Source organism: Equus przewalskii, chromosome 28, assembly GCF_037783145.1.
Source record: "Equus przewalskii isolate Varuska chromosome 28, EquPr2, whole genome shotgun sequence".
Lineage (NCBI taxonomy): Eukaryota > Metazoa > Chordata > Mammalia > Perissodactyla > Equidae > Equus > Equus przewalskii.
Genome location: NC_091858.1, coordinates 10,055,353 through 10,127,441, shown reverse-complemented (window position 1 = coordinate 10,127,441; position 72,089 = coordinate 10,055,353). Strand labels below are relative to the sequence as shown.

Here is a 72,089-nt window from a genome sequence, read left to right as displayed (position 1 = left end):
CCCAATTTATCTTTAGGCCTAGCCTCCTTGGGGATGGTCACTTACTTCATAGACGATGGCATTCATAATGAACTGGGCTTTGGAGTCAGACAGACTTAGGTCTGACCTTTCACTTGGCCATTTATTAGCTATCTGACCCTGGGAATATTATTTAAATTTCCTTAGCTTTGGTTTATTTACCCTAAAAAGGAAGAAAGTGAAAACCTTTCAAGGAATTGCAGAGAATTTTAATGAGATGACACCTGTGAAGTGCCTGGGACATCATGTGTGTTCAATAAATGATAGCTACTATTATTATTACGTCCATGGAAAAAAGCCTATGTAAATGCTTTGGTCATACTTAAAACATCCTGCTACTGAAATAATCACCTGGAACCTTCAAATTCTTTTAGAAAGAATGCTTTCTATAAATACAAGTGAGGAATTCTCTAGTAGAATTTTGTATTTTAATGCAGAAGCTTGGAATGATGTCTTATACCACGGTGGGCAAACTTTTCCTGTAAAGAGTAAGATAGTAAATATTTTAGGCTTTGTGGGCCACAGTTTCTGTTGCAACTATTCCACTCTGGCTATTGTATTGTGAAGGCAGTTTATAGACAATATGTAGATGAATGAATGTGGCAGTTTTCCAATATAACTTCATTTATGGCTGCTGAAGTCAGTATTTCATATACTTTTCCTGTACCATGAAATCCTATTTTTCATTTGATTTTTTCCCAACCATTGAAAACTGTAAAAACCATACTTAGCTCATGGGCCATGCAAAAACAGGCAGCCAGCTAGATTTGACCTGAGGGCTGTAGTTTGCTGACCTACAAGATGCTAAGACGTCAGGTTGCTTCCTTCCTTCGGGTCACAGGTGAGGCCTCAGAAGCACATTCAGTGGCCTGGCTGGAGTCTCTCTCAGCTGAGTAGCCGAGCCGGGGTTAGAACCTAGAACTTTAAACTACTGGTCTCGTGACTGTTAGTGTCTGCCATCTTTTTCTGACTTTAGCTTCCTTTTGCTCTAAAGCTTCCCTGAGTCTTGACATTCTTAAATTGTTTGATTCTCACAGAATACATTCCCAATCATCTTGCATGTTGATTTCTACAGAGGAAACTCAGATGCCTCAGGGACCAGGGAGTTAACAAGCCTCATACAAGGCCATATGGCGGGACAGGAAAGGTGACAAATTGAAGAGCACGTGCCACATCTAATGGAGGAAATTCTATTCAGCACAGATCACTGCGGCCTTCAGGAGTGAGCTGAGGGATCCCAGGTCTCCTGACTTCTCAGGAGACGCCAGAAATCTGGATTTTTACGTGGAATTGGAAGATATCAGCACAGTTTTTTTTAAAAACCTTTGATGACCAAACCAGACATACCAAAGCATTGCAGCCAACCCTGAGGAGATGAGTTTGTGACCTTTATTTTCGACTGTCATTTCTGCATGGCATGACAGAAATGTGAAATACAAATACTTTGAAAAGGCTTTCTTGTTTCATGTAATAATATTTTTGTTAAAGTATGTTTGTTTGTGTATGATCTCACTTATATGTTGAATCTAAAAAAACACAACAAAACTCATAGAAACAGAGACCATATTTGTGTTTACCAGAGGTGGGGGCTGGCGGGATGGGGAAATTGGAGGAAGGTGGTCAAAAAGTAGAAACTTCCAGTTGTAAGAAAATTACTGGGGATGTAATGTACAACATGATGACTATAGTTAACATTGCCGTATGGTAGATTTGAAAGTTGCCGAGAGAGTAGATCCTAAAAGGTCTCATCACAAAGAAAAAAACTGTTTTTTCTTTTTTTCGTATGTGTATGAAATGATGGATGTTAACTAAGCTTATTGTGGTTATCATTTCACAATATATGTAAATCAAGTCATTATGCTGTGCACCGCAAACCTATATAGTGCAGTATGTCAGTTTTATTCTAATAAAACTGAAAGAAAAAAATGTGTTTGTTCGAAAGATGACAAAAACATCTTTGTTTGCAAGATGATAGCAATCAACACTGGTCTAGGACTAATAGCTAGTATTGATTTACCTTTTTACCTGTGTGGTGGTTGTGCTTGAAAACAGACCTGTGGGGCAGCTCTGGAATTTTGGAGGAGGATTGAACAGAAATTGCAAAGTACCTCACGGATAGACTACAAATTCTTGAATTTTAAACTGGTGACTTCCTTGAAGCCTTCTGGAACTTAGTATTCCTTTTCTTTCTCCACCAACAAAGAGGCAAGAATCATGGCAGTTGTTTCGTTCATTGAAGAACTGAGATTCTGTGGCGACTTGTTTCTCCTCACTTCACTGATCTGAGGTAGTCCAGTTTTCTCCTGAGGTGCAGCCTCACTGTGGGAGTTTAGAGCTGAAGAGGAGGAAACTACAGTTGTGATGGGTGACAGCTGTGGGGAAGAGAGGAGGGCTCTGGTGAGAGTGGCAAAGAGGTTCGGCAGAAATCAGCTAAATTAGAAGTTCCCAGGTTTGGATGCTCAGAATAAGCCAGACTGACTACATGGTAATCATCTGGGAGCTTATAGATTCCCGGACCTCATCTTCAGAGACTCTGATTCAGTGGCTCCGGGGTTGTACCTGGGAATATGCATTCTAAAAAGCCACACAGAAGTTTCTGATGCTCGGCCAGGTTTGGGAAGGACAAGTCCACGCTGGTCCTGGGCTGGCAGTTCTAGGATCAAGAAAACTCTGTTAGAATTTCCAGAGAAGCCCCATTCGGGGTATGTTGAGCCCCAGCTAGAGAACACTATGAGGGGTGTGCTATTGGCATGGAACCAATGGAAACTTCAGAAACTTAATTGAGATACAATAAAAACTATAGTTTTTATAGATGGAGCAAAGTCTCTATCAAGAAAGAAACCAATGCTAGGGGCTTCTTGGCTGTGAATGGGCAATAGATTAACCTGTGGCACAATGTATTTAAAACACACAACCTTCTGTGCCCACCAAGGATCTCTTAGTCACCCTTTCCAGTGGGTACACCTTGGGTAACTGTACAGTTAGGAATGGCAACCATTGTACTTATGCGATTCTGGGGCCCTCTAGGGAGTAATTCTTGAAATATTTCTATTCAGAGTATATTTTGGGCACTATCACATTTCTCACCTAGCCTTCCTCTTCTCATTTGTCATTTTCTTTCAGAATTATTATTTTAAAAAATGTTAGACATACAATAAATGCTTACTTCCCATAATGTAGATATCACTGCTCCCACTTGGTAGGGAGTTTGGTAGATAGGCACCAACCAGGACTACCATCACTTCTTTCCTTTGCTGTAGCATCTGCTGCTCCTCACACCAGCAGTAGAGTGTATTCCTGCCCCCTTTGATCGGGCCTGGCTTTGGGGCGGACTCTGACAGTAGCATGCCGTAGAACTACTGTGTTGCTTTCTGAAGGACTGGCAGCCTCCAACTCTGCCCTCTTAGAAACCAGCCACCATTTAAGAGGTCTGCCTATCTTGACATCATCATGCTGTGAGGAAGCTACCACGCGGCAGGTCATACAGAGAAAGAAAGATGTCCCATGTCGGAGTGCAATTCTCCATGGTGTTCCTACCTGTCCTGTGACAGCTCTTGTCTTGGACTGCCTTTTCAAGGATGTTTGTATAATCAAGATCCTTGGAAAACAGAGATAAGGTCTTGATCCTCGGCAGAGGGCAGATTTGTTTCCTGAGCAAGATAAAGATAATGTTTCCCTCTTGGACAAAGTTGGGCACTCTTGCTAGCAGCCCACTTGTAAGACTGGGATTTTCCTAAACTTGGAGTTCCTCTGCTGTGGCACAAACCCACTGTGTGAGCTGCATCCACCTGAGTCACTCCACATTGCTGCCAGCGTACATAGGAGAGCACAACCCACAGAAACATGAAACTCACGCTGACTCCTGTGCCATGAGTCATAAAGTCCTCTGTGGCTCACAGAGCACTTCTGCCAGCATCTATGAAACTGACAAAGTAATTTGTTAGCTTGCACGCAGGGTAAATCTCAGACCACTCACAGTTCTTGACACTTGGCCAGCCCCTAGCTGCTGTAACCATCTGAACTGAGGCAGCAGGTACGTGAGTGATGAAGCCATCTTGGGCATTTCAGCCCCAGCAGACACCACATGGAGCAGACCTGCCCTGCCGAGCCTAGCCCAGAGTGCAGGATCATGAAAAATAGTAAATTGTTGTTTAAAGCTAAGTTTTGGGATGGTTTGATACCTAGAGTAGATAACTGAGCTAGGGAGCTTAGCCATCATCTTCTCCTTCCAAGAGAAGCCCACGTAGTTCCCATTGTCCTCTCTGTTCATTACTCATAAATTCCCTACATACCTGGAATCTTACTTTAACATGCAAATAGATGTGCTCATATCTTAAATATATGTATGTCAAAATTGAACATTCAGGCTCAACAGTGGACCCCACTGCTGAAGGGATAAAATTTCAGGTTCTCTCTTCTGCCTGTATCCTTCCTATCAGATGCTATGATCCATAAGTTCCCTAGCAGAATTTGTTCTTCTGCTCTATCCTGTACGTGTCATTTTCTTTTTCGACTCTGCACTTTAACTCCTACTGTTCCTTTGGACCAGCATGCCCTTTCTCCGTCACTTCTAAACCATACCTGCTCTTCCGGCTGGGACTCTGGTTGATTTTCCTTTTCCACACTCTTGTGGTAGTTATTATTAGTGCTACTTGGATTACTAATCACATATTGATTTATGTTCCATTCCAAATTAAAAGTGGCTTTTAAAAGAATACTAAAGCAAATGTATTTATTGCAAAAGAAATTCAAACCTACAGCTCTTCAAAGGAAAAAACCCCGTCGTTCTGTCTCCCACATCCACCCTCTAATGTCCTGCCATTATATTTTCTTTTGATACACACATGCACACGCATGCACCCATTTACCTGTGATCACTTTATTGATCATTTTACATTACAAGGGAATGAAAAGTTGTAAATAATTTTAAAAATTATGCAACTTATTTTATTTTTATGTGAAGTATTGGAATGCAGATGTCATTAACATTCTCAAGACTAGAATTACTCTAACAAGTATTGAGTTGGGTAATTATGAAGTTTCAAGAATACAAAGAAGCTTTCACCAAAGTGATTCCTATGCATGCTACAAATCCACTTGTCACTTTGACACTCTACAACTGAAAATTAAATAAGAGTAACTCAGTGGAGTTTTGGGTTAAAGGGTATGCACAGTTTGAATGCTTTTTGATATATATTGGTAGATTGCAAAATTTGCACTTATTTATCCTTGTTCCTGCAGTATAAGAGAGGGTACATTTTCCCCAACCTTGCCAGGATTTGGATATATATATTATTTTGTTTTTGGCAACTTCAATACTCCTTTATACCACTTCTTAGTTGTTATCCTAGTGCTTTATGGTGTTCAAAGAGCCTTCACAAATATCATCTCATTTGATCATCACAACAATATCAAGAGAGGAAGGGCAGACTGTTTTCTTCCCACTTTACAAAAGAGGAGCTCAACACTCAGAGAAGTCAAATAGCGCACACGGTTTGCATGGCTAACAAGAGAGCCCAAAAAAGAACTGTGCCTTGTCTGATGCTCTCAGGCACCCCTCCAAATATTTCTCTTGGAGGGAACTGCACGGGAGCCAGCACTCCTGTTCTGAGAGGTGGTGTGGAGTTGGGGATCTCAGCCTGGCTCAGAAGAGGCTGGCCCATCTGATGGGATTCCCAATGCTTTCTGGAACTTCCTTGTTTGGACTGCCTATGAGGCCACTAATATTTCACTGACTTGCAAAGGCCACAGATTTGATTTCCTCCTCCTAATGAAAAGCAATATTAAAGACACATTGAGGAAAATGAGAAAGATCAGCGACTTTGTTCATTAATCATGGTAGACTCGGTGATCTCAAGGTATGAGGGAAAATTGAGGGAGGACACCTGAGAGCAAGAAGAGGAATAGATGTGGGGTGTTTGTATTTCAGCTGTTGACTGAACAGTCACCAACTGCTCTCCTCCAAGTTGCCAGCCAGCGTTAGCAGAGTGATGGAGAGAGCTCCGCCCCTCCGGCACACCAGGAAAACTTGTTAATGTAATGGAAATGATAATTATTCCCAGTCCCGAGCATTTCACTTCCTCTGGACTGCAGGGGTATTAAAGTTGATTAAACACATATGCTTTGGGTAGCCAGCTCCTCCAGTCACATATGGAGTGATCAGTCTTCTTTGTGCTCAGAAAGAGACAGATACCAAGACCACAAGAGCCAGGCAAAGGCTGAGCTGGGTTAGGAGATAGGGAATGAAGGAGTCTAAGTCCTTTGTTACAGGCAAGAGAGCAGCAAAAACCAAAGACTTAAAAAAATTCCCCATTTCTCTGTATAGTTAAAAAAAGTAAAAAATGCTGATTAAAGTTAAAATTCCATTTTAATCATTTCAATAGAATTTGCACTTTCCCTCTCCTTTCAAAATACATGTATTTGACAAAGATGAATAAATTACACTCATTTGTCTAAAATTCACAAATTAGGCACAAATGCATGTATATGTATGTCATGGATTATAAGTTGGAAGAACTAGTACGTTTTACGGTGTGTGGGAAATGACTCACATGTCCTCAGGATTCAATTATTTTTTAAAAAATGTATTTCTTAAAATGACTTTTCCATTCTGCAACATTTCTCAAAGCCGAAAAATGATGTTTGTCTCCTTCAAAATCATATGTTTAATTAATCACAGCTTGATTTTCCACACCATTGGCGTGAGGAAATATTAAGAGGCTATTATAAACAGGCTCTGGAATTGTTGATACTAGATCTCGAGTCAAAACTTCTGAACACTCCACTTCTTACTTGTCAACCTCAACCAGTCTCTCCCGGCCGGGGGAGTGAGGAGCAACAGCCTACAGCTTCACTGGCATCACTGGGAATGGTGGCTCCAAGTCTAGGCTGGATGGGATGGCAGGATAAGTGTTTGGGCAATGATTGACCCTGGTCATTCTCTGGGGCTTTAGAGATATTCTATTTAGCCCCGTCCTGCTAGGTTAAAAATAAGGAAAGTCCCTTCCCACTCCAGACATTACAATATATGTATTATGTCTGCAAGGAGGGAATTCATATAACTGGGTACACAAAAGTGAAGAAAATATTTTTAATATAAAATTTTTAAAAAATGCTCATTTTTGCTAATATCAGCACTCCTATTTTTTCTTTAACTCTTGAAGAAGTATTTTGTCATTTGTTGTGTTCTCATTCAGAAAAATTTAAGGAAAAAGTTAAGATCACCTCAATCCTGTCATTCAGAAATAACCAATGTTAATATTTTAACGTATTTGCCTTTTTTCATCCATAGCTTTGGGTGGAGTTGCCATCATAAGAATTTATCCTCCATGAACAGACATGGAGGAAGTCTAAAAGCATATCGCTAAGTGAAAGAAGAATTTATACTCATTTCTTAATATAAGCATTTTCCCACATCTTAAAGCTATTAAAGCATAATTTCAATAGTTTCACACCCCAACCAAGCTTTTAAAATAATATTTAATTTTTCTCATTTATAAAAGTAGCAAATATTCTTACTAGAAAATTTGGAAAATTAGAAACATAAAGAAAGGAATATAAATCTCCCAGGAGCCCATCAAGTGATAAACAATTATTAATATGTTTAGTGTATTTCTTTCTCTCTCAATCTCCCTTCCCCTCCTCCTCTCTCTTCTTATTTTTATACACATGCACGTTACACATGCACACACACACACACAATGATTACCTAAGTGTATAGATGTGCTAAATTTTGGAAAAAATTGAATAATTTATAATCTTTTTTTAAACTAGTTTGAAATTTTTCCAATGGCATTATGAAATCTTTGAAAACTTTAATTTCATGGCTACTTATTATTTCATTGTATGGATGTACCATAATTTACTTAATCTTGTATTGTTGATGTTTCGATTGATTGCAGCTTTTCTTTATTGCAAATATTGAAGTGAACTGCATTCATATGTAAAATCTTGTGAGCCCATCATTATGGCCTTACCTAGGCTGGTCTTAGAAAAGGTACAGTAGGCCCAAAGGAAACATCATGAGGCTCCTGCCTATACCGCAGACGACTTCTCGGAAGCTTTTCCATCGTATACACCTTCCTAGAGGACTGGAGAGAGCTTATCTCAATGATCTCAGCCCCATGGCCTCTCCTCTGTACCTCACTGCTGCTCATCTAGGGAGCACTGGAAAGACCAGCAATTATTCCCATTTGTTTTTTTTTGAAGAAGATTGGCCCTGAGCTACCATCTGACCCAATCCTCCTCTTTTTTGCTGAGGAAGACTGGCCCTGAGCTAACATCCATGCCCATCTTCCTCTACTTAATATGTGGGACACCTGTCATGGCCTGGCTTGACAAGTGATGCATATGTCGGCATCCGGACCCGAACCAGTGAACCCTGGGGCCACTGAAGCAGAATGTGCGAACTGCTGCGGCACTGGGCCAGCCCTATTATTCTCATTTTTAACGGATAAAGAAATGGTAGCCCAGGTAACCTCTCCAGAGTCATGTGGACAAACAAGCAATTAAGAGGAGTAGCTAAGTGACCTGAATCTTAACTATGCACTAGATCTTTAAAACAAAGTAAGGTAAGATAAACACCTTTTGTAATGCCCAGAGGCAATGGAGCCGATAAAAGAAACAAAAGAGATACAAATCAACAGGTCTTCTGGCACTTTCACCAGCCAGTTGGAGACTCTAAAGGGAGGGACAGAAATAGCCGTTTGCTTCGGAATGTAATTGCCTTGGTCTGTCTAGGGAAAAAAGTGTGAGAGCTCTAATTTGCAGAAGTCACAAACTAAAGTGCTTTGAAATGTATTGAAAAAAAAAAACACATCAAAGTGCTGAGACAGCTTTGTTCCCCAATAACCACAATAGAAATTTGGGATAGTTATAGTTTTTAATCAGATGTTTAGGGAATCCATGTGGTTATTCTCTGGATGGTGTTTTTCCTCTTTTTTTTTTTTTTTTTTTTTTTAAGAAAGAGCCAGACAAAAGTTCTTTAGGATGAATGCTTTGACCTAGATCAAACTAGCAAAAACCAAAACTGAAGCATTAACTCTTTGATAGCACATTGTCTTGACAGAAAGTCTCAGAATCCTTATGACCAGACCCTGATCACTAAGTTTAGCACGAACACTGGTATATTCTATTCTGCAGCTGTCCCAGGATCCTGCTGCTCACATCTGGATCAAGTTCCCAAGTCCTGGCAGTCTGAGCTGGTGTTTCACTGAGGGATATTAACTCCCACACAGCTGTTAAGCAGTAGGAGCAGAAAATCAACTTGGATACAATTAATACCATGTTGTAATAAGGAGACGTCACCAAGAGAAACAGTTGCTGAATTGATTCTGATGATGCCGAGGAGAGTAACTATAATGATAATGGTGATTAATATAACCATTACCCGGTACACACTCATAGGAGGAGTATATTTTTATCCTGCCTTTGTTTATTCTGTTGCAATCTTTCCTGCTCCAGTACCCACATAGATCATGCACCATTGCAGATAAACACTGCTTTGTCTGAATTCCCTATTTAATCAATGAAAACACATTCAATATAATTCAGGTAGATGATGGGATGACACCAAAATGCCAGTATGGCTTTTTTTTTTCTGATCGAGATAAGCTTGTCTGAAATTGCCAAAGTTCTCATTAACAGAATCTCCTAACAAGAATGGTCAGACTGCTGAAATTGAGTTAGAAAGGGACTGAGGAGATTTTAATTGCTCAGTATTCTTTCCTGTCTTGAGGGAGCACTATTAGAACTCTGCAACTGAGCACTGTATCTCCATTGCCTACGAGAGTTTCTCAGCGGGTACTCTCATTGTGTAGGGAGGGCAATTCTCCTTTGTGCGGACCTGTATTGAGAGCTACAGACCATTTAGCACCTGCAGGTTCTACATGCCATTAGCTTCCAGTCATTGTGACAACCTAGAATGTTCCTGCCCATTTCCAGATTGCCTTCCCTGCATAGAGATCCATTGGCCTAGGCAATGGGGGTCACCAGACTTTGTTCAGTTTAATTGACTTTTAAGGTTGGAAAGAACAGTTGAGGTCTGTGAATTCAACTCTCCTTATTTCACAGATGAAGTGTCGGAATTTGTGACCCCTTAAGACTCTCCTTTAAAACTGATACCTAGAATCCCACTGCTGGAGATTAATTTACGTCTGGGAATATGAAAGCACTCACTCTGGCATCTGGGTTCAAATTGTGGCTTCTCTATTTCTTAGCTGGGCGATTGTGGACACATTATGAAGTTGTGCTGCAGTGTTGTCAAGGTTGAAATGGGGACACAGTAGTACCTATGTCTCAGGATTGTATTGATGATTAATAAAATAATGCATGGGACAGACTGACGCAAGACGACGAGTCCATAAACCTTAGCTTTGTCAGTGTGTGTGCACACATGCATGCGTGTGGTCTGCATTTAGTAAGAGATTTAGTTGTGTAATAACAGTGGCTGCCAGAGCTAGCCAGCTTTTTTGACCTGGGGCAGGTGGTGGCTGGGAGAGAACAGCAGGGGAGACAGAGCTGCAGCTTGCCAAGGAGGCCTGGGGTGGTAGCCATGTTTATTATTGTGCTCACCATTGTATCCACGTCTTGTAGATTGCAGGAGCCTGGAGAGGAGAAATTAATGTTAAAGCCTCCTCCAAGAGAGTAGCAGAGCTGGTCAGGACCAGCAGTTTTGTGGCTCAGAGATATCTCATAGGCCAGTGGTTCTCAAACTTGGCTGTGAAGAGACCATTACAAACACAGATTTCTGGTGTCCATCTTCTTGGACTCCAATGGTCTCACGTGGGCTCAATGTTCCACATTGTCAAGCAAACTCCCCAGGTGATTCTGAAGTGGGTGGTTAGAAGTCTAATCTGAGAAACATTGACCAAGAGAATGTCTTGATTTTTAAAGATGGAGAGAACCTGGGGCCCACAGCCACCCAGCCTCTTGGTGTCAGTGTGGGGCCTGGGAGCTAGGCAGACTGATAGCTTCCTCCAGGGTTCTCCCCGACAGCACGGATTACAGTACAGGAGGCCTTAGGAAGGCCACGTCCCACAGCTCAGCAGCATGACTTCTTTAGTTCTCTAGTTCTCTGCCCTCACGGCCTTTCAGCTTTTCATTTACGCTCCCAACTGTCTAATTTGACCATCAGAGGTAAATCCTAGACTATCATTTTATGAGCCTTTTCTTAAAAGGATCTTGAGGCATTTGCTTTGATGAGCAGTAGCCTTTCTGCCCACCTGGAGAGAATCAGAGAAGGCTGTAAGGGGAGGCAGTGAGAAGGCCTTGGTTACTGCACCGTGCTGCTGCGGGAGCTTGTGGCACTCTTCCCTCTGCCGCCTGCCACTGCCACCCGTTATCAGTGTGTGGCTGTCTGCAGGGCAACCAGAGGAAGCTTCTGGTGTTCGGTATCATACTTGCCACCATGTCACCAAATGTGCTTTTATATTATTTTTAAATGATCTTAACAGTGAGAAGATAAACTTCATGCTCTAACCCCCTGCCAGCAAACCCGCTTTGAACACTGCTTGCACCTGCCAGTCAATATCTTCAGGCTGTGCAACCATTCATTTATTGGCATTCTGTGCAGAGGCAGCTGGATACCAGACTCTCTACTTAATAATAACGTTAGCGATAATAATATCTCCCATTTTTTACAATGTGTCAGATACTATGCCAAAAGCACTCGACATGTAATTTCTCATTTAATCCACACAAAAACACTATGGGTTAAGTAGTACTATTACCATTTGATGAATGTAGTAGTGAGGTCAGGTCATTTGCCAAAGTTACACTGCTAATAAGTAGTCTAGGCAGGGTAAGGTAAGACTCCCCGACTCCTAGGCCCATATTCTTGACCAGTATGTTCTACTGCATCTTACAAAAACTCAATCTGCCCTTTGAAATATAAACTACCCACTCTTGTGTAGGACAGGCATGTCTTGCATGGCGGGGAGATGGACATGATGAGTTTGGTGCTTGTGGTCCCTCACTGTTCTTCCTGTTAGTGATATTTCTCCTATATTCGGAAACTGCAACTGGCTTCAGGTTTTATAGCCACAGAGACAATAGGGGAGAGAAAGAAGCAGAGCTGGACTTGTAGAGAGTGAGTGATCTAGGAAGGTAGAGAGAAAGCTCTTTGCTTGGACCCAGTTGAACGAGAATGGATATTCCTTAGTTTCCTATTGAATGTCACTTGACTTTAACCATTAGGTGAAGAGGCTCAGGGATCACTGGAATGTGGGGGAAGATGAAAATGAAAGGAAGGGACATTTGAACTTTGGAGAGTTAGACATTTTTTGGTGCTTACACATGTCTTTTGGTGAAATCTAGCTCCCAAACAGAGAGCAGGCCACAGACACCAACTCCCTCCTCCAGTTCAGTGGGTCACTCCTTCTGAGGTTTAGCCTCCATCACTGGATCCCCCTGGTCCTTGAAAGGTTGGTGGCTCTGTCTTGTGATAAATGTCAATGACGTTGAGTCATCTTGCTTTGGCATATGTCCATATGGTGGTGATTCCTTTCCAATCCTATCCTTTTCCTCTCAGCAGTACCAGTTCATGAGCCACCATCCTTCCTATGGCCCACTCAGTGAAGGGAGGAGACAGAGACGGATTCTCAAGTGGCTGGAAAGCTAGACTCCCAGATGGATTTGTTCCTCCTTCTCCTTCCATTCTTCATCCTTGAGTTCTACAGGCAGGCATAGAGAAGCTCATCTCCCCTAGTGAGCAAGGTCTTAAAGGATTTCTGTCCCCTGGCCATCCTCTTGCCAAATTCTGCTATAATCCAGCACAGGGATCATAAATGGAACTGTGCAATATATTTATTTGCTGTGATCTGTGAAGCCGGTGTGACTGGAACAACAGCCTCATGGCTGGTTTCCTGCTCTGCCCTTGCTCATTTTGCACCAAGCAAACAGAGTGATCCTTTTAAAACTTCCATCCTGTCATACCATATCTCTGGTCTAAATTAGCCAGGAGTCCCTTCTCACTCAGAATACAATCCACACTTTCTATCATGGCTGACCATTTCCAATACAATTTGCCTACTAACACTTCTCTCATATCCCATCTCTCTCTCCCCTCACTCACTCCACACCGGCCGCGTTAGCCTCTTTGCTGTTACTCAGAGAAGCAGAGACAATCTGCGTCAGGGCTTCTCATTTACTCTTTCCTCTGCTTGGAATGTTCCTCTCCAGCCATCCGCATGAATTATCCCCTCACTTTCTTCAAGTATGGGCTTCAAGATATTATCCATGAAACCATCTGTGATCACCCTAAATGAAGTAACACCCTCTCCGGTGGCTCTCCACACCTTTAACTATTATTTGTTTTCTTTATAGCACTTACAGTCAGATCTATTATACATTTATTCATTTATTGTCTGTCTGCCCTTCACTAGATTGTAAGCTTAATAAGAGCAGGGGCACTGTCTGTTTCTATCACTAGAAAATAGACTAGAAAAGGGGCTGGCACATAGTAGGTGCTCAATAAGTATTTGTTGAATAAATGAGCAAATGCATAAGGTGCCCTAAACCAACAGTCTCCTGAGGAGATCAGGTGTGACTAGATAATTTAGTGATTACTAAATCCCCAATCTTCTCCCTATATCGGCACTTACATCTCTCACAAAACCAGTCCATGCATACTAGATGGAAGATTGCAAAATATGGCCACAATTTCCTTGCCTCCCTGTATTCAGGCCCTGGCAATGTGACTTTGTAGCTTCTTTTAAAATGTGAGTCTTTCTCAATTCTTGGGCTAGATTTGTGACTTGCTTTGGCCAATGGACATTAACAGATATGAAACACTCATGGACTTGAACACTTCTTGTACAAGGAAACTCTACTGCTCTTGAAACCCTGAACCCTCATATGACCAAGATGTGGCTAGCCTGCAGCATAATAAGAGGTATGTGGTACAGTTGCCCCTCATGCCCCAGCTGGCAGACAGCCAACACTCAGAAGCTGAGTCACTGACTTCGGACACCTGGGTGATCCCATGTGCAATCAGCTGAGTCCATACCAGAAGAACCACCCAGCTGAATCAGCCAAAATTGCTGATCTGCAGAATTGTGACCTAAATGGCTATTGTGCTAAGCTACTAAGTTTGGAATGGTTTGTTTCATGGCAAAAGCTAAGTGATATATATGTGACAAAAGAGGAGGCAGGAGTTAAATAGTGAGAGAAGGGGATTTTAGTTGGTTTTGGCAGATGCTGGTATAAGATTTCATAGTTCCCATAACTAGGTCAAGCCTAAAGGGTAATGTTATCACCGCTGGGCCATGGAGCAGATATACTTGGTGATTAATGAAGCTTCCTTGATACAGAGAATTAGTGCTTTTTAATTCTCCTGGTACTCTTCCTCTTTCAGAAATAGAAAAGCATGTCTGCAAAACCGGTATGTCTTTGTGGCTTCAGGACGCAAGCGTGGTGGGTAATATTAGCAAGAGAATTGTATAATTTTTTCTAGTAAGTTAAGGATAAAGATTATAGACTTCTATTTTTTGAGAATTTGCAGTAGGGAATAAGGGGCATCAGTCAGTAGGGCCATTATTTTCCCTAGAGTTGATCATCTCAGGAGTAATCCCACCACAAATGAAAGAAGGAGCCCCCGGAGAAGAAGAATTGAAAATCAAAGGCTGGTGCAGCCTCAAGTTGTGGGGTCACTTGTGAAATCCAGCAATGTAGGAAACATGACCTTATCTCATTGCCATTAACCAATTTTGTGATCTTGAGTGAGACTTTTCTCATCTAGGAACTTCAGATTATTTATTATGGAACATGAATTTCTAGCTACCTGCCACAGTTTCTGGAGGGATGTTCTACCACTTGTCATCAAGCTGAGATGTGCCGGTTCAGAGAGTTGCCTGTGGGAGGAATGTTGGATGGGAGCAATTTGGAGTCTGTGCTAGTCAGTGAGTGTGTTTTGGCTGGAGTGGGGTCTATCTCTTGTTCAGCACCCAGTGGTAGGCCTAGGAGAGGGGTGGATATTTGTGGTACCATGAGGGGCCAGACTATAAGAATCTGTTAATGAAATTGCGTAACATGTTGAAGGCTATTACATACATTTGAAATACGTGCCTGTTGGCATGCAACAGAAGCGATGAAACTTCCATATCATGTTTCCTAAGTGCATAAATCCTCTGCATCATACCATAAGTGTACCTACATACAAAAAGAAAAGGTATTGCATCCTTCTCATCAGAACGAAACATGTGAACCAAGCTGACGATGGCCCAGCTGCACGCTGATGGAGGGTTGACTCGTGAAGGAAAACCAGGGGATACGCATTTGTGGAAAGTCAGCTGTGCAGTGAGACCAATGAGAGGTAAAGATGCATCCACTCACTCACCAAAACCTCTTCTCTGCCTTCACTCCTGGGAGCTTTCATTGGAGAAATGGCCATTTTTGTTATAAGTTCTCAATAATTCCAGAAGATTCTTCAGGAGGTAGTAAAGAATGCCTTTGGGCTCTGCGAGAGACATTGATTTTTTTCATTCAAGAACTATTTATTGAATGTTTACCATATGCCAGACACTGTTCTAGGCACATAAAGGACCTCAGGGAATAAAACTCACATGATTCTTGTCCTGGGGGTGGGAAGTGTGGGGAAAGTGACAATAAGTAATAAACATAATAAAATAAGGAAATAGAAAGTTTGCCAAAAGGAGATATGTGCTATGGAAAACAGGCTAAAGTTGGGATAAGAGGTATCAGGAGGGCTGGGGACAGTCACAATATTAAAAAGGGGGGCTGGGTGAACCTCATGGAAAAGATGAGATCTGAGCAGAGGCGGTAAGGCCCAAATGTCACTGTGGAGAGATGGTAAGGGCTCTTGTCCATCTTTGTATCCCTTCTTCCAAGAATCTAGTCAACTACTTTATACACTGTAGTGGCTTAACGAATCTTTCTTGATATAAATTAAATTAAAGATGACCAAAGATTTCTTCAACATGGAGTGGGATGGCTTTTCCTAGAAAAGGAGAGAGATATTTTCATCCTTGATCCATCTCTACTTTCTTTCTTCACCTCTACTCTTGTTCTTCATCCCATTGCAATCTGGATTCTATCTTTCTTTTTTTTTTTTTTGTGGTGAGGAAGATTGGTTCTGACCTAACATCTAGGCCAATCTTCCTCTATTTTGTATGTGGGACACTGCCACAACATGGCTTGATGAGTGGTGTGTAGGTCTGTGCCCAGGATCTGAGCCTGCGAACATGGAGCCACTGAAGCAGAGTGTGTGAACTTAACCACTACACCACCAGGCCAGCCCTGGATTCTATCTTGATCACTCCAAAGAAATGTCATCATTTTTGCCTTGGCCAGGTTCTGGCTATGGACAAAATACTACAATTGCTGGGATTTTTCTGTTTGGCAGCCAAAGTCTAGCCAGTGCTGCTGTGTGAATGTACACATTCCCTTTCCCAGTGGCCCACGCAGCCAAGGCAGCACCAGGACAGCCAGGGCACAGTCCCTCCCCTCTCCTCTGGTCATAAAATCCCTGGCAGAGAGCAAGAAGAAACTCGCTTCCCTCAACTGTCAGAGGGGTAAGATGTCAACTTCCTTTATTCGAGGGGGAAATGGAGTTGATTGACAAACTAGAGAGAGCTGCTACTCATTTACCCACCAAAAGATATTACATGGCTTTAAGCGGTGTTCAGAAGCGCGAGAAGGTAATAAACTATGTGTATAAGCTCAGTTCTCAAGGGAGGGAGAGAACTCACAAAACCCACACTCAAATTGTTTCTTTCTTTCTTTTATTCAGGCCCTCCGTGCACGCCATGCTTAATGAAGGTAATAAAAAGGTAAAGTTATAAATAAGAGAGAGACCTATCAAGGAAAGAAGTCTCTTTCTTTTCTCTCCTGTCATGATATTCTTCCAATTCCACTGGCATTTCAACACCTAAGAGGTGACTGGCTGAATGGCAGGCATAGAATAGAAGAGCAAATGAGGCTCTGATGGATTGTTAAACGAATTTGCAGTGCCCCTAATGTAGTTGTAGTTTTTTGGTGGGAATCCACCCGTCTACCTCTCAAGAGATTGATAGCTAGTTCTCAAAAAGCAGAGCTGCATCGTGGTCTTTGAGTGCTGTATGCTGTGGCAGCAAACAGGGTTAGAATTCATGGGCTCTGTGTTGTTGTACTGGGTCACCTTACACAGGTGGGGTTTAGTTTATTTGCATCCTCCATCACTTTGAGTACACAACTGGGTACATTGTAGGTACAAAGTAAAGATTCATTTATAAATTAATTAGTCTCCTCTAAGCTTTTGATGCATCCGTTTCTTCAGTTGTAAAAGAGTATAACACACTAAATATATCCTCCCTATTCCTTCTTCCAACTATTCATGAAAATGCTTCACCAGCATTTTATTCACTAGAATGAGATCAAGTCTGTGGAGCTTATTAACTCTTTAAGGTAGAGTCATTGTAAATAAACACTAGAGAGTATTACTTGCCTGTCTTGGAAACTTCCAGGTGTTAGCATGTCCTGGGAAGAGTCCTGACAGGACAGGATAATCACATGACTGTTGCACATTCAGCAATAATAGCTGACACATGTTGAATACAATCTATCAGGTCCTGTTCTAGGTGCTTATGTGAGTTAATTCATTTAATTCTCACAACGTGAGGGGGTTAAGTACCATTATCTTCATCTGATAGATGAGAAAATGGAGTCACAGAGAGATTAAATTGCTGTTTCCTAAGATTTACAGCTAACAAGGAGCAGAACCAGGATTTGAACCCCAGCAGCCTCGCCCCAGAAACTTCTCTTGCAGCCGCCAAGCTATAAGGGCTCTTCAGCAGCAGTTAACACATGATGAGACTTTTCCAGGACTCCTGAGCAAGCTTTGCTGATAAAGGAAATGTTACAATTGCTTCCAGATGACTGTTACTTTTTAGAGTTTGTCGGCTTTCTCTTCCTCTGCTCAATTTTTTTTTTAAGTTTAAATTTAAGAAGAACCCATAAATTACTGGGGCAATTATTCATTTTGACAGACAATATAAGCAGCCATAGAAATTCCTTTCCATTATTTATTCAGCTGATTAATACAGACCACTGTATTTACTGTGTGCTAAGGACAATGGGGGGTTACATGGAAGCCACAATTTTGTCCTCCCAGAGGACATCCATTGGAGAAACAAGAATATGCACATGAATTCTAAAAGGATATGATGAAGAAGAATGTATATGTGTCCAAGAGGATGACACAGACACTCTGCTTAATGGAAAGTGAGCTTATAATGGAGCCAAGGATAAGGGAAATGTCATGCGGGAGGGGTAGCTTGCCCTCATCTCATGGGATGGGTAGGACTTTGATGGGAGCAGAGAAGTGAGAATGCAACTCTAGCCTAGTGTGTTAGGGAGGCAGTATATAGCTCAGGGGCTACAAGGGAAAGTTCTGGAGCTAGATTGCTTGGGTTCAAATCCTAGTTCTGCTACTTGTTAGCTTTAAGTCTTGAGAAACTTAACAATTTAACCTCCCTGAGGCTCAGGGTTTTCATCTACAAGGAGGTAGAAGGAGGGAAAGAGAATTTCAGTCAGGGTCCCTACAGGAAACTCATGGAGTACTCTAAGTAGATAAGAGGAGGGTGATTTATTTACAAGTAATAGGGTAGTAACCCAGAGCAGTGGTGGTAAAGGGAGAGATATGGATATTATCCTAGGACCTCTAGGATTGAGGGGAAAGAACGGTCACTAGAACCAGTAAGCACAGTGTGGAGGAAGTGACCTCTCAGGGAGAAGTGCTCTTTAGGTGAGGGGCACAACCAGCTTAAAGGAACCCCAGAGGAAAGGAGCTGAGAATGAATACCTTCTCTCTGCTCCATCCTTCTGATCTCCTGCCTGGCTCTGCTCCTCTTTCCCCATTGGCCAAACCCAACCAGGAAGCCACCATCCTTGGGAACTGGAAGAAATCCTACAGCTCAGGCTCCCAGGACGAGAGCCAGCAGAGACAGGCAGCGTGTGGATCTGGAGGGGCAGGCAGAAGATTCCTGGCACTGAGTGGGAATGCCAAAGTGCGAACGCAGAGAAAGCCTTGCTGGTGCCCAGTCTGGCCAGTTCTTGGGCACTAGGTTTAGGGATTTGGACATTGCTGTGAAGGTAGTGGGAATCAAGGAGAGTTTTCGAGCAGGAGGCTGACAAAAAGAGAAAGTAAACCATCATCAGTTTCTGAGGTAGGCTGTAAGGCAGAAAGAGAGGATACAGGCTGGCAGGAGAAGTTCTGGGTTAGGCCTGGGCTTCCCCGCTTCACCCTCTTCCCGTGGGGTTAAACACTTTCCTGGAGGCAACAAACTTCCCTCCCACATGAAAGGCAGCAGCTCCTGACTACACCTAGAGGCAGGGGCTTTCTCCCAGGAAACTCTTTTTCTAGGCTGACACTCTCCTTCCTTGCCTGTGGTTTTCAGACCTGCCCTGATAACTGCAGCCTATTTGACCACAGACTTTCTAGAAAGAAAGAGCTGGATCTAAAGCGGCTTCCTGAACCACAGTTTTGGAGCTGTCGTAGAGCCAGGCCACAGAACACTCTGTTGCGGAAAGAAAGTTAATGTGCCTCATTACAGCCTGATGCGGAGACTCCCTCTGACAGACACCCGTGGTGATGGCTTGGAAGGAACACACTCCTACTAACAATTGGAAAAGAAGCTTTGCATTGTTCTTTGGGCCCATAATTCGTTTGCTGTTAGAAGTGACTGTGTTGGTGGTATTACACATTTCCTCTCTGAACAATGCCTTTATTGGATCAACTTAAATATATGAGGACTGCAGCACTTTGTGAAAGAAGCAGCTCAATGCCTGTACATGGGCTTGAAAAATGAAGGCATCCCTGGAGGCAGGGTTTTTGGGGCTGTTCATCTATTCCCTGACAGTTGTGTTCATGTCTGCCTCACCATAAAGAAATTGACCCTGTCTTTTTCCCCAATTTCTGTGTGGCAAAGGACTGCAGAGCTACGTGGCAACCGGAAAGCAGCTTCCTCACCGAACAGGTGGATTTGCTTCTGCCCCTGCAGAGTGGGTTTTGGAGGAAGATGCCCACCCAGAGATGCCTCCCAACTAGATCAGTCTGGAAGTTTCAGTTCTTTTTCATTCCAGGTGCTAGTTCTGAGCCTCTAAACACCAAACCATCAGAAAAACAACTGCATGGCAAGTCATTACGTTTCTTTCTAGAAAGTCACCCATTCATGCTCTTCTTCTCCAAATTGTCGGCCACACAGAAGTCTGGCTGATTGCAAAGAGGCTCGATTTCAGGGTAAGAGGAGTAAATGGGCCTCATTTTCTGATGAACACAGAAGAAGTTGCAATTTGCCATTTTCAATCAACAACATCAGGAGGCATCAGCAAAGGTTACCCTCTAACCACGTTTTATAAGAGAAATCTGAGCTCCGATCATGTAACAGTCCTCAAGGGCGGTTTCCTGTCTCTTCCATGGTGCCCCTCATTTATAGGATGATGTCAGATGAATTCGAATTGAGCTTCAATTTTGCTTTTGGAGGCGCATAAAATAATTGCTTTCGAAACAATACCCTCATGATTAAAACACCACTGCAGCTAAAAATATTTAAATCAGGAAGCATCTCAAATAAAGAACTTGGCAAAACACATCAGATGGGACAAAATTTTGCTGGCAGAATGTAAAATAAATATCAAAAGACTAAAGCACACATAAGGCACAATGAAGTGCTGGAGTTTTGCTTGGTACCCTTTGCCCGAGATGTTTATACAGCTCCATGTAATTGTAGCTAATCATACAAATTCTTTGTTTCAGTTTGAAATCCGTTCAGGTTGACACCTCCATTTCTGTGTGGATTATTTTTCTCCCATCTTCTGATCTCCTTCTGCCTTTTTTTTTTTTTTTAAGAATAAATTATTGGCAGAGCATGGGCTGGTGAAGCAGGGATTTGATTCTATTTCATTCTTTTTTTCTCTTCCTTATTTCTTACGTTTATCTCCAGCACCTCTTGATGGCAAGCTCCGGGTCCACCTCAGATTCTCTCCATAAATCCTTTGTATTTTAATTTTTACCTGTCACACCCATCTCCTCCTTTCCTCCCTCCTGTTTGCCTCCTTTTCTCCTTTTTTGTTTCCTTCCCTAGATTTTCTCCATTTTATAGGGCAATTATAAGCCACACACTCTCAGTTACCATGGAGGGATTGTTCTCCTTCGTGGACAAGGGCATCACAACTAGATATCATGACATCGATTTGCCTTCTTGGAAGAGAAAGTCTTACACTGAAACCAATGTTATTCTTCCTCCTTTTGTCACTGCTTTCCTTGACTAATTGACTCAAGTCCAGTTGGTCAAAGGAAAGGGTGAACAATGGTCATGGTTATTATCCTCTCCCTACCCACAACAGGGAAGATGGACATGAGCACGGTGAAGTGTATGGATAGACAGGTGATCCATGAGAGTGTTGGGAGTTTCTATACTGCTGTGAGCTGAATCTTGTGTCCCCCGCAATTCATGTGTTGAAGTCCTAACAGCCAAGATGATGGCATTGGGAGGTGGGAGTGATTAGGTCATGAGGGTGGAGCCCTCATGACTGGGATTAGTGCCCTGTTAAGAAGAGGCCCCGGGGTGCTAGCCATGTGAGTGCACTGTGAGAAGGTGGTGTCAGTAAGGAAGAATGCCCTCGCTGGACACCAAATCTGCTGGCTCCTTGATCTCAGACTCCCCAGCCTCCAGACTGTGAGAAATAAATTTCTGTTTTTTATAAGCCACTCAGTTTATGGCATTTGTGTTATAGCAGCCTAAACAGACTAAGACATACAGGGAGGGTCATTTTGGAGACATGAAGGGCAGGAGCATGAGGATGCTGGGGTAGAATGGAGGGTTTGTCTCACTGTATTACTTCCTTTCAGCATTGCTGTCCCCAGAGTGGTAAGAGTCAGGGGCAACACAGGCACCGGACAGAACTCTCCTTCCTCTCAAACACCATGACCCCCTGACTCACTACTTCCTTGGAGCTTCAATGTAGTTCTTAACTAGGTGTGATCCCAAGGTTGAGAGGTAGGGATTTTTACATCCTTGGATCCCAGAAAGGCCACTGGGATCTAGGAGTAGCATCATTTTAGAATATTTCCCTTTAGCAACATTTTAATTTATTTGACACCCTTCCCCCATTAACATTCTGATTTTAAACGATAGGCCACCATTTTCCATCTAGAACTTACTAGGTTCCTACTTCCTGTGATTTCAAATTGTACTTTTTCTGACTGCTCAGCCCACAATGATCTTTCTATTTTGAACTCCCCTACATGATCCTTGGTCTCTATAGGGTGGGCACTGCTTCCTGTTCTCTTTGAATCCCCAGCACTTAGCAAAAGCCATGCCACATGCCTAGAGCTCAAGAAATACTTTCCAGCATTTCCTGTGTATTGATGGTGCAACTATTTTTTTCATTGAAATATGTTTTGCTTTCCAACCAGGTTGTAGCTGTCCGACTGTGTGCGCCACATCTCCCCCTCAGAGTGTGCTGTTCTCTGTATGAAGTAGGCGGTCACTATATGCTTGTTTTGCTGATGATGGTTAAATTCCACCAGTATTTTATTGGATCCCTTCTCTGTGCCAGAAAGTGTGGTGGGTACACAGGATGAAAACATGAAAAAAAAAAAAATCCCTGCTCCCCAGGAAGTCATAATATAGCATGATTATAATAACAACACATCCTTGGGGGCTGGCGGAGAGATGCATCATATTCAAATAGTGTTAATTTAATCATCATGTAGACTTGATTTCAGAAGTACCTGGGTATTGTCATCTGATCACCTGGCAGGTTTAATGCAAGGCTGGGATTGAATTAATTGTCTTTGAGGTGCTCTGAGTTTTTTAGCCAATGAAGTGCATGCATTGCTTCCCATTTAGTAACTTACCCAATTTAAATTCAAACTACCCACCAACACAGGCTCTGTGCTGGGCCCTGGGCGGAGAGAGAGGATGTATTGGACACATTACTAGGTCTCAGGGACTCACACTTGGGACCCACACCAACACTGCTTCCCCCTACAATGAGGCAGATCTGCTAAGTCCAAGAACAGAGATAAAAACCAAGTGTTACTGGAGTGGTTAATTTGGACCGCAGTGATTCTGGCAGACTTCACAAACAAATTGACATTTGAATTGGCCCTTGATATTGGATTTTGACAAGCAGAGACTGGAGGAGAGACCAACTCAGACAGGTGAAACAGAATAAAAAAAGTTGTGACAGTGTGAAAGTTTCTGCCCTAAACGTGCAGTGGCAGCATCGAAGTTGGGTATAGTTTGAATATAGATTTTCAAGGGCTGTGAATGACCTAAGGTAGGGCCTGCACTGGCATTTTCTGGGTCAAATCAGACCTTTAGCCAGTTTTGTTTGGCCCAGCTCAAGGTTTGAAATTTTTTTGAGTTGCTGCCAGCCTTTAAAAATCAAGATATTTCACATATGCATTCAGATTTTGGGCTTATCTTGAAAACAATTTAACAGGACTGTGCCTGCATTTCTTCCAGCTGGAACTGAATAATGGCTACTGTTTTTAGCCAAGCAAGCAGAGTTCTTCAGCTTACCACCATCCCTTGCTACCTGGTCGCAATCAAATGGCACAGGCAAGTGGTTGAATTCGCACCCTAAGACCTAAAGGCTTTACCGGCTGCTGCCTGCTGGGAGAGCCCGCACCTGCTTCAAGGAGCTTTCTACTGTGGTTGACTTAAACACACATCAGGATGGTTCTCGGGAACTGGCAGACTCTTCAAGGAAGGAAAAGTGTCAGGAAGTCATCCCAGATGCTGTTCTGAGGAATCTTGTTTGTCTAATTAGATCCTAGGCTGGCACACCTGGTGGAACTTTAGAGGCATGGGATAATGACCCTCACAGCTTAAAAGATCTCTTTCCATGGCAACCCACAACGCTTTTGTCAGTTTGAGTGCTTGTTAGCATCACGTCTCTGGTTTATCTTGCCCTGATAAGTGAGTTTTCTTTTCTTCTGGAATGCACACTGGCCGTGTGCCAACAAGAATTGAAATCCATTTTCAGAACAAAGGAGGAAATGTATATACGTTTTTCTCTTTCATTTCCTTTGTTTGGCTCTTATGCCAATCAGATGTTCATACTTCTTGGACCTTTGCTAGCTAACTTTTTATTTCTCTTTTTCTTGTGGAAAAGTGCACTTTAGTTGCACTGGTGCCCCTGTGCTGGACTTTGGACGCAAAGGTATGCAAATGTCCCCAAATGCAAACACATGGCAAAAACAATGCAGTTGTTTATGTACTCGGCACACATAGACCTGCGGGCTGTGGCTCACACACAGACAGCTCTGTGCCTGATGCCTATTAAGAGTGAGAGGTTCCTAACTGACATAACCTTCTTTTCAGAGGAATAAAATAGAAGGTTACTCAGTCGACGAGCTAATCTGCCTAATTAGATGCCTCTGAGCAAAATGCATAAAATTTACATGAATTATCTTAACACGCAAAGAATAGGACATAGCAAGAAAAAAACTCAAGGAAATTTGCATTTTGATGGAGGAGGGGGAAGCTTGGGGGCTATAATCCCGAAGGTCCTTTCTTCTTTCATATTTTGGAACTACACTCAAGAGAAGCTGCAGGGTGCTGCCTGATATCAGCAAAGATGGCCCTTGTAGCCTTGGCCTTGCAAGTAGGTCCTTCAAGTCTTGTCTGCGGACTGCCTGCCGGGGAAGCAGCCATCAAGCCCGGACTGAGGAAGTTTAGCTAAGGCGGTGCCGGGGCAGGGTTTATCACTGTCAGTCCCGGCCTCTCGCTGGCTAGAAGGACCGTTGCTCCTTGACCTCTAGGTGGCGCTGTTGTATTTATCGTAAGAAGTGCTGTACTTTGGCTGGATACATCGCTGCTATTTAAAGATGGAGGGAAAAAAAGAAAAAATAATAAAACACAGCTTCCCTTCCCCCTCCCATCTCCTAACATCACAACCCACCCTAGCTAGGCACACCTCCTCCATGCTGCTCAACGGACATTATATGTTGTTTAACCTCATGTGATTTATTTAAAACCAGTGGTTCTCTTAATTCCTTTGCTTTGTATGCACCTATCAAGCTCAGGGATAATTCTTCGGGGAGCTTCACTGCCCAGACAGTACTTGCCTCTTCTCATTTTACTCCCCCAGCCCCAACCCTCCCAATTCTTCCCTGTTGGAAGGAGGGATGAGGCAGAGTCCATTCCTTGGACCCTGAAGAGGCACTGGTTGGTAGTGGGAGTCAGCTTGGCAGGGATGTGACAGGGACAAAGGCAACCTGGCTGAATGGGAAATGGAAAGTAGGAGGAAAGCCCATTGCTGCTTCTCCCATTCCACTCTTCCTGGCAGTCTAGAAAACCTGTTTCCTCCCAGGCTGACAGGTTTGGGCCAAGTGTGAGGATTACGTTCTAACATCTAGTTAGAGGTAGAGAGATTGAAGCTGGGGAAGAAATGCTCACTTATTAAGATTGCCTCCGGGCAGCCTGGTGGCACAGCGCTTAAGTGCGCACGTTCTGGTTCGGTGGCCAGGGGTTCGCTGGTTCGGATCCTGGGTGCCTGCATGGCACCACTTAGTAGGCCATGCTGTCGTAGGTGTTCCACGTATAAAGCAGAAGAAGATGGGCATGGATGTTAGATCAGGGCCAGTCTTCCTTAGCAAAAGAGGAGGATTGGCAGCACTTAGCTCAGCGCTAATCTTCCTCAACAAAACAAAACAAAAGATTGCCTCACCTTCCCCAGTGTTGAGATGGGACATCCCACTGATCCATTAGGCAAAGCTTTGAGGGCAGTCTTAAAGGTATTTGTAAAAAAAAAAAAAAAAAAAAGGTAGGCATTTCAGGAGATGGAGACTAATTCTTAAAGCATCATAGCTTATAATGAACAGGAGGGCAAGATACAGGGAAAATAGGCAAACTTTGGGCAGCACTATGAAGTTTGTGAAGACTTTTTCTTCTCTGATATTAATAATCTCATATCCTCCTCACAGCATTGTTGTCCCTTGTTCACCTGGGAGGACGCTGGGTCCATTCAGTGACTTGCTCAAGGTCACAGAGTTAGGGACACAGCCACTTCCTAAAACCAGGTCGTCTACCTCCAGCTTCTTCTCTCCCTACGCCGAGGTTTTGTTTTTATCCTGAACAAACTCTTCAGTTGGGAAGCAATATTCAAGTCGAACTCAATCGACATTTGCCTTACTTGCCACCCAAGAATCCAATCAAGATAGCATGCTTAGGGCAAAGTAATAAGAGAGTAGCCCATCTTTTTCTCTTTTTAAATGAAAATCCTGACTTTACATCGACTTGAGAAGCAATACCCAGAGGGCTTATTCTCTATTCACTTTCAATTTTTCTCTCTTCTTTTTGTTTTTCAGTTTCTCATTTTATCTATTTGAGCCTCAATGGTATCCTCTGTAAAATAGGTTGAATAAACTTTATCCAGGCCTTAGGCATCTAGGGAAAATAAGTTAATATTTTATGAGTCACTCAGGGGTCTTTGAATGAAAGCTTCAAGACAAGCATTAGTTTTTATCATTGTTTTAATAGCAATTTATTAAGCCAAAACCATAGGGAATCGTTTAAGAATATATGATTTCCCCTGCCTGATTGCATCCTTGAGTTTTGTAAAAGTTTATAATGGATGAAATAGTACTTAACAGCTTCATAAACTGAACTGTTACGCATGTTTAAATGGTCTTCACTCTTATTATCTTAACTAATGAATTTAGCCAGGCATCTCTGTTATAGCTGTATGATTTATAAAGATTATATTTACTTTTTCTCCTTATAAGAACCTAATGAGACCAAATTGGTTGCATGTAATCAGACGCTGGCCTTTTTCATCTCTTCAGGTTTTATTTACGAAAGCTTATTAGAGCAAACGTACTGGGTAATGTGCAGCGATAGCTAGGTTTTGCCTAATGATCCCAAACAGCCAACACAGAATGCAGATAATGAAATGACAGGCTGATTACAAATGCATGGAGAAAAGTAAATGCACTCAGGGGCCATTGCAAAAATCCTTACCTAGGCAGAACACCCATTAACATGTCTTCAATCTAAGAACATCCACCACCTGTACAGACCTGAAATGAGACTGTAACACATATCTCAGAAAGTGAGGGTTGAGTTCTTTCTTTCCCTGTAGTGGAGGATTGGGTTGAAGTACTATGTACAAGTGGTTGTGCAGAATGGTGACTGCTGTGGCACCAAAGAATTGATGAGCCTCAATTCATGAAGAGAAACTAGAGGAGATAGTCCAGAAGGCTTAAATTCAACAACTAAAATAAATAATAATTTGGAGTAACGTGGATATTTTCCACTTAGAGTCTCTTTATTAGAGCCAACTCTAATACAACCTAGATAGATATTACCCAACGCTAGAATTTATTACATGTCAATCCTCCGTCAAAGACGTAAGCAAAGCACATGATGCCATTGCTGGACCACATGCCTAACGTCAGTGCTGGATCACGACTCTCCACTGTCTTTGGCTGTCCTTAATCCAGAGCATCTTCTTCCCTTCCTGTTAGGATGTTCCTTTCATTTTACTAAAACAAAGATTTGCTGCACCTTCATCAGTAGAACATTGCACTGATTTTTTCTAATACGACTTAGAAGGCCCTCAGGGATGAGGGACAACTTTATTGTCTTCCCAGATGTCAACCTTAAATGTTTCCAGTCCTCTGTAATGTTCTAGTCTGTAATGACTTGGCCATTTATAAAACTTTCCAAAACTCTGTTTGAAGCCATTTATACATTTATTTCCTTCTTGTCCCACCTGCTGGTGTAACGTATTTGGTAAATTTATTACTCTTTGGGTGAACAGCTTCCTCTATAAAGTTTCAAAGGGTTGTCCCCTCATACTAGTGTTTTGAGATTTGGCAAATAAATCTGTTTTCACCTTACTCATGTTATTGAAGACTTTATAGTTTAAGACAATGTTCCCTTTCTAGTCTTCATATTTCCAGGCAGCTAATACCCCAAGACCTTGGACCTCCAGTTGGTATGTGAAATATTCTCTTCAGGCTATCCTGCTAAGAGAGCAATATTTGGCTCACTTATTTATTTATTCAGGCCTTTGCTCTGTAAGTTTGTTTCCGTCACCTAGAATATACTACCCTAGTCTAGAGTAGCCTAAAGTAAAGGGTGAAAGCAATTATGGAATCAGAGAATGTTAGAGGCCACTCTTATTGTTGGATGAAGAAAGTCAGGCTTAAACAAGTCAGGTGACTAACTAATTACTATTAGCTACATTATTGAAGTTAGTTAAATTAGTAAAATAAGTGAAATTATTAGTTAAATTACTAAAATTATTTATTAACTAAATTATTATTGTTAAATTAGCAAAATTATTACTTAATTTAGTTAAATTAGTAAATTATTATTAGTTAAATTAGTAAAAATTAGTTACTATTATTAGTTAAATTAGTTACTATTAGTTACATTAGTAAATTAGTAAAATTATTATTAGTTAAATTAGTAAAATTACTTAAAGGTCACATAATTAGTTATTAATCCACATTCTGGATAAGAACTGGACTCTCAGACTGATATTCTTTCCAAAGTCTTGCTTAAGGTCAAATTGACAACTGTTGTCTTTTGTTATCCACATGTGGTCCAAAGTTCATGCGCCAACGTGACCTTTATAGGCTGTACTTCTTGCAGTCTCCATCTGACCTTTCTGCTGCTTGCTCCTTTCCTAAGCTCCATCAACCTGCTATGTGGACCCTGCATCAAGATTTCCTAGTCTGGTACTATCGTATGGCCTTGGGACCCTGAGGATAACACTCTAATTGGATACACCATTTCCAGCTGAGGTACTCAGGACCCCTCAATTGTGTTCTTTTCCTCTCTTCCTTTTATTACAATTATACAAGTGTGAATATTGTGGAGCTCTGGAAATCATGACCACCCTATGGGGAAGATGATTTTGGGCAGAGGGGTCTTTTCCACTGTCTATTGCTTTTAGGTGTTGGCCTGGGCGGCAGCTGGTCCTTCACATCTGAGTCTGAACCCATCTTCTACATAGAGGCTACAATTCTGTCATTTTGATCCTCTTTCCTCCTCAGGTACTTTCCTCTCAGAGCAAGGAATGGGGGTTCAAAATGGCCATCGATGTGAATAGACATAGAACTTAGCCAGGAACAGCATGACGGTGCCAGGGAGAGTACCCTTCAAGGCAAGAGCACCCAAGGGAGGGCTATGTGGAGAAGAGGAGGAAGGGACCATGGAAGACAGGCTGCCCTGTTCCCACATTGCAGCCTGTTGTTCATTCTTCATTACATCTCTCCTCTACAGTATCTGGTTCACTTCTTCCTCACTTTGTTTTGTTTTATAGTTTTTAATCCCTTTTCTGTGTTTCTCCTTTCCTATTTCCTGCAATGCCCTCTTAGGCACATTTCTTCTTGAACTGATGAGCAATTTTTCTGTGTTATGTTGTCCCTGAGAAGTTCCCCATGGGCACCTGTCTCCACTTCTCCACCTATTTTAGCTGGCTTTAGATGTTCTTCACATTTGCCTATGCTGTTCGGGATTCTGAATGTGAAGCAAATATTTACTCTTGCTTTGTTGTTTTGGTGAGAAAGATTGGCCGTGAGCTAACACCTGTGCCAATCTTCCTCTATTTTGTATGTGGGATGCTGCCACAGAATGGCTTGATGAGCAGTGTATAGGTCCACGCCTGGGATCTGAACCCATGAACCCCAGGCTACCGAAGGAGAGCACGCAAACCCAACCACTATGCCACTGGGCCAACCCCAACTGCATTCAGTCTCTAAGATGATATTTCAGGACTTGGTGTCTTTGCTCTTTCCATCTGAAACATTTCAGCCTAAAAGAGTTTATTCCCCAAACTTCTTATCTCCACGTTTATGAGCATCTTGCGATAACAATGGTAGATGTTATCATCTGTGTATTACTTTGAAGATGGAGCTGAGGTAAGGAGCAAGCAGCAGAAAGGTCAGACGGAGACTGCAAGAAGTACAGCTCATAAAGGTCTCATTGGTGCATGTGGTAGCCTGAGGGAGCTAGGAAGCAGCACCAAGACCCTGGGTGTTCGGCAAGCACGACCAGGAACACCTCCATCAGAATGGGAGACCTGACGGAGAATGCAGAAGCACTGAAGACGAGGATAGCCTACTTCACAATTTTACCCTTGATAGTTCTTGACCATGAACTTTTTTGATCACATGTGGATAAGAAAAAACAATAGCTGTCAATTTGACCTTAATTGCAAGGTGTATCTGCAGGACTTGCCTCATGGAGCTGCTCAGCCTGCCTGCCTATGGAAAGGTTCCAAGTCCCTGATGGCTGCACACCTCATGTGATTGTTAACTCATGGGTAGAGATGTCATTAATTCCTCCTTTCTAAACTTCACCTCTTTGTCGGAGAATGCTCTGTGCATAATGGGCGCTCAATTTTCTGGATGGGCTTATAAATCTCAGTCCTTAACTTCAGTGTCCCCAGTACAGATTTACTGTAATTTAAGAAAATCCAATACGTAACAACTAGAATCTACAGAAACATATATTATTTGTATTACAAAAGGATTTATCACAGGACTTCCTCTAAGAGCAAACTCCTTTAGTGGATTCAAGTTATTTTTAATTTATAAGGCAATTGAATTTATACAGAAAAAATAGATGAATTTGACGAAGGGTCAGATTGATTGCATGGTATAAGAACACTTGATTCTTAGTGGCTAATGGTCTGGTAGTACTTCTTTTGGTCATATAGTTATGTCATATACAGAGGTGACTTTATTTGTCACTGTTATGAACCACAACTTAATTTACGGAAATGAAAAGTATGTAAGGATAGGTAGTGTGGAGAGAAGGAGCAGTATTATTCCAGGTTTTAGCTCAGAGCCTAAAGTTTCTCCTGTGGTAGATAATGTGAAAGGGAATTGGAGATACACACACACACACACACACACACCGCTTTATCAGGGAGGAGGAGGGGACAGCACTGGCCTACAGCCTCACAATGATCCTGGTTTTCCTTGTGGGGCTTCCTCTACCTTGCTCTGACCTGTCCTCAGCTCTGTAAGAGTGTCTTTGCCCTAGAGGATGACTTTCCCTGTGACCAGGCCACCCTCATTCCCCAGGGCAGAGGATGGAGTTAGACACAGTGTTCCTGAGCTGGCCCAGCTCCTGGTTCAACTCAGCATTGTGGGAACACTCCACCCCTGGCTTTCCTCTGATAGAAGCAGGCGACCTCTCAGCGCCGCGCCCCCTCCTCCTCTTGAAAGCCAATTTCCTGCTTCAATCTTATTCTTATGAATAGAAACACGGAGCTTGCATGGAGAATGAGAAACTACTGTATCATAGGAAGCAATCACACAGAACACAAAAAGCCATTCAAAGTAATTAAACTACTCTCATCCCCTTTTCTATATTTCTTTTCAGCTCCGCACTGATGGGCTGTTTATCTCTGCCGCCACAACAGCAGCCGCGGCAGCGGCGGAGGGAACGGCAAGCCTTTTTCTGCAACGGCTCCTGCCGAGAGGGCAGAATTAAGACAAACACTTTCATTCTTGGCTGCCAAAGCATTTTACCTTCTGAAAAGGAAGGGCAGCAACGCCATCACCTCCGTAAGGAAATAAATAAATAAAGGCCCGCGGTGGGAGAAGCTTTTGGGTGATTTTCCACTTGTCAGAGGAAAGGGGGTGGGACCGATGAGGATGGGGGTGGGAGGGATGAGGCGCTCATTATCTTCCAGTCCCTGGAAGCTTTTGTTCTCTTCAGCTGTGGTAAGGAGGCTGCAGCTCTGCTCCCAGCTGTGCAGAAGCTTGCAAGCGATCTAAGAAGAGTGTCTGAGACTGCAACGTGACTCCAGCAGGCATTGCCCCAGGGAGACGCCAGCTGGGCAGGAAAGTGGAAACCCCTGGCTCACGATTGAGTTACCAGGGCTCCCCATGTTATTACCTGCATAGATGCTCGTTTCCAGTGCAGCTGCAGAGAGACAGCTGAGAGGTTTGCTGAGGGCTTTAAACATTTTTTCCCCTTGTCCCGGCCCCGCGGCGTGGTGTCTGTGGCAGCTGCTTCAGAGAGTGGGCACCTTGGATAGCGTCATGGGGACATAAAAGTGGGGAAAAAAGGGAATGGCTCAATAGCATCTACTGTTCCACCAGCCCATCATCACAAATGCTTCTGGAATGTATTATTTTTTGTGTGTGTGTGAAAATCCGTGTTTCTTCAGAAGAGGTGGTGTTGGGACGTTGGTGAGAGAGCTTGGGGAAGTTTGTCTAAGAAAGGTATTCGGAGCTGCCTAGAAGTCAGTCACTCAGTCAGCAGCACTTCCTAGATGGGAACGGAGAGCTATGACAAAGGACCTACATGAGAAACCTCGAAACAGTGGAGCAGGCTGGGCTGCTTCGGAACATAGACCCCTGGGGTGGACTCTGCCCCAACCCCTAAGTATCAGCCCTGCTACTACCTTTTTGGGTTTCAAGGAACTTTGCATCTAACAGACAACCTGGCCCAGACTGAACATTTTGAAGAAGATGTCCATAAAATGCTAAATCAAGCTACGTGGACCAAACCAAATCTATCTGAGGACTAAGCGACCTGCACTCCATTCCTGGGGGCTGGCTCACTCTCCACTGCAGCCCTAGATTTGTTGCAGTAGGTTTAACTTCCTGATTTAGGAAAATGCCAATTCCAGAACAGCTCCAGAGGCCCTGGATCCACTCCCTCCCCAGTCCCACTGACCCTGTGCCTAGTTGCCTGTTCGGTTTATTCTGGGGAGCTGGCACCTCACCCGTTCCCCATCGACAGACCTGTAGTATGCAGCACTTGTTCTGCATCTGTCATTATCTTTTGTATGCTAGGAAGTTTACCGTGCAATAAATGTAATTGGGCAATGTATATTCTGTGTTTTATTAACTCTCATTTGAGCCTGTTGTTGCCAGCATCTGCTCTGCCTTGCCAGGATCCATCAGCAAGACCCTCAGTACTTGGTTTCCATTGCTTGTCCCATCTTATTTCTGAAAGCTGCTTTTATCCAAGGTCTCTTTCTGCAGAGGCCACTGTGCCCTCCTCTGGCTCTTAGGGTGATGGGTACACCCATACTTCAGATGGAAAAGTCTTTCTGGGATGGTTGACTTTGCCCATTACCCAGATTTGGGGGGAGAGAGGTAGAGAGGAAAGCCTCTTGTGCACCGCTCGTCTATCTTATGCGTGAATATTTCAGCAGATAGAGAACTATGACAATATTTCTTGAATTTAGGTAAAATCAAATGTTGCTGCCTGGACAGTTACATTAAATCCTTTCCCTCCATTTAAACATTTTAGAAAGGACCTAGTCTTGCAATAATTTCACTCTATTTGCAGAAGTGTTCAGTATGCTAAATGAAAATGATAATTCAATTTATTCTCTCAGTGGGAAACCTTGTAAGGTACAAGGGAGGTGGGGCAACACCTATGGAAAATTAAATTGAATCCGTGGGGGCAATGGCAAAAGATCTCAGGATTTTTGACTCTCAGGGCAAGTGCACTGACATTCGAAGGTCACTGGGGTTAATATGCCTCCTTAAATATTCACCTTGATGCTTAAAGTTGCTTCAAGTAATGCGGACAAATTTCAATTCTGGCTTTTGGGTGAGAATTTGTAGCAGTAAATCAATGGAAAATGCATTCTTATAATACTTTCTTGGAGGCTTAGCCAGTGAACATTTCTGGTTTTAGGATGAGCGAGTATCAACAGTTGCATTTCAGTCACCAGGGGGGAAGCATTATGCTGAGAGAGCGCATCTGTCAAAATCATGGGATGCTGGGGTGGCTGTAACTGCTCCAAAGCTGTGGGTATGTTCCAGGGAGCCCTCAGGGAGTTCACCACCACACAGCACAAAGGTCTTCCTTTCTAGACCTGGCCGTGTCTTAAATTAAGCAGCTTTCAGATATTTCTGGATAGCTTTCTATATCTGCGATTGTGTAGGTGATTCCAAATTTTTCTGAGTGAATGGTAAGGAAGAAAGGTGGGTTGGAGATTTCAAGAGGCTTCAGAAGGGTGCTTCTCCAAGCTTCCACAAATGCTAATTCAAAACACTCCAACCCTCTCCTGCAGTGTTTATCCAACTCACAATTCAAATGAGCACCCTCAGAGAAATGGAGTTTTTGCTTCTGAGATGACTTTTTCTTAAACACAGGTTTATTGAGATCTAATTCATATGCTATACAATTCACCTACTTAAAGGACAATTCGGTGGTTTTTAGTGTATTCACAGAGTTGGGCAATCATCACCTCATCAATTTTAGAATATTTTCATCCTTCCAAAAAGAAGCTCCATAACCATTAGCAGTTACTCCTCAGTCCCCGGAAATTACTGATTTACTTTCTGTCTCTAAATTTGTCTATTCTGGGCTTTTCATGTAAATGGAATCACATAATATGCAATGTTTTGTGACTGATTTCTTTCACTTAGAGTAACATTTTCAAGGTTTATCCATGTTGGATCACACGTCAGTACTTCATTCTTTTTATTGCCAGGTAATATTCCATTTTATGGATATATCATATTTTATTTATCCATTCATTAGCCAGTGGACGTTTGAATTGTTTCCATATTTTGGCTACTATGAGTAATGTCACTATGAACATTAATGTACAAGTTTTTGTTCAGGTATTATATTTTTATTTCTCTTGGGTACACACGCAGTAGTAGAACTGCTGGGTCATATGGTAACTCTACACTTAAAGTTTTGAGGAACTGGCAAACTTTTCCAAAATGGCTGTACCATATACATTCTTACCCGCAGTGTATGAGAGTTCCAATTTCTTCATATCCTCACCAATGCTTGTTGTTGTCGTCTGTCTTTTTTTGTTATACTCATTATAGTGGCAGGAAGTGATATTTCAATGTAGTTTTGATTTATATTTCTGTAATGGCTAATGATATTGAACATCTTTTTGTGTGCTTATTGGCTGGCTCTTTGTATGTCTTCTTTTGAGTTATGTCTATTTAGATTACTTGCTCATTTTAAAATTGGGTTATTTACCTTTTTGTTATTGAGTTTTAGGAGTTTTTTATGTATTCTGGATACAAACTCCTTATATGGAACATTTGCAAATATTTTCTCCCATCATAAAGTCTGATCTTCTGTTTTCCTAATGGTATCATTTGCAGCACAAGAGTTTTGAATGTTGATGAAGTCCACTTTATCTATATTTTCCCCCTTTGCTGTGCTTTTGGTGATGTATTCCACAGACGACATTTGAGTATAAAAAATAAAGAGCTCCCAGGTTCAGTGGGAGTGCACTGGAATGTGTCTGTGGCAAGAAGAACAAGGCAATATCAAGAATGAGGCTTATCCACTTCATCAAGTAGGTCAGTTTTTACCTGTTTATAAAGATTTTACTTTTAAAAGGCTTCTATGGTTCAACATATTTTAAATTCATACAGGTATTTTCTTTGTACATATACTTTCATTTGATGAGAGAGGGAGTGTTATCAATACTGTTTTATATATTTAGTCAAACTCTATCAAATCAACTTTGATTTAAATAGGACTTCCCTGTATAGAATTTACAGTTCTCTTTTTAAAATTTCATAATATTCTTGTCTGTGAGGATGTTGATCTACCACTGTCCAAACTATCTTTGATGTAAGCTCAGTGATAAGGCTTGGCCTCTGTTTCTTGGTGACTCTAAGTCTCAATTACTTCATGATTTGTAGAAGTGGCTTGAACCAGCGAGGTCAAGTCTTGTGCAAATTCAATAGGAGAATTAAAATGAAAAATGAAAAAAATCAAGCAAACACTTGAGGGATTTGATTTAATAAGTTTGAGGGTTACATATTTTGTTTGTGTCAATGATGCTGTCAGAGGCAGTTGAGTGATGTTATTTTAGTTCCTTTGTCCTTGAGTGACATATATGCTATTCAGTAACAATTTTCAAAGCAAAAATTTCTTTGAAGTTTCTGAACAACAGAAATCATTGCTTGTTTAGAGTTCAGTGGCTATGATCTCCAGTTGCTGAAAGGACATGTGGAAGTCTATGCTATTAGAAATGGAACTGCCGGTGGGAGTGCAAACTGGTGCAGCCACTATGGAAAGCAGTATGGAGCATCCTCAGAAAATTAAGAATAGATCTACCATATGATCCAGCTATCCCACTGCTGGGTATTTATCCAAAGAACTTGAAAACACAAAGGCAGAAAGATACTTGCACCCATACGTTCACTGCGGCATTATACACCATAGCCAAGACTTGGAAGCAACATAGGTGCTTGTCAAGGGACGAATGGATGAAGAAGATGTGGTATTTATACATGATGGAATACTACTCAGCCATGAGAAATGATGAAATCCGCCCATTTGTGACAATATGGATGGACCTTGAGGGTATTATGCTGAGTGAAATTAGTCAGAGGGAGAAAGTCAAATACTGTATGATCTCATTCATAAGTAGAAGATAAAAACAATGAGAAACAAACACATAGTATTAGAGATTGGATTGGTGGTTACCACAGGGAAAGGGAGGAGGGCAAAAGGGGTGATTAGGCTCACATGTGAGGGGTTGGACTATAATTAGTTTTTGGGTGGTGAACATGATGTAATCTACACGGAATTCGAAATATGATGTACATCCAAAAGCTATATAATGTTATAATCCGATGTTATTGCAATTAAATAAATAAATACATAAATAATAATAATAAAAAAAGAAATGGAGTCCTCATTCAGAAATTGTGTAACTGTATTAGCCCAGTATTAGTCTGGGCTTTCCAGAGAAACAGAACCAATAGGAGTGAGAGAGAGAAATTTATTAAAAGGAAATGGCTCATGTGATCATGGAGCTGAAAAGCCCCAAGATCTGCAGTTGGCAAGTTGGAGACCCAAGAAAACTTGGGTATATGATATAGTTCCAGTATGAGTCTGCAGGCCTCAGAACCAGGAGAGCTGATGGTATAAATTCCATTCTGAGTCTGAGTTCAAAGACAGGAGATTAATACAGTCCGAGTTTGTAGACAGTCAGAGAGAGCGAGAGAGAGAGAGAGAATTCTCTTATTTCACCTTTTTGTTCTATTCAGGCCTTCAACTGATTGGATGAGGCTCATCCACATTAGGGAGTGTGATCTGCTTTCCTCAGTCTACCGATTCAAATGTTAATCTCATCCAGAAACACCCTTGCAGACACCTAGAATAACGTTTAGCCAAACACCTGGGCCCTTCATGGCCCGATCAAGTTGACACATAAAATTAACCAGCGTGAGGATATTGTAGAGGCTTAGCTCTATGTCTCAGCTCTACAGTCTATACTAAAATTCCTGGAAAATAATTTCTTAAAGCTGTACCCAGTGCCCAGTGGGGTGATGTGGTTTCACAAATTGTGATCTTAACAACATGCTGAAGAAAGAATTGCTTCAAAGAGACAGGATAAATTTTCATCTGCTCTTGTTTTCCCAACTCAAAACTACTCTGCCAACATCACAGACCATTCCTTATTATAGATTTACATAATTTGGGGGAGATTGGAACAGTGCCCAGGATTCAGGATAGTATGCGAATCTACTAATCCTTTCAGTGGGCAATTGGACTCTCCTTCTGTACATATTTGGGAGACAAGTTTCTCATGGCAGCAGTTGCTACTGGTCCTGAATTTAATTATTACAAACTCTTGCATTAATAAGTACAAATGTAGCTCTACTGGGCCAAGAATCCAGCCTTCAATCTGTGCCCAGGCTGACAAATCACCAGCACCTTCAGAAGAGAAGGGCTCTTCATATCACTGGTGGTGCCATTTTGGAAATGTCAGTGATTGCTGATTGTGTCCCATGGAGGGCTTTGGCTCCGGCATATGAAGTGAGAAAAATGACATTAGCTTTGCAGGCCCCCTTGGATAGCACTGCATGCTCTTTCTGCCTTCATGCCTATCTCTGTTAGAAATATTTTAAGCTCCTCTGGCAACTGACCACACCTTCTACTGACTATAGGATATTAACAGGTTATATAAACAGTGAAGCAGTGAAACTAACTGAAAGCAGAAAAATTTAGTCAAACAACCATTTGGAGTCCAGAGGAGGGCTTGGGGAGGCAGTGGACAGCAGGGAATAGGCAATACAATATTAGATAATCATTTTTTAAAAATTTACTCCCCCCGGTGAATTTGTTGAACATGTGAGCAGGTTTCTATGAAACCAAAGCAGCCAGCTGACATGGTCAAGTCAGTCAATTAGCACTGGCTTCTTTTCAGCTTGTTCTCAGAGGTGCGTATAAATTATGCAGGGTTGGCTACAGGCTTTTGGGCAGGTAAAACCTTTGCAAGAAAGTAATCTCTTTCACTCTCAAAATGTGTTGTATTTGCAGTTCCTAAGGCTGTGTAGTTTTCCATGATGGTAGGGTTGGAATGGAGATGAAATTCTTTCTAGCTTGAAAGCCCCAAACAAACACAATTTGGAGCCAGAAGAGAATGGGCCCAGTGATCATGAATCTAGTTGTTGACCTCGTTCAACCAGATAGAAACTTGAAATGTGAGTAAAAAGGCTGAAACATATACACATTTTGTTGCATGTTTCTAAACCAAGAATTCATGATTTGTGACTATCCCCCAACCCCATCTCCTTTAATTAGATGTCAACTCACTCTCCTTTGAACTCTCTTGCAATTTCGTGCTTGTTACCATTGCTACTTATACTTCTTCAATCAGATACTACAGTTATTTGAGCACTTGTCTTATATATTTTTTTATTTCATATATCCTTTCTGTATGCAAGAATGTTCATATTTGTCCATATTTTCCAGCCCCCAGCACAATGAATTATGCATATATTTTGCAAAGGTGAATGAAGGAATGTATACTCAACTCAATTTGAATTGTACTAGATTGCATGTGGGATGAGAGGAGTGACTCAAATTCATAAAGAGTGCATTCTAAAATGCTGGTAGTTGAATTTGAATGTCAGAAATAGTTTTTTTTTAAAAAATGAAGAAAAACTTTCCCCATGGTACATGGAGGGTGTAGCTATTCTTGAAAATGTAGGACTAACAATTCATTATCTGTAGGCTTATATAATGCAAAGAAAAAAATCACAATTGTAACACTTTTGTCCTAAATCAATTGGTTTGGCAAATATCTTCTCTATTGCATGCCTTAAATTTTGTCTTGTGAAACACGTCATGTATACAAAAAGGTCTATAAAATGGAGGTGCCCAGTTTACAGAATGATAATAGAATAAACATCCATATACCAAGCATTCAGGTTAAGACATAAACTATTACCTTGGGAATATCTTTGTGTTTTCCTTTCTGACACCTCATCACACATCCTTCCTTCCCACTCGCAGACAATTATTGGGTGTTGAATGAGTCATTCCCTGCCTATTCTTTATACTCTCAATTTCTTTTCTTTATGCTTTTAATTAGTACATAGCTATGAATAGGTAGTAAATAAGGTATTGTTTAGTGTTCTTTAAATTGTATATAATATGCTCTTGGATGGAAAGATTTAATATCATAAAGATGTCAGTTATTCCAAGACTGAATTAAATTTGATTCCCAGAATGAAGTAAATTTACATAGTTTCAGTAAATTTCTGTAAAATTCTCAGTAAGTATGTCTGTGGAGTTTGAAAATATGATTCTAAAATTTGTACAGAGAAACAAAGATCAAAAATATCCAAGATACTCCAGAAAAAATGGAAAAAAGTGTATATGTGGGGAATGGGAATCTTTCCTTAACCAATATCAAAATTTATTATCAAGCTAGAGCTATTAAGACAGTGTGGCACTGGTGCGGAGACTGGCAAGTAGACCTATTGAACAGGATAGCTAGACCAGAAACAGGCCCATGATTATATGGGAACTTGATATACAACAGAAGTTGCACTGCAGAACACAAGGAAGAAAAATGAACTATCTAGCAAACCATTATCCATATGGACAAAAAAAAAAAGTTGGATTTCTACTTCAAATCATACACAATAATACATCCCTACAGAATTAAAGATGAATATGAAAGTTAAGAAAGTTGAAACTGTAAACATTTGAGAAGAAAATATGGGAGAATATCTTTATCAGCTCTGGCTGTGAACTTCTTTCACAAGATGACTAAACGAAGCACAAACATAAAGGAAAAGATTGATAAATTCAACTACATTAAAAATAAGAGCTTTTGTTCATCAAAAGACACCATAAAGAGACAAGCCATAAACTGAAAAGAGATATTTGCAACAAATGTAACTGATAAAGATTTAGTATCCTGAACATATAAAGACCTCCTATGAATCATTAAGCAAAAGGAAAACAACTAAATTTAAAAATAGGCAAAAGACATGAATATAAATTTCAGAGAAGAACAAACCTATAAGCCATAAACATATGAAAAGATGCTCAACATCATTAGTATTCAGTGAAATGCAAATTGAAATCACAATGAGACTTCATTTCATATCTATCAGATTGGCAAAAGTTAATAAAAATTCTCTCTACCAAACATTTGGGAGAATGTGAAGAAAGAGGACAAGATCTCTCATCCACTTCTGGTGGAGTGTAAACTGGTTCAAAACAGTGTCACACTACATATATTTAAAAACCCCATATTACTTCACCTTATTAATAGAAATAAGAGATGGCAGGGAAGGTGGCAGGTCCTTGCAATTATTCCTAGATGCTCCTAGAAGTCAAAACAGCACTGAAAAGGAAGAGGGGAAGATTGGGTTTCATTCTTGGTAGGGACAACTCTCAGTGGCTTTTTTGAAACTTGGCATTCTCTCGTGGATCAATTTGTTTCTTAGGAAAACAGGGGAAATTTTATTAATCTTAGGAATCTTTGGTGCTAAGAACTGATTTACATAATTAACATAATCACAAAGTGGATCTGTCATCCACACACCTTTTGTGGAAGCTGTACTTGTGGCATTAGGGTTGTATAAAGTTAGTTTGGCTAAATATGGGATAAATGAATGCCAATAAGGATAACTATAATAAATTTAAGTACATATATAATTAAATCCGTGAGTTTACTGTGAGTTTATAATGATCCTGAGAAAACAAACATAATGTTCATCACAGAAGGATGTTAGTGAATCCACTCATCATTTAGAAATTTGGTATATAAAAGGAAAGAATCAAGCATTTATGTTGCCATTCCTATGAACTATATAGTTGGATAATTGAATAGTTAATATAGGGAAATTAATCTTTATAGAAGTATTCCTGCTAATAAGTGAAGAAGGAGTGATGCAGTTAGAATATCACCATTTAGCAACCCTGGAAGGACTACTGGATTTAGGCATTGAGCATAAGTGGCTGCTAACATTATAAAAAGAGAAAGAAGCAGGACTTATGTGCCTGCCAGTGGAAGAGCACACCACTGCTTATGAAGTAGTCTTATTGAAGCATCAGACTTGAGTCTGATCAATCCTCTAGGCTGACCCAGCAGTACAGGAAATTCAGAGAACAAAGGAAGATGTTCAACAACACCATGGAGGTGTAATCAGTGGAATCCAGATTATTGAAAATTGTACATGACAAATGATCTGATCTTCTTAACAAATAAATTGCAAGAAAAAAATAAGAAATAAGGGGCACTTACAAATTAAAAGAGACGGAAGAGCCAAGAGACATATATCAAACAATTGGAAAGGGGGGGACCTCATTTAGATCCTGAGTCAAACAAGCAGACTGTAAAAGCCAAACAAAAGATGAGATTTGCTGTTAGTAATTAGAAGTATTTTCTAAAAATAAATTTACTTATTCTCTTTAAACCTTAATTTCCTCATCTGTGTAATAGGGATAATCAATATGCCTCTCTTATAGAGCTTTAGTTGGAATTCAATGAAATGATGTTTGTAAAGCATTTAACACAATGCCTACTACATTGTAAGGACTTAATAAATGTTTGTTGTTATTATTATTTTTATTATTATTACCACAAAAGATGGTGTTAGGAGCTTGGTAAGCAGTCTAGTATCAGACTACCATATGCAAAATTGGAAAATTAATGAAAAAAACGAAAGCCAAGATGGAAAGCCAAGCAGATTGGCACTGAGTGTAGATGGTATATGAGGAAGAAAGAAGTAGTTTGGAAGAAAAGTGAGACTGAGAAACACTTTTATCCAGAGTTCTGGAATTAACTGCAGCCTTCTACCAAGTGCTCAGAAACTCTGGTGTGAGTTTGCCAAGAGCAGAAAATACAACTACCGAGGAGCAAACACAACCTACCACGTGCTAGTGGTTAAGGCTGAGATTTTCTCGAGGCTTCACTTCAAACTGTGGAAGAGCAAGGACTCGAATCCAGGTTTCCTGGCTGCTCTGGAGTCCAGGGCTCTTCTTCCTCCACCACAGTCCACCATCGTATATAAATTTCACTAACGTTGAAATGACAAAGACAGAGGGGCTTAAATACAAAGAACAAATTCTCGTCTTTGCAATGTTACCAAAAATACTCTTGGAATAGGAACACGTACTGACAGACGTGAAAAGCAGAAAATAGATACTCTTGTATTTTTCTCCCATTCCACCTTTATCCCTTTGAATGTTTCCTGAATATAAGACCAGTTGAAAGTTGCCAGATGGAACTCCATAAATCTATTTGATGTAATAAGAAGGACAGAGTACATACTCTTTTTTTTTCCTGCTTTTTCTCCCCAAATCCCCCCAGTACATAGTTGTATATTTTAGTTGTGGGTCCTTCTAGTTGTGGACACCGCCTCACCGTGGCCTGAGGAGCAGTGCCGTGTCCACACCCAGGATCTGAACCAGCAAAACCCTGGGCCACTGAAGTGGAACACGCAAATTCAACCACTTGGCCACAGGCTGGCCCTGAGAGTATGCACTCTTTAATCCTCAAAATAGACTTGTGAATTAATATTATTATTAATAATAATAATGTACTCTTATTCCTTAATTTAAGACTCTACCCATTACCAGTAGTTTCATCAGGCCCATCTGATGTGCTTTGCACTCCCCATTGATGTACCCATTCAATTCCTTAGTGGTCATCATGTATTAGGAGAAGAGGGAAATCTCATTAAACTCACCACCAGGATTAAAATGAATTTTTCTCTTATTCTTGTAATTTGCTGTTATTATCATGGAAATAATCTAAAAACTACAGAAAATTCTCTCTTTTGGTTGTCTTAATAAAAAGGATTATATTTAGGGATGTCAACTTGTATTGGAAACTTGATTTTGAGCTACATTTGAGTTAGGAAACTAGAAGAGATGAACTTAAGACTAACCAGTGTTCAGAAACACAGAAATAATCTTACCATGACTACTAAGTCTTGGATTCCTAGCAAGACATTTTAGTTCCACTTGTGGCAAAGAACTTTACAGAGAAAATCTGCAGGCAGCCTGTAGGTATTACATCTCTCAACACATTTCTTTTCATTGTCTTTTTCATTGAAGGCCATTTCAAAACTTGAAGAGATTTTTTAGCTTTGCTTTGGGCTGTCCATATTACTGAACTCCCCAGTGTGCAAGAGGGAAAAAATGTAAAATCATAGAATAAGAATGATTGAATATTGTTTAAATGGAAGAAAAGCTCTTCCAATGTGTATTTTGATAGCTCATGCATCACTTTTTTTTTTTTTTTTTTTGGTGAGGAGGATTTGCCCTGAGCTAACATTTGTTACCAATCCTTCTAATTTTTTTGCTTCTTGAGGAAGGTTAGCTTTGAGCTAACATCTGTGCCAATCTTCCTCTGCTTTGTATGTGGGATACCTCCACAGCATGGCTGATGAGCGGCCTAGGTCCAAGCCCGGGATCTGAACCTGAGAACACATGCCACCAAAGCAGAGTGCAAGAAACTTTAACCCGGCCTCTGCATCACTTTTTTTTAATGTACTTTTGTGTTACGTAGTTTTGTGTATTTTAATGCTATCTAATAAACCATAATAAGCAATCTTTTATACTAAACATTTCTAGGAATTGACCTAGATTGGGTCCTCAACTTCTGGCACCTCTGCATAGTTGAGATTTGTCTTGGATGGTTCATAAATAATTAAAAAATAATAAACTATGTCATATTTTGATTGAGTTTTCAAAAGGACCTGCTGATGTGAGTGAAATGGTCTTTAATTATATCATTATGATGAAGTATCTTTAACTCTCAAACATATATTAATATTGTTTTGTCCAAAAATCATTGTTGAACTTTTCACAAAATAAGATTACTCACAAATTCCAATTTTCCATGGGTATTACAAGTATCAACAAATCCTCTCAGCCAAAAGGACCCAGTGCCAGAGCTGCTGGCACTGTAGCCTGGACCAGCTAGAGACTTTCTCTTGTTCTGGACTCTAGAAAGAGTTCCATCCTTTGTAAATCAATCAGAGCAACACATCCAACATGCCATGTGTTGATTTCAGAAGGCTCAACCAAGTACTGGGCCTTTTCTGTAGTGGTGGAGGATGTAACATGGAGCAAATTGTCTTTCACTTTGGAAGATATCCAGTCTAGACCACTGGACTTCCAGAAGGTTCACCAAGTTGAATCGTCTTGGAATTTATTGTCCATCCGCAGTCACGACTATGTCTTATCAAGGCATTTAGGGACTGGCTACTTCTGGTTCACCAGGTTCTATTCATGTGATATCATCAATACAGTGGACCAGCATGATGTTCTATGAAACGGTGACACAAAATCCTTGTGAACAAAATTATGGCAAAAGTTTCGATAGTTGATGTAGTCCTAAAGCAAGAAGTTAGTGAAAATAAACTTTCTGGTGATTTCTGCTTCATGTTTTGAAAATCAAGCATTTTCCAGATCAGTGCTGCATACCAGGTTCTTTAGTAGGTATTGATTTGCTCCAGTAAAGAGACCACATCTAGAAGAGCAGATTAATTTTATGATTAACTTCATGATAATTTACTGTCCTTCTTGAAGCCCCATCAGCCTTTTGCACAAGCCAAATCAGAGAGTTAAATGGGGATGCCAAGAATCATCAGCCCTGAATCTTTCAAGTTTTTGATAGTGACACTAATATCTGTGATTCCCCAAGGATATGGTATGGGTTCTGGTTTACAATTATGATAGGGAGAAGGGGCTCAATGGGCCCCCTTTACGTGCTTCCTACGCACTTATCCTCATACCATAGGCCAGGGAACCAACGAAGGCTTTGCTACTTGCTGAGTACAACTATTTCGATTATATATTTAACTATTCTGGGGAAAGTAACCATATGATGGGTTTGCAGATGAACTGGACCCATTATGAAATAGACTGGGGCCAAAAGTTATTGTCAAATCCACACAAGCTCTGGTAGATTTCAGGATATTCTTGGATGATAAAAGTGAACTTAGAGTCAATGTCCAATAATTCCTGAAAGATCTGATTCTTTCCTTTTCTCTTGGGCACAGTCATTCTAGAAAGTGGTGGCAGATCCCTTTGAGGAAGGCTATGCAGATTACTTAAAAACATAATTTTCTCAAGATTGAGTGAGCCTTCTTCAATGGTAGTCTTTATTCATGCGTGTCTATGAAGTAATCAGTGCTGGAATTAGGTGAGGCATGTATAGGCGATATACATATTACATTGTTATTTTGTTTATTGCCCAACTTCGCCCACTAAAGTGAGAGTGGGAGGGCCAGCCCAATGGCACAGCGGTTAGGTTCGCACGTTCTGTTTCAGTGGCCCGGGGTTACCAATTCAGATCCCTGGTGCGGACCTATGCAGCCCTTGGCAAGCCATGTGTGGCAGGTGTACCACATATAAAGTGGAGGAGGATGGGCACAGGTATTGGCTCGGTGCCAGTCTTCTTCAGCAAAAAGAGGATGATTGGCAGCAGCAGATGTTAGCTCAGGGCTAATCTTCCTCAAAATAAATAAATATAAAGTGAGAGTGGGAAATTTTATTTCTTTTCTTCACTGCTGTATACTCAGGGCCTAAAAAGTACTTGGCTCACAGTAGGTACTCAATAAATATTGTTGAAATAATGAAAAAGTGGTCCTTGTTTTAACAGAGCTTATATCAAGTGGAGGAAAAAGACATTAAATATGCACAAACTCCCAAACACACTGTAAATTTGTAAATTGTGCTGGATTGTTCTATTGTCAACTTGGTTAAGCTAGGAATTACTTTTCCCGGAACCCCTTTCAGTGTGGGTCGCGGTCCCACAGAGGTGGTAGCTACGCAGAGGCAACAGACATAGACTTCTCCGCAGGCTCCCTTTTCACTCTCGCTTTGGCAGCTTGACTTGCTTGGATCCTTGGATTACCTTGGAAGCTCTGACTTTCTCATCTGTGCCAGTGCTTTAGGAGAATGGGTTAATGACTCTACTCTGATCCTCCAATTCCCCACTTCCAGATCTTCACTTCCCTACCTCCTCCTAGAATTTTGTAATGTCTGATTCCTATTCTAAATCCCCTATCCTATAACATTCATAGCAGCCCTGCTTCCCTGACTAAATCCTTACTGACACTTAATGCTATAAAAGAAGAGTTCACATTGTATGGGAGTTCATCATGAGGAGATTTGTCCAAGTTAGGGATTGTGGAAGGAATGATGATTGGGCTGAGAACGGAAGAAAGAGTAAGAGGTAAATAGATGAGAGAGGCATGGAAGGATCCAAGGCTGAGAAAACAGGATGTCAATACTGGGAGGGGAAATGATCAGAGAGGGGGACTGAAATGTGACAGGAGCAGAGAATTTGAATGAAATCATGGTGTGGGAAGGAGCTAGTCCAATAGGGATCAAAGTGTGCAAGGATTTGAAGACCATGACGGGTGTACATGTATGTGGGTGACACATGATCATATTTGTATTTTGAAAATATTACTCCAGCTTTAGCACAGATAATCAATTGTAGGGGACAAGAACGGATGCAGGCAGACCAGTTAGGTAGCTATTGTACTTTTCTAGGGAATAGATGGTGATAACTTGATTTGGAGTGCTAGAGATGAAGAGAAGTACGAGTGAGCAGATTGTGAGTTTGATTTTGAGTGTGTTGAATTTGGGGTATTTTTCCCCCCAAGGAAGACTAGTCCTGAGCTAACATCCACACCAATCCTCCTATTTTTGCTGAGGAAGATTGGCCCTGAGCTAACATCTGTGCCCATCTTCCTCTACCTTATATATGGGACGCCTGCCACAGCACAGCTTGATAAGTAGTGCATAGATCTGTGCCCAGGATCCGAACTGGTGAACCCCAGGCCGTCGAAGTGAAGTGCAGGAACTTAACTGCTGCACCACCGGGCCGGCCAAGTCTGGGGTATTTTTGAGACAAGCAATAGGAGATGCGCTTTAAGTAGTTGCATCTAGAGCAAAAGCCTCAAGTCTGAACTGGAGATGTAATTTAGGAGGCCAACTGTGTATATATATTCCAGTGGAAATGATCATGCTTTACTTGTGGAAATTCAAATACAGCCTTTAAGCCAAGGCCAAAAAACAAAAACAAAAAAGGAGTGCAGTGGTTTAAATTGGGTTGAATTTTCTTGCTGCCATTCTGTTCAATGAGTACATGCCCTGCACTGAGTGGGATTTGGGAGATATGAATCAGCTGTTTCTTGATTCAGTCCAAGTCCCGGTGTGAGTATTTCACTGAGCTGAATGTGATTCTAATATTTAAAAATACAACACATAGTTTCCACACAACATAACACCTAAATTTAAGCCAACTCCTTCTGGAGATTAACTGAAGGATCAGTAAGCTTTCAAATACTGGATAAAAAAATCATTTGTGTTATATTTATTGAGAGATGGCATGTCAGTCTGCAAACTCCTCAGGGGCTTTCTTGTAATAAGCCACAAAGCAAGTTTCAGCAAATTTCAATGACTCGGTATTCTAGAGACCGCATTCTCAGACCGCAGTTTTATTAAATTCATAGCAAAAAATAAAAAAATCCTGGGGCCAGCCCGATGGTGTAGTGGTTAATTTTGCATACTCCACTTCAGTGGCCTTGGCTACATAGGTTTGGATCCCAGGCATGGACCTACACATCGCTCATCAAGCCATGCTTTGGTGGTATCCCACATACAAAATAGAGGAAGATTGGCACAGATGTTAGCTCAGGGCCAATCTTCCTTACCCCCCCGCAAAAAATCCTCATATTTTATTTTATTTATTAAATTATTTTTGTTAAGGTAAAATTAACATGACATAACATTCACCATTTTAACCATGTTAAAGTGTGCAATTCTGTGGCTTCCAGTACATTCACGGTGTTTTGCAAATCATCATCACTATCTAACTCCAGAACATTTCATTGCTCCTGAAAGAAATCTCATATCCATTAACAGTTATTCTCCATCTCCCCACTGGTTCCAGCCCTGGCAATCACTAGTCTGCTTTCTGAGTCTATGAATTTACCTATTCTGGACTTTCATGGAATGGAATTATATAATATGTGGACTTTTGTGGCTGACTTCTTTCACCTAGCATAATGTTTTCAAGGTTTATCCAGGTTGCAGCACATACTAGTTTTTCATTCTTTTGTTGCTGAATAATATTCCATTGTATGGATACACCATATTTTATTTATCCATCATTAGCTGATGAACATTTGGGTTGTTTCCACTTTTTAGCTATTGTGAATAATACTGCTATGAACATTTGTATATAAATTTTAATATGGACTCATGTTTTCATTTCTTTTGAGTAAATATCTAAGAGTGAAATTTATGGGTCGTAGGATAATTCTCTGTTTATCTTTTTGAGAAACTACCAAATTGTTTTCCAAAGTGGCTGCATCATTTTGTATTTCCACCAGTAATGTATGATGGTTCCAATTTCTCTACATCCTTACCAGCACTTGTTATTTTCCATTATTTAAAAAAAATTATAGACATCCTAGTGAGTATGAAGTGGTATTGATATCTCATTGTGATTTTGATTTGCATTTTCCTAATACCTAATGATGTTAAGCATCTTTTCATGTGCTTATTGGCCATTAGTATATCTTCTTGGGAGAAATGTCTACTCAAGACCTTTGACTATTTTTTATTTGGGTTGTTTTGTCTTTATGTTATTGAGTTGTAAGAATTCTTTACGTATGCTGGATACTAGACCCTTATCAGATATATGATTTGCAAATATTTTCTTCCATTCTATGGGTTGTCTTTTCACTCTCTTGACAGTGTTCTTTGATACATAAAAGTTTTTAAGTTTGTTGAAGTCCAATTTACCTACTTTTTTGTTGATTGTGCCAAATGTAAGAATCCATCACCGAAAGTGAAGTCATGAAGATTCACTCCTATGTTTTCTTCTAAGACTTTTATAATTTTAGCTCTAAACATTTAGGTCTTTGATCCATGTTGAGTTAATTTTTGCATATGATGTGAGGTAAGGGTCCACCTTCATCCTTTTGCACCTCCAACCAACTAGAAAAGTAAGAAAAAAATTAAAATTAATCTGTTTAAAAGTAGTGGAGGGCTTTCAAGATAGGGAGGACTTGTGAATCCAAGATTCTAGACAGAAGGGAAGCCTAGAGAGGTGGAGCACATATGACATCATTGTCCCACCTTAAGGCATTTGACACCTCAAAAGCAATGGCTGAAATGTTAACAGCTGAAAGGTAGGAGAGATAAAAGAAAGAAAATACAGAAAAGACATGAAAGACAGAGACAGAGCTAAAAGGATAAATACGCAAACTCATAATCATAGTAGGAGAACTTCACACACTTCTCTCAATATCTCATTAACCAAGTAGAAAAACAAAATATCAGTAAGGCTGTCGAATTTAATAGATTATCCCTAAACTACTCTAATTTATATTTGTAGAACACTGCACAATATTTTTCCTGTTATTCTATTTTCCACTTGCATGTGGACTATTTACAAAATTTATGCTAGACATCAAAAATAAAATACAGCTGGAAAAGCTCTCAAATATTTTCAAATTATGAAATAAACTTCTAGGTAATTCCTGAGTCAAACGAGAATCACAATAAAAATTAGAAAATATTTTGAGCTTAAAAAGGATGAAATATGAGATAGAAAAGTGTGTGAGATACAGCTAATATTATGTTAAAGGAATATATATAGGTTTAATATAGATATTGAACTAAGAAAGATTAGGTCAAGAAGTTAGAAAAAAATAGCAAATTAATCCCAAAGGAAATAGCATAAAATACAGATAAAGGCAGAAATTAATAAAATTGGCAAAATCATACAAAAGAATGAATCCTCAAATTCATATTCGAAAATTGGTTCCTTGAAAATATTAATAAATTGATGCACCTCTGGGAAGGCCAATTAAGGATAAAAAGGAAGAAAGCATAAAAAACCAATATCAAGAATGAAAAAAAGGACATTAGTACTTATTTGACAGACAGTGGAAAAAATAAAGATATTATAAATAATTTTATATAAATAAATATTAAAATTTGAATAAAGTAAATAATATTTTGAAAATACAACTTGCCAAAACTGACACAAGAAGAAGAAAATAATTTTATGACTATAAAAAAAAATCTTAAATTCACCATTTTCTTTTCTACAAAGAAAACTCCAGGCCCAGATTGTTTTACCTGGGAATGCTACCAAATAAATACTAAAAAAAAAAGACATAACACAAATTTATCCTTTTTTACTGGTCATTAAGCTATTGTGGCTCAACTCCAGGTCCATTCTTTTATGCTTTACTCTCTGATGGTGGGGCTGAGATTTTGAAATTTCCAGCTCTTTTTTATTGGCTGGCTTCCTGTTGGGCTCTGCAGAAAGAGAGTGCTGGGAGGAGACTGGAAAAAAGAGGTGGGGAGATGGGATGGTACTATATAATATCACACATCAAAAACTATATGTTAACTAGAAAAACAGATTATAAAACCAAAAGAAAAAGGAGATAGTGGTCAACAGAAAACTCAAATCTGATGAAAAACAAATATAATCTGTAAGTTTTGTGATATAACCTTCGGCACATTTAAGGAAAGCTGCTGAAGGGAAAACAAGGGCTGAAGCCAGAGTAGAAGGGGTTTATAAATGAGTAGAAAGTAAGAATGGAGACCCATGGCATGTGCTGGTGCTCAGTGTTTCTGGGCCCAGGTGGTACTGCAACAATAGGTTTTAGGTCTTCAGCAGCTATACATTGGCGTGGCTGGGATAGGCCTAGACTGACAGCATGGACTCCAAGATCTAAATATTATGAGGCTTAAATTTAGACAAGATATTAATTCAGGGCTTTATCTAGAGTTGGCTCCATAAATACACTGGTATTGTAGGGCTAAAATATTTGGATGGGTTGATTCACCCTAGTTCCTTTAAGGTCAAACATCATAGTCCAACAGAATTATCATTGATAATCCAGACTGCCTGAGAATTTTCCACTCAAGTCCTGTTTTCTATTAATACAGAGATTTAGTCTTATACCATAGTAGATGTTTATGCCTCTATTGAGGTCTAACTTTATTTTAATACTTAATTAATAGTGAGTAGTATCCAGTTATAGGATTACATGGCCCAGTCCCTTAAAACAGGCTTTGAGCCCAACCTCCTGGCCGTAGCTGCTTGTATCCAGGATCTGAGATTTGGCAGGAAGGAAGTTTTGCTCCTGCAGCCTGTTTCCAGGAGGCACCTTTCATCTGAAATGCATTCATGGCACTTCTTCTTGGTGTCACATCTTGTGCTGTGTTGGAAGATCTTGGTTTTACAGAACAGCTACAACAGTGTTGCAGATGAACTTGCGAAGAAAGTCATGGCAGGGAGTCTGTTAATGAGGTAATCTAAAAAATTTAGCCAAGGAAAACCTCCCTTCCTGGGGTTACTATTAAATTTTTTATAAATAATGTCCACTTGTGCTTAAAAATGGTGTTTGGTTCAGTGTATGAAGTTTATTTCTTTGGAAAAAATTCAAGTAACTTCTCAGACAATGGAACTTTCTTTAGACCTTAGGGAAAAACAAAGAAGGGCAGAGAGGCAGAAAACAGTTCATGCACATCTCTTGAGGAACAGCTCAGGCAAAGAGTCATCCAATGAGAAGCCCGCCTGCTCCTCCAGGAGCTCCCCCCAGCTGCAACTTGATTGCTTGATTCTTGCGGGATTTCTTGGTTCCCTCTTTCCTGGAAAACTGGAGCCTCATTAGCCTGTTTTCCTTATCCTCAGAGGTTCTTTTTTGCAATAACAATTTATTGCACACTCTAAGGTATGGATGCTAAATATGGAATCAAGGCTGGAGCAAGACACCTGCAGATCTAATATCAATCTAAACAGAGTTGTAGTAGCTGGCACAGGTCACAGGGAGAGCATCTGAACCGGAAATGTTAGCTGGCACCGAAAAGGAATCTACACTGAAGCATCTTCTTTGCATTTCTCTTTTTCGTTCTCTCTTTCTCATTTTTGTTCACAGCAGGAAGTATGTGTATCTTGTGTTAAGGAAGTTATCAATTGTTTTTAATAGCCAGGAAGTGTATCTCATTTGTTAAACCTGTCTTCAAGGAAAAGTATGCCCTACAGAACACACAATAAGGTTTTTAAATTGCCTGTATTCAGATACCTCATCCTTTATATGAAGGGACAAAATGTAGTGTCTTTGGACAACGCTTTGATATTGGGACACTTGGTAGATGGTTACAGGAATGACTTCCAATGAGTCACACCTTCCAGAATCCAAGCACTTATATATTCCTCTCCTCCATGGACTCTGAACTTGGCCACTGCCTTGCTTTGGCCAGTGGGACATCACAAATATGATCTTAGGAGGGCCTTGTCAAGCACTTGCCTGCTGGGGCTATCCTCTTGGAATGCTGCCCTGCACTGGTGCCATGTCAAAGCCCAGAATGAAAGGCCACGAGGAGAGAAAGGCTGAGCCATCTTAGCTATCTCAGCAAAGTCTAGTCACTAGCTGTCCTGGCCACTGAATATAGCCTATTGAGAAGTTCCTGGAGAGCACCAGAAGAACCACTCAGTCAACACAACACGATCATGAAAAGTAATGTCCCTTTTTTTTTAAAGCAGTAAGTCTTGGGGTGGATTATTTTTTCACAAAAGTAGATAACTTAAACAGGCCAGGATCTTATATTTTTCATATTACATTCATTTTTTTGCATGTTTGAGAGTAATTACAGATATTTTACAATAAATCACTGTGTAGCCCTATAAATATCCCTGCACATATACATTAAAATATGACTGTATACGAGAGAACAGATGGTGGTTGCCAGGGGCTAGGGGTGGGGGAAATGGGGAGATGTTGGTCAAAGGGAACAAACTCCACTTAGAAGATGAATAAGTTCCGGGGGTGTAATGTACAGCGTGGTGACTATAGTTAACAATACTGTATTATATACTTGAAAGTTGCTAAGAGAGTAGACCTTAAATGTTCTCACCACACACACATACACAAAGGTAATTATGTGAGGTGACGGAGGTGTTAACTAACCTTATTGTGGTAATCATTTTGTATTATATATGTATATCAAATCTCATGTTACACACCTGAAAGTTATACAATGTTATATGTCAATTATATCTTAATAAAGCTAGAAAAGATGTTAAAAATATGACTATATAGTAATGAGACTGCTTTCCATAAGGCACATCCAAAATCTGTTGCATTGTTCAGGACTCTGTGTGCATATACCGTGTAATTAAAGGTGGTGAGAGATCACGCAGACTGGGTGCAAGAAAATGCGTAATTGTAAAACTAGAGAAAACCTATGTATGTATGTGCAAGTGTGTGTTGCATGCACGCGCATTCAGAGAGGACGAGAGAGAGAGGTAGAAATCAGGGAAATGGTTAGAGGAAGCTAGTTAAATTGAGATGGTTCTCGGTGGGTGGCAATGTACTAAACAGCACAGGTGGTAGAAACATGCTAACTTCTGAGATCAAGACCTAATGATTAAAACAATCTACATGTGGTGTCTAAGCATTGGCTCATAATTAAAAGTCAGATTAATAAAAATATTGGTCTTCCAGGGGACTCATTCCTAGAGTTCTTTTTATTTTTTCTTTATATTGTTTGAAATCCTTTGCAAATTAAATGTGTGATGCTGGAGCCACAAAGAAAAGAAGGACATTAAAAGAGCAAATAATCTAATTTTGACACCAAACTGCCTATAGACTGTTCTATGATATCTGGATTTTTCTTCCAACAGTAAAAATGCAGAGAAAATAGAATTTTCCCAATGAATAGGAAAAGACAATATATTAAAAGATATTCACAATTAGAATTATGTTTGCAAAGCAGTGCTTAGCCTTATTTAAAACATTCTCTCTAATGTATGTGTGTGAACATTTTCAGTAGCTGAAAATGCATTATCAGTAGCTAAGAAGTTCTCTGAGTTGATGTTTCACAGAGCTCGTCCTGTCATTGAGGGCATCCAGGCTTCAGCAGCTGGGAAGTCTCTGGTTACCCCTTCTTGTCTGAACAGCTTCTTTCCATGTATGTACTTAATGCCCATTTGCAATGAAACAAAATGAATCCTCTTGCAATAAACACTTCCCACAGATCTGCAAAGTAGTGAGGAAACTATGCATAAATATACACTCAATTACTTTTGATTTATAATAATCAACTAAAATATACATACACACTCACACACCCACGCGCAGATACATCACACGTAATAAAAGACACCACCACTCCTGCACCCATTTGGGATCTAAACCTCTTGACGGTTCTGGCATAGAAACACACATTCTTGTTAGGTGGGAGCAATTGGAAGAGATATTCATCAAATCCTCCTCACGGCTTCCCTAATTACCTTGCTATTATAACAGTGATGGTTTCTTAGGAAGAAATCACTTGATGAGAAACGAAATGCTGTTTGCTGAACGCCCCATCCAGAGTCACCAGGTTAGACAGCTTTCTTCCTCCCCAGAGAGTGGTGGAAACACAAATGGAAGGGAAGCAGGTGTGGCTGGTGGGCATGCTGTGTCAGATGCTCCTTGGGTAGTAATGATACCTGGCAGTGCAGAGAAGAGGTATGAAGAAGAACTTCAATGGCCTTATTTCTTACGATTGGCTTAAGGACTCTTCTTTGTGCTCGTAAATAATTTTTGAATTACAATCTTACCTCTTCCCCCATCTTGTCACTTTACACCCTTACACCTCCATCACAGGGCTTCACTGCACACAACATATTCTCTGTGCAAATTAAGGAATCGGTAAGCCAGTGTCAAGGGTGAGATTGTTCACAGTGAGTTTTCAATGAGATCGGGTTAAACGACTGTACTTTTATTTTAAGGCAGTGTTTCTTACAGTGTAATCTGGAGACCAGTACTTCAGCGGAGGGTAAATGGCACTCCACGGGCAATGTCATGGACTTGCACTTGCTCTCCCAAGGCTGTGCTAGAATTTTCCTGAGAAGTAGACTCATAGCAAAAACAGTTTCTACATTCTTGGGAAAACAAATCTGAAGATCAATGAATCTAACTCTACTAATGGCATCTTCATACCTCAGGACACATGCTACCTGCTCTTTCTCATTTCCCTCTGCTGGAGACTGACTGCCTTGGAATTAATTACATGTTAAGGTTACTTGTGAAAATACAGATTCTTGGAACCCCCCCGGGAAAATGCTGGTTTAGTAGGTCTTGGGTGGGAGCAAGGAATCTGAGTATTGTACAAGCACTTAGCAGACTCTTATGCACTCCAGTGTTGGAGATCCTGTTAAAGATAACGAGTGAAAGCTCAGGTAGTGTGATGATTAACACCCTGATACATAGCATTGCTTTTGGATAAAGGTTTCTAATTCATGAGGGTAAGTACTATTTTATACTTGTGAAGTGACCTGTATTATCAAAGTGCTGTTTATGTATATTTATATATAAGACATTTGGTCGTCAAAGAAGTTAGCATAAATCAAATGTTTACTACCAGTCAGGTCCTCTGGCCCAGGTTTTGCTGTTACTACATCATTTTATATACATGCTGGAGAGTATTGCCACCTTCATTTTATTGAGAGCATTAAGAGACACAGATGTTAATTATTAACTTTAGGCCCACATTCTTTTATATGGGAGGATAGCGGAGGCTGTCAGTGGTCTCCCAATATTGATGCTCCCTTTCTTTTTATGTGATAAAATAAAGCTATTTGTAACTGGGCACATGGACCCAAGAACCAAAGACTATGTTATCTGGCCTTCCTGACAGCTAGTATGGGCATATGATAAAGTTTAGCTCTTGGTATGTAAATAGAAGCCATTTGCAGCTTCCAGGGGTATCGTTTTGATATTTTTCATTTTATTTTATTAATTTTTACCTGTTTTATTGTGAAAAATTGCAAACTTTGACAAAAGTAGAGAGAATAATATAATAAATCTCTATGTACCCACTGCCCAGCCTAACAGTCATCAACACTTGGTGAATTTTATTCTACCTCTTCCCGATCCTCTACCCACTTCCCGTGCCCACCACCCTTCTGTGGCCATGAAATGCCACTAAAGGAGCAGGTATGCACCTGTCCTTGTTCCTGATTACTTCCTGCCAGCTGGAATATGTATGTGACAGGTGAAACTTGAATAAATGTCTTGCACCATAGGTGGAAGCCACAGGATGAGGATGGCAGAGAAAAAGAAAGAAGGACCCTGGGTATGTCATGTCTTTATGAAGCCATTCTTACATCCTGGAATATATACTGCTAGACTTTTGTGCATGAGAGAAATAAATTTCTACAAAGTTTAAGCCACTATTCTATGACTTTCAGGCAAAATTATCTCTAATATTTACAGTGGGTAAAATAGCAGACACTGCTGAACATTCTTACCAAAACAAAGCATCTTCTCCACATTCCTGACTTAGGAAATCAATGTCACACAAAAAATTGAATCTTTGATCATTGAAGATGTTCACAGTTTCCGAATCATCAATCTGATCCTCAGTGAATATTTGACTATAGACGTGTATAAATTGGCTGCGAAGCAGACTATGAATCGATTATAACATGATGTTAGAAGCTGGGTTTTGGGCAAATAATTAACATTAATTAATAAAGGTTGAGGCAAAAACTACTTACTGGTTGTTCCCTATTATCTGTTTTTCCTTTTTTCCACTTATACCAGGCCCCAAGTTTTCAGATGTGTGCATGGCCTTATAGAATAAAGTTTGCACTTTTTAGCTTTATTTATAGCTAGGGGCCATCAGGTTGCTAAGCTCTGAACAATGGGATGTTAAGTAGGAGAGATATATGCAGCTTGAAGGAAGTGTCAATACTGAGGAGATATGCTCTTCTTTTATTCCCTTCTCTTCTTCTGACTGCCTGGAACGCAGATGCCATGACTGGAGCTTGCAGTCATTTGGGACCCTGATGTGGAAGCCACAGGTTGAGAATGGTGAAGCAATAAGTTAGAATGAGCCTGGGTTTTGGAAAGGCCAGTCTAGCCCTGAACTGCTTACCTCTAGACTTCAATGTACGTGAGAGAAATAAAGTTCTATTTTAAGTCATGTTATTTTACGCTTTATATTGCTTGCAGCCATACCTGATTCAAACTGATTAATATTCTCACATATTTTTTTCTTCTTTAAACATTAAGTGAGATTGCAATTCTGTTTATTTGAATTTTGTTTAGATTGGCTGGATTTTTGTTTAACTGAGGCCTGACACAATATTTTAAACAGATCCTACCTCTTGTGTATAATTTATAATTCATTATTATAAATATATGTTGGGAAGGCAGTACAAGATATTAATCTTTGGCCTGAGTCTATACAGGAAAGTAGAACTGGTATTAATATATTTGGAATAAACACACTCCTTCCCATCCATTTCCTATCACTATTGACTAAAAACTCTTTGTTCCTAAATCTTGTTTTGTGACTCTTTTTGGAGTCTCCAATGTAACTGCAGACATTTTGGCCAAAATCTCCAGATATTCTTCAAACTTAAAAATAGGTGAGTGAGTATGGTCAATCTCTTCTATTTTATCCTTCCACGTCTACTCTCTATCTTCTTCTTCCTGCTCTGTGCACTGGGAGGCTGACCTATCTGAAATGCATGAATGGGTTCTCTCACTCTCCAGTTAGATGAAAAGGAGGCACTCACAGGTGGTCTGAAGGACAGGAAGAGTAAGGTCAGAGCATTTATTCTTATGACTTCCTTCCTACCTTGTCACTGTATGTTGGCTGCTTCCCTTGACTAAAATCTTTTATCAGTCAGCTATTGCTGCATTAAAAAGTATTTCCCAGCCTAGTGACTTAAACAACCATTTATGTAGCTTGAGATTCTGTGGGGTGGAAAATTATGTTGGTTCAGTTGGTTAGTTCTGGTCTTGGCCTGGCTTGGCCACATCATTTTTGAATCTGCAGTCAGTGTGTAGGTTGGCTGAGTACTGGCTGGCGTAGGATGGCCTCACTTCAAAATTTGGCTGTTGGCTCTTGTCAGTTGGGACAACAGCGGAGATAGGGACGTTTGTGTCTTATCATCCAGCAAACTAGCTCAAGGCTATTCTCATGGAAGCTGGGCAGGGTTCCCAGAGAGCAAACTGACACACACCAAGTGTCTTGAGGCCCCATCTTCACTTGAAACTGCCTCATCTTCACTTCTGCTACATTATGTTGACTAGTATAACACAAGATCAGCCCATAGTCAGGAGATGGGGGAAATAGACTCTGGCCTTTAGTAAAAAGAACTACAGAACTGCAAACGGTGTGGATACGAGAAGAAGTGAAGAACTGTGGTCATTTTGACGATCTAGCATAGGGTCACATCTCACGTTCAACAGCTCTCTCCATGCAGCTTTTTCTTTGGGTTCTGGTAACTTCTCTTTCTTTTTGTTCGTTATTCTTAGGGGTAGTAATGGCTCCATTTAATCTTTAGCCATTAGTCTGTCATTAGCAGAGTACTAAGCCATTCTTGTCCACACTTTCCTTAGTAGACACTTCGTTAAACTCTCCTCAGTTATCCAGCTGGAGTTTGTCGTCTGTTCTCTGCCAAGACCTAGACTGAAATTTGGAGTCTTTCTATTAAACATGGCAAATTGAACATCTGCTTATATCTCTGGAAATACCACTTTTAGGGAAAAAAAGGCTTCAAACTCACATGGACAAAAATAGTGTGAGAGATGACAAAATTAAACAATATTTTGGAAAGATAGAACACTTTCTATCTTTGTAGATGGAAGCATAGAAATCTGAGTAGAGTAGAAAAAGCTGAAATTAAGAGTTTGTAGAGGGGTAATTCAATAAGGAGCAAGCAGTCCCTGCGGCAGGACTCCACAGAAAGCCTCAGGAAATTGAGGCACCAGGTACCTGAAAGCAGAGATACAGGAGGAGTGACTAAAGGTCTTCATTAGGGGCAGCTGGATCCCCAGAATGCCTTTTAAATCCTTGCTGAAGGCAGGTTTTTCTAGAGAATCCGAACCTATGAGAATCTGGATTTGGGAACAGTTGGCATGGTAACGAGCAGGAGCAATTTTCCTAAATGATAATGGGGAGATGAAGTGAAAGGCCATATCCTAAAATGTCAGAACCTGTGGCTCCCCCTGTCCATCTCCCACCCTTGCAGTTCAAGGATGCTTGTAGCCAGGTACGTGCTGCCTGTCCTTGGCAGGGCAGAAGATTGGGACATTCTTCTCTGCAGAAGTTGGCTGGCCCTAGAGAAACGATCTATAGATGCTGACATTTGGATGTCCCCCAGTGAAAAGGTCAGGCCCCGATATATGATAGTGAACTCAATTATTGACAATCCACCTTCACACACAGAAGTCCCATTTAGTTTCTCAGTGCCTCAATCCTAAATATTCCATTAAGCCAAGATCACTGCACAATTGAGAAAAGCCACAAACATGAATGACAGTGACAAAAATGAACCAAAGTGAATAAAAGTAAATTTGAGAATATGGAAATAATATGGGGAGCAAGAGAAAATTTAAAATTAAAACAGGATAAAACAAACGAAGCAAAAAACATAGCTATGATCCATGTTCTCAGATACGTAAAAGCAGATAGCATATCCATAAAACAAAAATAGGATAGCCTTACTAAAAGCAACAACAACAACTACAAAGACAACAAACCAGAAAATAACATGAGAAAGCCAGACAGGACTCTTGTAATGTAAAAATAGAACAATAGAAAAAACATCAGTTTAAGAGTTAGAAGGTAACGTTGAAGAAATCTCCCAGAATATGTGAAATGACAAAATGATGGAAAAGTCGGAGGATCAATTTGAGAGCCCTGACTTAAAATATAGGAATTTTAGAGTGAAAGAAAAGATAAAATGTGGAGGACATAACAAGGAAGTAATTTAATAAAATTTCCCAGGACTGAAAAACATGAGTTTTCGTGTATGAATGGCCTACTCTGATGGTCTAGTGGTTAAGGTTTGGCGTTCTCACTGTTGCAGCTGGGTTCATTTCCCAGTCAGGGAAGCACACCACCATCTGTAGGTTGTAATACTATGGTGGCTGCATGTTGCTGTGATGCTGAACCCTATGACACCAGGATTTCAAATACCAGCAGGGTCACCCATGATGGACAGGTTTCAGTGGAGCTTCCAGACTAACACAGACTAGGAAGAAGGAGCTGGCCACTCACTTCTGAAAAAATTTGCCATGAAAACCCTATGAACAGCAGCAGAGCATGTCTGATACAATGCAGGAAGGTGAGAGGATGGCGCAGAAAAGCCGGGCAGGGTTCTCCTCTGCTGTGCACAGGGTCACCAGGGGCTGGAATCAACTCCACAGCACTAACAGTTCTTATTATAATTAATGAAAAAATCTTCAACTCAGGCTTTCATTGTAGGTTGAAGAGTCAAAGAGAATTTCTTGAAAGTTTCCCAAGTCACACAAAATCAAGAATTGGATGGGTCCTGGGCTTCTTTAGAGCAGCACACGAAGGTAAGAAGATAAGGTGAAGATGGAGAAGGGAGATAGAGAAAGAGGTTCAAAGATGTGAGCTGGTGACATTAACGATAAAGGGAGCCGCAAGCCAAAGGATGTAGGCAGTTTCTGGAAGCTGGAATGGGCAAGGAAACAAATTCTTGGCTGGAACTGTTCAAAGGAAAGCAACCCTGTGGATCTGTTTTAGACTTCTGATCTCCAGAACTGTAAGATAACAAATCTGTGTTTTAATCCACTGTTGGTGGTAATTTGTTACAGCAGCAAGAGGAAACCAATGTATTGGACAAATTATTAACAAAGTGTGCCAGCAAGATAAAGACATTTTAGACACTCGTGCCTCAAAATGTTTACCTCTCTTCCTTTTATCAGGAATTTCCTAGAGAATGTGTTCTACTAAGTGAGAGCCCAGCATGAGAAAGAGCATGACACAAGGTCCAGGAAACAAGAGACCAGTCAGAGAGGGGTGAGAGGCAATCCCACAATGAGGGTGAAAGGAAGTCTTGGGTAGAGAACTGCGCAGAATTTTGAAAAGCACCTGCTCCAGGTTGGAGCGGAACCATGCAGACGTAAACAAGGCTCGACCGTGGGCTGTTCACGTGCTTGCATTGTGTGAAGGTTAGGACCTCAGCCTCAAGAAGCCAGAATGCCTGGGTTTCAACTCAGTTTCATCACTTACTAACCAAGCAGTCTAATTACTTACCTCAGTTTTCTTGTTTGCAGAATGCTAATAATAATAGTGCTACCACATAGGGTTGAGGTGAAGATTAAATTAACATGCGTGGAGTGCTTAAAATAGTTTCCTGTACACAACTGCTCAATTATTGTTACCTTTTTATTATTAAAAATATTTTAGAGTTCTGTTGCATATTTGGGGGGAGGAATTACTGATAGGCGCATGGAATATCGAGCAAATACACCTCTCCATGGGACAATTTCAAACAGTAGTGTACTACAAGTTTCAGATGTCAAGGCTATTGACCATCATAATTAGAAAAGCATTAACTATTGATTTAGCCAACATTATGGTTTAAGAGTTTTGGGAGGTTGGTAGAGGGTGTGTTGGGGGTGTGTGTGTGTGTGTATGGTGGGGTGGATGAGTTGGGTAGTTAGGACATCAAATGATAAGGTATCAAATTGTAAAATCAAGATATAGAAGTATGAACGTATTATTTATATACAAGCTAAAAGAGTTAATGTTGATTGTCTCTAGGGATTACGATATTGGAGTAGGGCAAAGTAAGACAGGGAACTACTGATTTCCATCATAAGCCCCAAAGCACTGTCTATTTAAACTATGTGCAGTATATACTTTGATAGAAATGTTTTAAATGAATAATTAAATTAACACGTGGTAGAACACAGCAAGGTAGGCAAACTACATAAGCTGTATTACAGTGATATAATTAAAATTTTTTGACTCTATTGTCCAAAAGTGAGACCTATAGAGCAAAAATTAAGTTCAGAATTTGGAACTTGCAAATACTCAGCAACCTTTAGAGCTTGTCTCTAGTGATGTTTCAAAGCCAAGGGCACTCAGCCTGGCCTGCAAATAAAAATCATCTGGGTTGTACAGTGTAATTACCTGGGGAGCTTCAAAACTCCTAATGCCCCTGCTCTACTCAAGATTAATTAAATCGGAATCTCTAGGGGTGGATTCAAATGTCAGTATTTTAAAGCTCCCCAGGTGATTACAATGTTTGATCAAGGTTAAAGACAACTGTATGAAAACACCTTGAATGGTTTTTGATGGGATTTTTACTCATTGGCTTTGTAGTAAGCAACAGCCCACATTCATCAGCTTGGTAGGAACAGATGTGGAACTGTGGTAGTTTGCAGAAATAAATAAATACAGAGTATAAATATATATATGTGTGGGTGGGTGTGGTTTTCTATTTCCCAAATATTGTAATTTGGATTAGGATCACGTTTGAGCACTTCTGTGGTTAATTTTGTCAAACCATATATAGCTTTACACTAGTTTTTTGAGTTATTTAATGCATGAGTCAGATTCTCCACGCTTAGAGGTTTAAATACTGAGTGCTTTTGTTGAAATACACTGATCTGTGTGAATGCAGGATTTACTAATGAATTAATGAATAATAACTAAATTACACCAGGAAGACCCAGTATTAATTACCATGTAATTCATACCACAGTTTATAAATCAGATACAAAATCCAATAATTATGGGACAATTAATATGTAATTACCTTGACTCTACATAGTAATTATGCATAATTTTGTCAATAGTTCACATCACACACCCATAAAGAGAACTGCTATTACTTTGCACCCTGGAGTTAAAAATAGCTTGCCAGACTATTCTAGCATTGGTTTAGGGAGGAAACAATATATGACCTTCACTCTAGTTTAGGAGACAGAAGTCATCTCAGATTTAGTTTGTAACCTGCTCAGTATTTGGCATTGTACTAGTTGACACTAGAGATATTTAACATAAAACGAAATTGGTGCAGGAAGGATTTAAGCATTCTATCTGTTATTCTGTAACATCCATCATTTAAATTAAATCATATAAGTAAGGAGATGAAAGGAATATCTAAGTGGAAGAATGCACTTTGATTAAGAACAATTAGAACACAGTAGAAAATGCTGCTCTTCCTTTGGAGATATGGCCTGAATGGTTTTATTCTAGCTGAACTTGAGCTGGCCAAAGGCTTCTTTAGCAAGTGGTACATGATGACTTATTTAGCTCTCCTCAGGGAGTTTTTTTTGGATGTTTCAGTTCCGCTGTGCTGGGGAGCTAAAGAAGACTGATCGAGGAGGAGGAGGAATGAACAGAATTGCTGTGAAATGGGAAGAAACCTAACACTGTCCCCTGCCCAGCAAAGGGCCTTAGTGTCAAGACCAAATCTCAAGAAGGACAAAAAAGTTTCTGCCCATGCCCAAGTAGTGCTGAGATTGAAGGGGGGCTAAATCTCGAAGAATGGTATGTGGTGAATTTCCTATGGTTCAGTATGTAGATAATGCATGTGCCAATAACCGAGGTGAGCCGTTTCAGCAATTCATCAGAGGGGCAAAGAAACTGTAGCAAGACACAGATGTATTTGCCAGACTTCTACCACCCACACAAAGGATTACTCCTCGACTGTCAGCTCCCTGGAGAACAGAGAAATCCCATGCAGGATGGAATCCAGGAAAATGTTCAGAAAAGCCTGTGTCTCTATTAGGGTCACAGAAGTCCTCAGACATAGATTTGAGAGGACAGTCCTTCTAAGACTCTAGACTGTGGTTCTGGATATCCTGGATTTGGAGCATTTTATTCTGTTTAAAGTGATTACAGTAACAACCACAACAATATTTGGAAGGTTATAAAAATGAAGCTCATTTAAATGATGAAATCCAATGTATTAACTCTCAAAGCTTTTCTGCCGGGTAAGGATGGCCAAAGCTCAGCTCCTGCACATTTATAATGGGAAACGACAGAAGTGTTTGATCAACTTTCAGCTACACCAAAATAGAATGCAGACTCCCTGATTCCCGTCCACCCAAACAGAATGAGGTAATTGCTAGCTGATCGATAAAGCAATGAAGCTACAAAGAGGCTGGAAACTCCACTAGGGCAAGGCTTTGTAAATGGAACAAATGGTTCCATAAATGTATCCTAACCTTCCCGAAGCCTGAAATGTCCACCAAATTAGGAAAAAACAAAAGAACTCTAAAGTTCAGCCTTTAATGCCTTCCACAAAGTATATTAATGTTAACTGCAGTCTTCTCTCCCCTCATGCACTTAGGTGTATCCCATAACTCTATCTAGAACACTCATCTTTTGTTCAGCAAACTCTGCAATTTCCTGTTACTGGGCTCTTCCCTTTATCTGAAGCAACCCGTCCATCAGCATCTGCCCGATTCTCATTCTTTAAGGCCCAGCATACATGCTACCTATGCCAGGAAGCATTTTCTTATCATCACAGTAAACAGACCCTTCTTTCTTCTTGGAAATCCTAGATCTACTCTGTCTATTTTTGTACACACCTTCTCTATTGGCTTATGTTTTTGGAAGCAGGTACCATGGTTTATATATCTTTGGATTATTCCAAGATTTGTATTAAATTTCACAATACAATTAAGATTAGAATGAGTGTATCTATAGGTATTCCCTTTTTAAATTTAAGCATTCTTAGGCTATCTACGTTACTGGAGCCCAGGAATGCTGATCCACGGAGTAAACATTTTTAGTGTGAGATTTTGACCCAAAGAAGGTCTATTTTATCCTACAAGTATTTTCTTGTTATCATATTGATGACTATTAACAACTTGCTTTTTGATTGATACTGAAGATTCAGTGTTGGAATTTGAAAGTGACTTCTCTAAGGAACGTTAATGGGAGAGCTAAGATTATATAGTTAGACAGAGGTAGCACTCTGAAGGGGTTAAGGTGTAATCCCTGACAGCTTTACAAGTAACATCAGATTTAAAAGTGGGAACAGTGAAATAGAGGTCTGGGTGCTGTTGGAAGAGCCCACATGGGGGTTCAGGAGACCGAGGGCTGCCCATTTCCCTCAATAACTAGCCGTTTATTGGGGTGGGCCAGGAAACACCTCTGTAAAATGAGGAATGTAAACTCTAAGACACCTGTTAGTTCGAAGACATCATGAGTCTTAAAAAAAGAAACGTGCTGTGCATAAATATCTTGGAGAGAAATACTGTAACAAAAAGGAAACAGAAGCCTTTGATGAAACCTCAAATTACTGGAAAAGGTAATTATGAACCAATGATTATTTTTTTCCTCAGTCTTGGCCCTAGGAAAATTGTGGTTAGGCATCCCTCTCTCCTTGTCCCCACTCCCCCCAGTCACTTATCTTTGTTTCAATCCTTTTTTTTTCAGATTTCTCGACTGATTCCGATGAAAGAAGAGCTGAAGGCAGTTTAAGGTATGGCTCCTCCCGTAGAATTCTTTGTAGGAGGCACAGGAGGCCTGCCAGGTTTCCAAGACCCAAAGAAGGAGGTTCCAGTGTTGAGATTTTTAGGTACCCTCACAGGAGATTGGCCCCTCAAATGTCATCCAGCCCACTCTCACCTCAGAAGAGAGTAAAGAAATTAGAACAAATCGCTGGTTCTAATTATTTGAGAGATAGCTAATGTTATGATTTCAATCATCGTTTGAAAATAACTGAACTATTTTAGCTCAAGTCAGTTTCCCAGGGCATGTGGAGTTAAAATGTTTCAATAATCAACGTACTACAGCGGCAAGTGACCAGCCAGGGAAGATAGGCACGTAAGTTGTTCAGTCCGGTCACCATGGTATCACGAGCAAGCATGAGGTTCCCTATGTCACAAAGGGCTTGCTTTTCACCCTTCTGTGACAATGGAGATTTACCGCAGAAGCGTGTACATTTCTCCACTTCTGAACACAATGCCTGGCACATAGGTGGATGTTAATGTAAAGTAATTGAAAAGCAATCCTAATTGTGTTATGTAATTAATGAATATACTATGATAACATTCTGGTCAGGTAACTATTTCCATCTCAGTGGGGTAACTGCTAAATAAATCTTCTGAATTATACTAATGTAGGATGAATTAGAATCTAATTATCTGGGAAGTTCATATTTTAAGGAAAATAATTCAGTCTTATAGACAGTATATTCTTAGAAAATCACAGGCTAGGGGTTGTACACGTCACTTCCCTGAAGAGACCCAGTTTTTCTGTCTGAGTTAAATATACATTCACTTTTACTTACTATTTCTGATCTTTGGGGTTGTTGAAAATTCAATTGTCTTTCTCTTCCCTTGATCCAGATTTACTTGAAACAAGCCTAGAGGTGACTTGCAAAACCTTATTAGGATTTCATGAAGGACTGGAGTATGGGGGTGAAACCTGTTTTACAAAGTATAGATCCTTTGTGCAGAATGAAATTCTGATTTTTGTTTATTTGTTTGTAGCTTCAGGGAGCTTGTAGTGGGTGGTACTTCTCCATTGGCTTCCAAAAATATTCGATTTAAACAGACCAAGGAAATGCAGACAAATACCGATGTATCTACCTTAGATAGTTGGTCATTGATTTAGGGCCCTACCCCAAAGTGAAAGGCCACTGTAATGAGTATAACTCGACACCGTTTATAAATATGTTGACCAATAAAACAAGACTGGGAAGTGTCATGATTGGTTGTCCTAGAGACACTCATAAAGAACACTACCATTCTCTAGGTAGTGTCCTCATCTGCAAAATGAAGTCACTGCTCCCCGAACTACCCAGTAAAGGTAGCCAGCAGTAGTGTCGGTGATACCCCCGAATAATCCAAAAGTAATTTTAGATGCTGTTGATTTCTCTTCCTAATTATGTCTTACATCACTTGATACCCGATAAAAATTCAGCACATTTTCATAGCGTTTAAGGTTGACTTAATAATCTTTTAATTAAAAAATCAACATCTCTAATCCACAAAGTAGTTAATAAAAAAGATCTGTCGGATTGTGAAGGGAAAGAACCACTGAAACACAGCTCCAACTCTCGTTCACAGCTGCTGTCAGTAAATTATATAATCTGGAGAGCAATTGGGCAGTATGAATGAAAAATCGTATAATGTACATGTTTTTTCAAAACAGCAATTTCGGTCGTAGGAATTTACCATGAAGAAATAATGTTGTGTGCATAACAATGTGTTGACTATACCAAAGATATTCCACACAGTTTGGCTTATGCTACCAAAAAGCGGAGTCAAATTGAATGTTCAGCAACAGTGACTTGGTAGCATAAATTAGCAATCATTAAAACTAATGGGGCAGATCTATATTTTATCAGAATATATTGCTAAGTGAAAAAGTAGTTTCAAAACAGAATGTATGGTATGAAGCCATTCTCTAATTTAAAAAAGTGGCTTTTCTCATCTATAGCAAAAAGTCCAGCAGGCTATGAATTAGTTTTCAACTGTGGTTCTGTTTAGATGGTGGAATTATGAGTGATTCTTTTTCCTTTTACTTATCTGCATCTTCTATACTTTTTCCCCTTAAGGAACGTGAATTACCTATGTAATGATCTACCCCAGTTACTATCCTTCTAGGAACTTAGAAAATAACAATTTTACTACTATATTTTTATGCAATAGAGTTGTATGTTATATGGAACATGGAAAGTTTAATTTTTTATTTAATAAACATTTCAATAGCACTATTAACTATTACTATATGCCAGACACAATTTTCTCTCTCTGTCTCTCTGCCTGTCTGTCTCCCTGTATTCTATATATATTTTTATTTAGGTAATTTACTATTTTTGGTGCACAGGTCTATGAGTTTTTTTCAGTGCATACAGCAGATAGCTACCATCACCACCATCAAGATACAGAACTGCTTCATCACTCACCCGGTCCCTTGCAAATTTCCTCTTTACACCTTTGTAGTGAATTCCTACACCCTCAACCTCTAGCCCCTGGAATCTGGTGATATGTTTTCTGTCACCATAATTTCGCCTTTTTCCTTAAGATCATGTAATTGAAATCATGCAGTATGTAATCTTTAGAGTCTGGCTTCTTTAATTAGCATGATGCATTTGAGATTCATGTTGCTATGTGGATAAATAGGTTGTTCTTTCTATTGGTCAGTAGTATTCAATTGTGTGGATGTACTGTAGTGTTTATCCATTCACCAGCTTAAGAACGTTTGAGTTGTTTCCAGATTTTAGCAATTTTGCATAAAACAGCTACAAACATTTGCGTACAGATTTTTACGTGAACGTAAGTTTTCATTTCTCTTGTGTAAATCCCTACGAAAGAGATTGCTGGGTCATATGGTTAATATTAACTTTATAAGAAGCTGCCAGAGTGTTTTTCCAAAGTTGCTCTACCATTTTGTATTCCCACCAGTAATGTAGGAGAGTTCCAGTTGCTCCACCTCCTTGTCAGCACTTGGTATTGTCAGTGATTTTAGCAGCTGCTATTTGAAATGTTTACAAATACTAACTAATTTAGCCTTATGAGATAAATACTCATGTTTATTATTTATCTCATAATAAAAGTAATAAAAATGTAATAACAATAACTTGATAATTTAATAATAATTTAATAATAAATATCTCATCAGTTTTACTGAAACTGAACGAAATATTAAGTTACTGTCTCATGGTTGCACAGCCAGTAAGTGGCAGGGCTAGACTGGAATCCAGGCAGGCTAACTCCGGAACACATGCTCTTTATATTATACTAGAATATGATTTTCTTTCAATCAATACAGGAAAGAAAGACTTAATATTTCCACTGACAGTTTGAAGTTTCCTCTATGTCTCATCTTGGAAAACTGGCTAACATTTATTGAATTTCAGTTTAATTTTCCAAAACTATGCAGTGTGGTGCAGCATGGGACATTCCCATCAGCTAACAAAAGGATGCTGGTAGGCTGGCTCCTGAGATGTCTTTTAGAATGCTGTGAACTTGCTGGATTCCCCATGGTCCAGCGTCCTGCTCTCAGCCTTGCAAACCCAGAAACTTGATCTCTTTGGTGTCCCAGAAATGACTGAATTTAGCTATGCTGGAAGACTCCAGATACAAAGTTCATAAGACACTGATGTGTTAAACATCATGAAAATTTATTAATTTACAGTGAGAAATATAATGACCAAAGGGGACAAATATTCATTTCCATCTGACAGCATATCTTCTCCCTGTAGAAACACTGCAAGGGAGCCATATTATAATCAGAGGGTTTCCAAGTATGCCTAGAAATGTAAGAAGGAGAGTTCTCTGCTTTTAATAGTGTGAAGCCTTTAAATAATCATAAAACTAAGTCCTTGGAGTTTGTGCCTAAAGTATCCTCATTCGTTCATTTCCACAGTATGCATCAGTCTGTCTAGGGGCCACAGAGAAGGATCAATTGCTTTGGATGGGCACGTTCAACATTTGCCTTTTCATTGCTCCACCTCTGACCAATCCAACTTCTCATTGATACCCTCTTTTCTTAGACATGGATCTTCAATTTAATTAAAATCAACTCTTATTCATCTTCAGCAACCTAATATTTGTTGATCATCTGTTATATGCCAATACTGTTCTTGAAGTAGGGGATATAGCTCATTTTAGGAATCATTTTATCCTTTTAATATTTTGAGATATCTCTTTCTTGGATCTATTTTGTGTTGATATTTGTTATAACCTTCTAAGGACAACATTATTTATCAGGTCTTGGTGGGTCACTCCACTATGGTTTTCATGTACTCACTTAGAACATGTATTCTTCGCATTTATGTGATGACTTATTTTCTATAGTCTCTCTCCACAATCACTGGTTTCAACTCTAACCAACGTGTGAATGCTTTTTAGATCTAAATCTTTTGTACAACACATTTTCTCCCCTGAGCTAAATCAGAATTTCAATTGGCTAGACGTCACCATCTGAATATTTTGCTAACCTCTCAAACTCAGTACGGCTCAAACCAAATTTGCCATTTTCCTCCTATAAACTAGCTCTTATATTTGATTTTATTTTTTTAATCAGTGCAATCAGCATCATCTCAGCCACTCAAAGTGTAGTTCCCCTGGTCGTATTTTTCCTACACCCAATGAGTTGACAAGTTCCATGAAGAACGTCTTACACACCTCAGTCTTTTTTGTACTCGGCTGTTCATTTTCCATTACCATTGCTGTTGGCTGGTTTAGGCTTTCATCTCCTCTCTCCTGGATACTGAGGGAGTTGATGAACTGAGCTCAAAACTTTACTCTCTTTTTCTATTTTTTCCTCTCCTTTTTCAATCTGTCCAATCAACTATTGACGTGTCATCAGAACCTTACTTGAGGTCTGTTATACCATGGTTGAAGCGACAGGCTCTTAAGCAGCAGATGCTTCTCTAATTGTCATCTCAGAGAACTTATCTTAGGCCTTCCTTCTGTTTGCCATTCTGAGTCTCAACTACTTTGTCCTGCCGGGTTGCCACTCCAGAACTTTGGTTTCATATGCCATTTCTGTCTTTGGCCCACTATTTCCTTTGCTTTAAATGCTTTGGAGCATCCCTTGATTCTTGAGCCTACCTTTTTCTGAGATGCCATTCATTTTTGCTGTTATGCATCTTCCTGTTAGCCTAAGTTAGCATACAACATTCTCACCCTTTCCACTACTCTCTCCTCCTCTCCCATCTTTTCCTCTTTTCTTCATCATGAATCCAACCATACTCAACTTCCTTTTCCCCTCCTCTCCCTCTTATTTACCATTCCCTTCCATCCTCTCTTGGTCCTTCCTTTCTCCTCTGCTTGCCTTAGGTGGACATTCAGACAACACCATCATTCTTTTGATCAAAACCCTCAGTATCTCCCAATTAAAGCGAACTCTTCTCATTTAGATATATGAGGCACTTCACCACCTTGGCCAAGCCTATACTTTCATGCTTAACTTCTATGATTCTCCTAAAAGGAGCCTTGCTCCAGTAAAAATAGGGTCCTCTTTCTCTCCTGGTATTCCATGACATGTGCTAATCTTTAGTTTCTCCTTGTTGCTAAACTTAGAAAGTTCTTTTATCTCCTTTAATCTGTAGAAATTCTACTCCTTAAGCAAATTCATGTTTTCCTTTAATTATTTCCTATTAACCTTCAATCAGAAAATTATCCTCTACTGCCTTTAAATTAGAAAAATGCTTTGTTTTTAGGTCATGCTTTACTGTGCTTAAAAGTTATTTGTATGTATCTTTCCTACTTTGCCAGATTATAAATTTGCTGAAGATAGAAGCTGAAGCCTACTAGCTTTTAGTTTCCCACCCACTTCTTAGCAGGCCCTTTGCCAATTGAAGAAGCTTAATGACAAAAATCTATTGAATGACAAGAAGAGTCGCTGCAGCCTTTAAGGCAATTCCATTTGTTCTCTGTTCATCATCACCCTCTTGTATAATTTTCTTTTTCTTTAACCATGTACATGTAGATGGGCCAACATTTTCAGGCAAAGCCTACACTTCGTTCTCTTCTGACACCTTAAAGGCTTCATCATGGACCACAGTCCTAAGAGTATCCTTCTTTCTCCAGATTCCTCCTTTTCTGAATCTAGTCACAAGCGTGCAGGCTGCAACCATCCCTGCCTCCACGAGCTGTGTGGGAAATTCCTGATATAATGGTCTGACCTGAAATGTCACCAAGGCAAGTTTGTGCTGGCTCCTAGCCCAAAGCAAACAGCAGGGAGAAACGACAGTTTTCTGCTCAACACTTCGCCAGTTAAGCTGTCACTCAAAGGGAAACACCTGCTACCCAGAGAGCCTTTATATTTCACTTTACCACAGGGGTCTACTCTGGACTTGTCAACTGATTGCTTTGGGGCTAAGTTGGGCAAAAATACATTATCTCCCCGTGTGAATATCAAGTAAGGAAGGAAGTTTCCTCTGTACGATTGGAGCCATGCACAGAACAGGCTCATGGAGGGTCTAGAAGCACATCCTGTATTTTAGAAAAGGATGAATAGGCTATATCTAGCTGTTCTATGGAAGGATAGAACAGGGACAGACAATATCATTGTGCATTTAGAATACTGCAATCAGTGGGA

General features: G+C 40.2%; 1 long non-coding RNA gene across 2 annotated transcripts; it reads right to left on the bottom strand.

The window, feature by feature from the left end:
• Positions 1-53,759: 53,759 nt before the first annotated feature.
• LOC139080075 (uncharacterized) lies at positions 53,760-65,892 on the bottom strand. 2 transcript variants are annotated; one of them, XR_011534235.1, is made up of 5 exons: positions 65,820-65,892; positions 65,436-65,657; positions 54,856-54,926; positions 54,544-54,744; positions 53,760-54,289 (listed from the first exon to the last, which is right to left on the bottom strand). It is a non-coding gene; the product is annotated as an uncharacterized lncRNA (long non-coding RNA). The 2 variants fall into 2 exon arrangements; XR_011534234.1 differs by lacking the exons at positions 65,436-65,657; positions 65,820-65,892 and having other exon boundaries at positions 54,856-54,959.
• Positions 65,893-72,089: the final 6,197 nt, after the last annotated feature.